The sequence below is a fragment of the Takifugu flavidus genome, chromosome 5 (assembly GCF_003711565.1).
Source record: "Takifugu flavidus isolate HTHZ2018 chromosome 5, ASM371156v2, whole genome shotgun sequence".
NCBI lineage: Eukaryota > Metazoa > Chordata > Actinopteri > Tetraodontiformes > Tetraodontidae > Takifugu > Takifugu flavidus.
Genome location: NC_079524.1, coordinates 230,565 through 300,039, shown reverse-complemented (window position 1 = coordinate 300,039; position 69,475 = coordinate 230,565). Strand labels below are relative to the sequence as shown.

Sequence of the window (69,475 nt, the reverse complement as noted above, 5' to 3'; positions counted from 1 at the left end):
GCCGTGGGGGGGGCCATGGGGGCCGTGGGGGCAGCACATGGGAGCCGTGGGGGGGGGCATCATGGGAGCCGTGGGGGGGGGCATGGGGGGGGCATCATGGGAGCTGTGGGGGGGGCATGGGGGCTGTGGGGGGGCATCATGGAGTTAAGCATTGTGAGCAGCCCTGAAGCTCCTTCTAAAGAAGGTGAATCACAGGATTGGGACTAAACCCTGGGCCGGACCACGAACGGAGGCACAAACATTCCAGGCAGAATGCCACTAAGCCCCCGTCTGGCTCCTCAGGAACTTCACGGCATCACTTTGGAATTACTTCCATAGTTTTCCTGTTAAAAAAGCTATTGAGCTGCTTTGGAACAGGGAACCACAGAAATGCTGCCCATAAAATCCTGAAGGATCGACGGTGAAACTTTTCTACTTAGACGGATTTAGGAGAGAATAAAGAAACAAGTTTAGAAAGAAGAAGATCAACTTGGTCAAAAACATTAAAGCATCCAACCCTAATAAGGAAAAGAACAAAGAAAATATTTCTTTATTTAATTAAAGATGACAAGGCTGCAGCTGTTTCACCACTGGACAGATCACAGGATAGATGGGGGGGGTGAGGGGGATAGATGAGGGGGGGATAGATGAGGAGGGGGTAGATGAGGGGGGGTAGATGGGGGGGGTGAGGGGGGTAGATGAGGGGGGGATAGATGAGGAGGGGGTAGATGAGGGGGGGTAGATGGGGGGGGGTAGATGAGGGGGGGTAGGTGAGGAGGGGGTAGGTGAGGAGGGGGTAGATGAGGGGGGGTAGATGAGGGGGGGTAGGTGAGGAGGGGGTAGCCGTATTCCCGGCCCTGCTAACATGAGCCCCCCCCGTATTCCCGGCCCTGCTAACGTGAGCCCCCCCCGTATTCCCGGCCCTGCTAACATGAGCCCCCCCCCAACCCTAGCCTCCCCCCCCGTATTCCCGGCCCTGCTAACGTGAGCCCCCCCCCCCCCCATTCCCGGCCCTGCTAACGTGAGCCCCCCCCGTATTCCCGGCCCTGCTAACCCTAGCCCCCCCCCCCCAGTATTCTCCAGCATGCCAGCGCAGCAGAGAGTGGGCAGCGCTGAGGCAGCAGCCTGCCGTGGGCACTGCCAGGCTTAGCGCTGCCCTGTCGTCATCAGAGGCTAAATAATGAAATAATGGGGGGGGGTGTTGGTTAAATCCTCTCCAACGCCCCCACATCTGAGCAGAGCTTCAAAAAAATCACTCACGGAGAGAAAGGGAAAGAACAGCAGAAGATGATGGAGGGAAATCAAGTGGAAAGAGCTATTAGCAGCAGTAAGCAAGCTGAGGAGCTCAGAGCTAACCAGCAGCTCATCACTGCTGTTAGCACCTTCGCTACATCCACAAATGCAGCAAATGTCTCCCCAAATACGCAGCTTTAAATCCCCCACGTCTAAGAATGTGCCCTGCGGCTGCAGCTCAGACTAGAAACAGAAGAGAAAATACTCCAGAACCAGTTCCCCTTTTGGAATGAAGGAGATAAAGATAGTTCCTGTGGCTGAGCAACGGCTAGCCTGTAGCAGCAACACAGAGATTTCAATTGGCTGATATAAAAGAGTCTTTAACAAGAAATCAGGGGTAAAAACCCGATAAGTTACAACCTAATAAGCGATTCCACGCTGATGATGCCCCTTTGTTGCTTCTTCTTGGCTCCTAAACGAAGGTGATTTTTCTGGACGTTTGAGAAGGTTCCTCCGTCATTGTTGATGCTGCGTTCTTTTATAAAAAGCTACATTTACGGCTAAATGTAGGAGAGGTCCTGATTAAGGAGAATGACAGCATAGCTCATAGCATGGCAGCATAGCTCATAGCATGGCAGCATAGCCCATAGCATGGCAGCATAGCTCATAGCATGGCAGCATAGCTCATAGCATGGCAGCACAGCTCATAGCATGGCAGCATAGCCCATAGCATGGCAGCATAGCTCATAGCATGGCAGCACAGCTCATAGCATGGCAGCACAGCTCATAGCATGGCAGCATAGCTCATAGCATGGCAGCATAGCTCATAGCATAGCATGGCAGCATAGCCGATAGCATGGCAGCATAGCTCATAGCATGGCAGCATAGCTAATAGCATGGCAGCATAGCCCATAGCATGGCAGCACAGCTCATAGCATGGCAGCATAGCCCATAGCATGACAGCACAGCTCATAGCATGACAGCACAGCTCATAGCATGACAGCATAGCTCATAGCATGACAGCATAGCTCATAGCATGGCAGCACAGCTCATAGCATGGCAGCACAGCTCATAGCATGACAGCACAGCTCATAGCATGGCAGCATAGCTCATAGCATGACAGCACAGCTCATAGCATGGCAGCACAGCTCATAGCATGGCAGCATAGCTCATAGCATGGCAGCATAGCTCATAGCATGGCAGCATAGCTCATAGCATGGCAGCATAGCTCATAGCATGACAGCATAGCTCATAGCATGGCAGCATAGCTCATAGCATGGCAGCACAGCTCATAGCATGGCAGCATAGCCCATAGCATGACAGCATAGCTCATAGCATGGCAGCACAGCTCATAGGTGGAGGAGATCATCTTCACCTGCTGCTGACGGAAGGAAAACATGGCCCAGGACAGGAGAAACAGTGAGGAAAGGTCATCTTCCACTGGACAACCATCACCACCTGGAAAAGCCCGTTTGGAGCAGAACTGCTTCACATGTGAAGTTCTTGCCAGAACTCTGAAAGCTCAGATCCAACCAGCTGACCAATAATTAGGCGAATGGACGTGTTTTACAGCAGTAATAACCGGGTCTGATGTGATTGGCTTTGGAGGGGAGAATACCTGGGAAACATCTACACCTTTCTGAGGACTTTGGCCCACGGCTCGGTCCAGTTACGCAGCAGGCACGCGTCCATGGCAGGAACGAAGTGGGGGGGTCTGAGCCTGGACGAGCACTACTGTGAACTACTGGGTACGAGAGCTGTGCACGGCGGCGCGTGCACGGCGGCGTGGTGGAGCAGCAGACCCACCACGCCGCCACCATGAGAATCCGATCCACTATTGTGTTTATTTAAGTGCCACGAGATCGGGAGAATTACATTTCAGAGGCTGCTGAATAAAGTTTTTATTGATTGAATCCAACATATAATCAGTTTTGCTGTCCGAGCGGTTCTGGCAATAACAGAGAATCATGTCAGACAGCATTATAGATAATGCCGCCATAGATCAAGTGGCGCTGGGCCCCAGGAGGCCATACATCATGCTCCAGAGAGACTGCTTAGCTTGGGAATTCATCAAATACTGCCCAAATTGAGGTGGGTTCAATTTTATTTTCCAATTTATAGATACAGGATCCATTGTGTATGATTTCATTGTCAACTTCAGCAGACTTGTGTGAACGCAGAACTGCATCTCTTTCAAGTTGTTGTTCAACACGAGGGCTCTAAACATAATGCAGCATTAAAGAAAGACAAACAAAACGGAAATGAATATTACAGAAGGATATTACACACACCTCAATGAAAGAATACATCCCAGATTATTTTCAACCAATATTAATGGATTCTGACTGTATTCTGAAAATATGGGATGGAAGAAGACGTAACTGTATCTGATGTGTTAGCATAACTGCCCATAGCTTCTGCTAAGAGTAATTCAAATTAAATAACAATTGCTCTTTCACAACAATTACATTACTTCAATGTATTAATTTGAAAACGAATTTAATTCTCGCATTTTAGTTCTAAAACATCTACAACATTGTATTCTATAACAAAAATTGCTTGATTCATTCAAATTCTATGACTCAAAAACGAGATTTGTCTTCATGTGAAAACCGCAGCAAAAGACGGAAATGTGAGGTGATGAGCGAGCGCCCCCGTCCGGTGCCCGCCGCTACTACAGCGCAAGGAGCGCTAATGTAGGTGAAACAAAGCCAAATTAAATGTAAGAAGTAGAGAACGCACTGACATTTCTATCTTACTTTTGCCTCGCGATTACAATTAGAATATTGTGAATTTATTTGGCACAATATTGCAAAACTTTTAACTGACAAGAATGTGCTGCTTTTCTTGTCTATTACTGCCCTCTAGTGTTACAATCAGGCATATACGTTTGTTTACGAAAGGAAAACATATTTGTTCCTGAGTATGTTCCTACATACTCTTTGTTCGATTTAGCTTTCAAATACTTGAATGCTGCTGTTATTGATTCATTTATTTTTTTACAAGTCTCTGCAGCACAATCTCATTTAAATGTTGGTTCACCTAAACGACAAGGATGTAAATCAAGAAGGTTAAAGAGCGGCTTTGAGATCAAAGTTAAAGTCTACTCAAAAGTGATGCAAAATTCCATTATTCCCTGCTGTCATAAACCTCCTACTCTATAAAAATATAAATAATAGCTAATAAATTATTAGATAATGTCATACTGAGGTACAGTACCTATAGGTAATTGATTATATATTGATAGGAACCTGTATCCAGACCAAAATTCCAACATATTATCTGTACTAAATCACATATTCTTCCTCTAAACATTGTCCCAATGTTAAAATATCTGGGCTATCATAAACGTTTACCTTTAATGCTCGGGGGAAGGAAATCCTTGCCAAACTCTGCTGATCTTTCTTCTGAACTCCACTGGAATTACGAGGCACTTGTCACCTCAAGTCCACCACTTCAATAGAGGGACACAAAACTCTTCACAACGCCATATAATATATAATAACGTCTTTTATGGACGCTGGAAACTAGGGGGAAGTTTATAAGCTATGGACCCATATGTTGCCATTTAAATGGTTCCAAATGTGAACTGACTTACTGGCAGAGAGAAGAAGCCGGAGAACTCGGAGTTTCCAGCGTAGCTTCCAGGCGTCGCAACTTAGCAGAAAACCTGCTGACGCTGCCTGGAACAACCCACTATGAACCTTTGAGGGAAAACATCTTCCAGCTTCATTGACATTTTTGGTACTTATCAAACACTCTAAACTGGTTTATGAACTCAATCAGAATTATACTTATTTTCAATAAAATGTTCATGATCACTGAATGATGTGGGTTTTTTTTTCTTTAGTATGATCAATGTTCAGCAAAAAGTAAGCGAGCAATGGAGGAGTAGCACAGGACCTGCACCTGGCACGGGACCTGCCACGGGACCAGGCCCTGCCACAGGACCTGCACCTGGCACGGGACCTGGCCCTGCCACAGGACCTGCACCTGCCACGGGACCTGCCACGAGACCTGGCCCTGCCACAGGACCTGCACCTGCCACGGGACCTGGCCCTGCCACAGGACCTGCACCTGCCACGGGACCTGCCACGGGACCTGGCCCTGCCACAGGTCCTGGCCCTGCCACGGGACCTGGCCCTGCCACAGGACCTGCACAGGACCTGGCCCTGCCACGGGACCTGCCACGAGACCTGGCCCTGCCACAGGACCTGCACAGGACCTGGCCCTGCCACAGGACCTGCCACAGGACCTGCACCTGCCATCAAACTGTTTGAAGTTACTTTTAGTTTTGTACTAAACGCAGAGACACAAACATTTTGCGAGTGAAAATCGATCAATACTTAAATTGATACTATCAGATACAGTTGTGGTCGCTCATGAATGAATTTATCAGGAATAAAATCGCTAAAGTGGGTCAATATTTTCTGTTGCACAGTCAATAAACGAGCAACTAACGTGTCAACCAGTTGAATATCGTGGTTACTAGAGCCCAAACAGGGTTAGGGTTAGGGACACCGACTCGTTAGCTGTAGTTAGGGTTAGGGACACCGACTCGTTAGCTGTAGTTTAGGGTTAGGGACACCGACTCGTTAGCTGTAGTTTAGGGTTAGGGACTCCGACTCGTTAGCTGTAGTTTAGGGTTAGGGACACCGACTCGTTAGCTGTAGTTTAGGGTTAGGGACTCCGACTCGTTAGCTGTAGTTTAGGGTTAGGGACACCGACTCGTTAGCTGTAGTTTAGGGTTAGGACTCCGACTCGTTAGCTGTAGTTTAGGGTTAGGGTCACCGACTCGTTAGCTGTAGTTTAGGGTTAGGGACTCCGACTCGTTAGCTGTAGTTTAGGGTTAGGGACACCTACTCGTTAGCTGTAGTTTAGGGTTAGGGACTCCGACTCGTTAGCTGTAGTTTAGGGTTAGGGACTCCGACTCGTTAGCTGTAGTTTAGGGTTAGGGACACCGACAACAGGTCTCAAGTGGAGCTTTGAAATGTCGGAGGAGTCAAAGATCGGCGGTCCTGCAGTTGTTGCTCATGTTACCATCTGCACGAAGTTCTGCACGAAGGTTGTTTGCTGATGACTCGGCGCTGCTGTCCGTCTGTCTGACGAGGTCACCTGTGGATCCGCCAACATTCAAGTGAAGTCACATATGCACCTTTGTTATTTTTAGTTCATTTTATTTGTATTTTATATCCAATAAATGTTCTTTACACATTTTCAAGGTTGCGTGCTACAGAATTGCAGTTGTACACTTTTGGAACCATAAAAACAGCTCAAACACAAACAGCAGGTGACTAAAAGTGTCATCCAGGCCCTGGATCTGATGGTGAACCTCCTCAGGTGGGAACAAGGCCTCTGGAGCTGTGCAGTGGTGATTGTGCAGCATTAGTTAGTAGTCCTGGTGCTGCTGAAGCGACCTTTGGTTTGTGCTTATCTGCAGCCGTGATATCAGCACCCAAACATGCACCCTAACCCAGCAGGTCCGGGACACCCCGCAGGCCCGGGTCCCGGGACACCCAGCAGCCCGGGACACCCAGCAGGCCGGGTCACCCTGCAGGCCGGGTCACCCAGCAGGCCGGGTCACCCAGCAGGCCGGGTCACCCTGCAGGCCGGGTCACCCAGCAGGCCGGGTCACCCAGCAGGCCGGGTCACCCAGCAGGCCGGGTCACCCTGCAGGCCCGGGTCACCCAGCAGGCCGGGACACCCAGCAGGCCGGGTCACCCTGCAGGCCCGGGTCACCCAGCAGCCCGGGACACCCAGCAGGCCGGGTCACCCTGCAGGCCCGGGTCACCCAGCAGGCCGGGTCACCCTGCAGGTCCAGGTCACCCAGCAGGCCGGTCACCCAGCAGGCCGGGTCACCCTGCAGGCCCGGGTCACCCAGCAGGCCGGGTCACCCAGCAGGCCGGGTCACCCTGCAGGCCGGGTCACCCAGCAGCCCGGGTCACCCAGCAGGCCGGGTCACCCAGCAGGCCGGGTCACCCAGCAGGCCGGGTCACCCTGCAGGCCCGGGTCACCCTGCAGGCCCGGGTCACAAAGGAGCTCTAATTTGATCATCAATCAGTCGCTTCCATACCTGCTTTGAATGAGCGTCTCAAGTTTCTGACTACAGTTAAAAGCAGTGCATGTTTGTTCACCCTAACTCCATATGCATAGTTTAAATGACATGTTAAACCATGACAAGTTAAACCATGGCAGGTTAAACCATGGCAGGTTAAACTATGACAGGTTAAACCATGACAGGTTAAACTATGACATGTTAAACCATGACAGGTTAAACTATGACATGTTAAACCATGACAGGTTAAACTACGCCATGACTTGTATTAATTGCAATGCCAAGTTTGAGTTGCTGTTTTAATGGATTATTTACACATTCGAGTACTGTTGACATGGAAACGGCTGCAACTTTTTCCTCAAGACTCCAGATAACGGGTCGAAATGACTAAAGCCATTTTAATTCCCTGCTTTATCACATTTGTCTCATGTGTCCTCAAACGTTACGGTCTTAGCAAAATAACTCAAAAAGTTCTATACAGATTCTAACAACATTTCAGGAAACGTATATAATGAAAGAGCTCATTACATGTGGTGATGTTCCAGATTCCTGAGGGGCTTTGATCAAAGATCAAAGGGCTTTGATCATGAAGCATCCTGCTGTTATACGACCTCGCCTTGACCTCGGTATAAACCAGGGCGTAGGAGACGCGGCCCTCTGCTCGGTGACAAGTTTAAAACGCTATGCAGCAGTCAAATTAAAACACGTCAAACTCCCAGAATCAAACGCCAGTTATTTTACATCCTTCATGAGTAAAATACATTTACAATTACACGTCCTAATGAGCACCAGAACAGAACATACGTCAAACGAGTGAACACAGAAACGGGACTGTACATTAAAACCACACTACTGTACATTAAGGCATGAGGTTCTCTGGATGTGACAGCAATAAACACAAAGCACTAAAATCCACTGGACTCCATGTAGGGACTCTATCCACGAGGATAGTCCTCTGTCCACGAGGATAGTCCTCTGTCCACGCACGAGGATAGGACTCTGTCCACGAGGATAGTCCTCTGTCCACGAGGATAGGACTCTATCCACGAGGATAGGACTCTATCCACGAGGATAGTCCTCTGTCCACGAGGATAGGACTCTATCCACGAGGATAGGACTCTATCCACGAGGATAGTCCTCTATCCACGAGGATAGTCCTCTGTCCACGAGGATAGTCCTCTGTCCACGAGGATAGGACTCTGTCCACGAGGATAGGACTCTGTCCACGAGGATAGGACTCTGTCCACGAGGATAGTCCTCTGTCCACGAGGATAGGACTCTGTCCACGAGGATAGTCCTCTGTCCACGAGGATAGTCCTCTGTCCACGAGGATAGGACTCTATCCACGAGGATAGTCCTCTGTCCACGAGGATAGTCCTCTGTCCACGAGGATAGGACTCTGTCCACGAGGATAGGACTCTGTCCACGAGGATAGGACTCTGTCCACGAGGATAGTCCTCTGTCCACGAGGATAGGACTCTATCCATGAAGATAGGACTCTATCCACGAGGATAGTCCTCTGTCCACGAGGATAGGACTCTGTCCACGAGGATAGTCCTCTGTCCACGAGGATAGGACTCTGTCCACGAAGATAGGACTCTATCCACGAGGATAGGACTCTATCCACCAAGGCAAATGAAAACCTTCACCTTGACCTGGAGGCCGTTCAGTCATCTGAGCACCGATTTGATCATTTAAATGAAAACCACACACTGCTCGACTGTGCACACAATAGAACTCTATAATAAAAGAATACAACAGTCTCGTTGTTTTTGTCCAGTTCAAGCAGTGGAGCGCTTCAGGCTGTGGACTAGCAAACATTGGTTTTGTCTCGACTCATAAGATGTGGGAACCTTTAGAAACTTCATGGTTTTTCCTCATCAAATCTGATCTGATCCTCTCAGTCAGGTACTGACAAATATGCCTCTAATAATAGTAATAACACAATGATCCCGTTGTTCATTAAACCATAAAAACCTCATCATGCTAGTGGTCAAAGGAACCCTTTGAATGAATAACGTGGTGCTCACACCTGCGCAGAGTTCAGGAGGAACTTTACTGTCCCCCGTGGAACTCCGCCCGGTGTGTATTCTTTGGAAGTTTTGTGTGGGTGGATCAGGTCATTCATGATTCGTGAGCATCTCTACGGAGTGGGGGCCACTCCAAAGGTGACTGTCTGTTCTCGTCAGCCCAGCCTTTTGTTGTGGACCTTCTCTGCTCTTCTGGGCCATTGTCCTCTTGCGCTGCAGATTCTACAGTTCCAGCTGGCAGCTACAATCCTGCATTACTGCTACTTGTCATTTCATATTCCTGAGGGATTTGCAGGCCTGACGCAGCAAACCCGACCCAATGATGGTTCCTCCACTGACCCTCACAGCTGGGATGACCACGACGATGAACGCGGTCCTTCTTCTGCCAGATCTTTGTCTCTTCTTTCCATATAGCGAAACCTCAAACTCAAAACAAGGAGGGTCGACGTGCTCGTTTGCAAACTTCACGAGTGGATGGGAGCAGGTGTCAACGTGTCCCCTACTGCAGACGTATGAACACACATTAATGCTGCCATTCATTGATGAGTCTCTGGTTGCTCTTCAGGTCATCTGGACGCTCTCCCCTCTTGGTAGAGTGGCCACAGTCCCAAGGTGTCTCCATTTGTGATAAGAGCGTGAGGGTCTTGCTCTTATGCTGACGAGCGTGTGAGTGGATTTTATCGTTAAAACAGGCGTCGTCTAAACCTCCACACAAGACTCGTGCTAACCACTGACTCAGTTACCAGTTTAAGGTGATTAACTCGAGGATTTGCATGTTTTTCACTTTCACTGTTTGTGTTTTTATGGTTGTTGAACATGAAAGTCAGTTTCTTTTGTGTTATGATTTTAGACTCAGATTTTAATAGCTTGACTTAAGATGATAATATGGTCATATTTTAGGAATTAAATAATGCAAAAAACCATGAAACATACAGTTTTTTTTAGCACTTTATAATTGGAATTTAGAACAATTAACTCCAACTAAATGCAACTGTGATGAGTCTGATGAGAGTTGTATATTTAGCATCGGTATTACTCAGCAATACTGTAGCTCTAGCACTGCTTGCACTGTTAACATTCAGTAAGGCGTCGTACATCCATGCAGGTGACTGCAGTCTAGCTGACCTTCTGTTACAATGCTCCTCTTCACTGAGCACCAGCTCCAACAATTCATCTTACAATCAAGTAGAGCAACACATGACAGTCCTGAAACACATATTCTAACACAGATGTGCAACAAAGTCCTACCACTATTTCCAGCTGCAGCAGGACACGCCGTCGTGCCGTCTTTAGTGACAATGCTGCTGTTGGAGCTTCTCGCGTCTCTTGAAACGAGTCCAGGAGGAGCTCATGGGATTAAAAAAACCAACAATCCAACAAAAAGCAGAGAGTGACTCAGGCGTGAAGGAAACTCCAACACACTGAAATCTGGATGCACTTGCATTAGCTAACCCAGTAGAATCCTCGATGTCCCTGTGATGCACAACATATGTGGTACGTTTAGCTCAAGACATGCGGCCGTTGGTCATCGGATGCATCCTGATGTTCTTCTAGAATTGTTTGATATAAAAGCAAAGAAAAATTAAGGATAGAACAGCAAACACTGCTAACCTGCTTTGTTTTTGCTGGTACTTTGGAAAAATGCCATTTTCTCTGATTTGGGCTCTCGCACGCGTGTGTGTGTGTGTGTGTGTGTGTGTGTGTGTGTGTGTGTGTGCGTGCGTGCGTGCGTGCGTGCGTGCGTCAGGTCACCGAACGGACATGTAAACTTAAAGCCCTTTTGTTAAAAGAAGCCAGGAATCAAACAATACGTGACGCAGCGGGTGTCCAGACTCGCTGACCCGAACACAAACATTCAGAACCAGATGGAGGAAAAAGCTTAACTGTTAATAATAAAATGTTAATAATTCCATGAATGCGTTCAAGATCACACGGTTTCCACACGTCTTGGCAGAGTATTCACTTCGGAGATGCTGCTGTATTTTGGTAGATTGTACAAACACTTAAGGGCAAAGTGTTGGACCTCTGAGACGGAGAGAGAAGATCTGGGTTTGTTGCTGGTTGTTGCAGCTGGTTAGCAGCACTGGTCAGTTCAGGTTAACTGTTGAACGTAATCGGAACCTTCTTTTCCAGCAGAGTCCCATTTCTAAATGCACGACTACAGTCAGCTGTGCCTTTGTTCAGCAAGGGTCATGTGACTGAGGCTCCAGGCTCAGACAACTGCAAGCGAGAACGGCGAGGAGCTGGAACGCTGAGCTGACGTGCAGAAGCGTGCGCACGCCTCGATAGCTGAGCGCGCTGCAGTTTCACTTCTACGGGGTCTTTTACTCACACTTGGTGTCCCGGTTCCAGCACTCTCAGTTAGATGACAGCAGAGGAGCCGGAGGAGGGGGAGTGTGAACTCGGGGAGGAAGGAAGGTTCCAGAAGAGCCACTTGCGCTTGCATTGCCGGCGCTGGTACAGGTAGTCCTCCTTGTCGCGCTCTCTGCGTGCTCGTTGGTAGTGGTCGTCCTCCTTCAGGTACCACACAGGTGGCCAGCGATGTTTCTCAAAGTACTCTTGGTTGTCTGCATCAGAACACTCTGTTTAAGGTGCTGCCATCGCTACAGTCGCACATATATTGTGTCACGTTTTTCATTTGTTTTTGGCAAAGGTGGCGCGTTCATTCATTTACATGAGATTCTGTAACATAAACCCATAAGGAGAGCAGTCTTTAACGGATGCGTACATTCCTACGGGGAACACTGTCTGGGGCGACAATGCGCGTCATGTTCCATATATACTGTATATATATACACACTGTATATATACAGTGTGTATATCACAGTGTGTATATCACAGTGTGTATATCACATTGTGTGTATATCACAGTGTGTGTATATCACAGTGTGTATATCACAGTGTGTATATCACAGTGTGTGTATATCACAGGTGTATATCACAGTGTGTATATCACAGTGTGTATATCACAGTGTGTGTATTACAGTGTGTATATCACAGTGTGTGTATTACAGTGTGTATATCACAGTGTGTATATTACAGTGTGTATATCACAGTGTGTATATCACAGTGTGTGTATATCACAGTGTGTATATCACAGTGTGTATATCACAGTGTGTGTATCACAGTGTGTGTATATCACAGTGTGTATATCACAGTGTGTATATCACAGTGTGTATATCACAGTGTGTATATCACAGTGTGTATATCACAGTGTGTGTATTACAGTGTGTGTATTACAGTGTGTATATCACAGTGTGTGTATTACAGTGTGTATATCACAGTGTGTATATTACAGTGTGTATATCACAGTGTGTATATCACAGTGTGTATATTACAGTGTGTATATCACAGTGTGTATATCACAGTGTGTGTATCACAGTGTGTATATCACAGTGTGTATATTACAGTGTGTATATCACAGTGTGTATATCACAGTGTGTGTATCACAGTGTGTATAGCATAAGACCGGCGTTACCTGCAGACTTGGCCTTCATGTCTCGGGGAAATTTGCGGCAGATACTGTTGTAATTGGTGCAAATGTGATGAAGACACCATCCAGTCAGCTGTTGGGCACCATGGAACTGGAAACCAAGTCAGAAATAAGTAACCCATAAGTAACCTGGTCACTGAGTTCACTTAAGTTCAAAAGGTCATAACCTATTTAATCTGCTCCACTGAAACCTTAATGCAGCTCTTGGCAATTTGAGTCACTGCTGAGGCTCCTTCTCTCTCCGTGTCATCTCTTGTGTTTAGGTGTGTGGTGTGTGTGTGTGTGTGTGTGTGCGTGCGTGCGTGCGTGCGTGCGTGCGTGCGTGCGTGCGTGCGTGCGTCAGGTCACCGAACGGACATGTAAACTTAAAGCCCTTTTGTTAAAAGAAGCCAGGAATCAAACAATACGTGACGCAGCGGGTGTCCAGACTCGCTGACCCGAACGCAAACATTCAGAACCAGATGGAGGAAAAAGCTTAACTGTTAATAATAAAATGTTAATAATTCCATGAATGCGTTCAAGATCACACGGTTTCCACACGTCTTGGCAGAGTATTCACTTCGGAGATGCTGCTGTATTTTGGTAGATTGTACAAACACTTAAGGGCAAAGTGTTGGACCTCTGAGACGGAGAAGATCTGGGTTTGTTGCTGGTTGTTGCAGCTGGTTAGCAGCACTGGTCAGTTCAGGTTAACTGTTGAACGTAATCGGAACCTTCTTTTCCAGCAGAGTCCCATTTCTAAATGCACGACTACAGTCAGCTGTGCCTTTGTTCAGCAAGGGTCATGTGACTGAGGCTCCAGGCTCAGACAACTGGAAGCGAGAACGGCGAGGAGCTGGAACGCTGAGCTGACGTGCAGAAGCGTGCGCACGCCTCGATAGCTGAGCGCGCTGCAGTTTCACTTCTACGGGGTCTTTTACTCACACTTGGTGTCCCGGTTCCAGCACTCTCAGTTAGATGACAGCAGAGGAGCCGGAGGAGGGGGAGTGTGAACTCGGGGAGGAAGGAAGGTTCCAGAAGAGCCACTTGCGCTTGCATTGCCGGCGCTGGTACAGGTAGTCCTCCTTGTCGCGCTCTCTGCGTGCTCGTTGGTAGTGGTCGTCCTCCTTCAGGTACCACACAGGTGGCCAGCGATGTTTCTCAAAGTACTCTTGGTTGTCTGCATCAGAACACTCTGTTTAAGGTGCTGCCATCGCTACAGTCGCACATATATTGTGTCACGTTTTTCATTTGTTTTTGGCAAAGGTGGCGCGTTCATTCATTTACATGAGATTCTGTAACATAAACCCATAAGGAGAGCAGTCTTTAACGGATGCGTACATTCCTACGGGGAACACTGTCTGGGGCGACAATGCGCGTCATGTTCCATATATATATATATATATATATACACATACACACTGTATATATACAGTGTGTATATCACAGTGTGTATATCACAGTGTGTATATCACAGTGTGTGTATTACAGTGTGTATATCACAGTGTGTATATCACAGTGTGTATATCACAGTGTGTGTATTACAGTGTCTATATCACAGTGTGTATATCACAGTGTGTATATTACAGTGTGTATATCACAGTGTGTATATTACAGTGTGTATATCACAGTGTGTATATCACAGTGTGTATAGCATAAGACCGGCGTTACCTGCAGACTTGGCCTTCATGTCTCGGGGAAATTTGCGGCAGATACTGTTGTAATTGGTGCAAATGTGATGAAGACACCATCCAGTCAGCTGTTGGGCACCATGGAACTGGAAACCAAGTCAGAAATAAGTAACCCATAAGTAACCTGGTCACTGAGTTCACTTAAGTTCAAAAGGTCATAACCTATTTAATCTGCTCCACTGAAACCTTAATGCAGCTCTTGGCAATTTGAGTCACTGCTGAGGCTCCTTCTCTCTCCGTGTCATCTCTTGTGTTTAGGTGTGTGTGTGTGTGTGTGTGTGTGTGTGTGAGCCTCATTATTGGTTATGGTTATTTCCTCTGTAACAACTCAACCAATCCACTTCACCAAAGTGTTATATAAGAGATTAAGGAGTTGTTGCTAACCCTAAACCTAAGCCTAAGCCTAACCCTAACCCTAAGCCTAAGCCTAAGCCTAACCCTAACCCTAAGCCTAACCCTAACCCTAACCCTAACCCTAAGCCTAACCCTAAGCCTAACCCTAACCCTAACCCTAACCTAAGCCTAACCCTAACCCTAACCCTAACCCTAAGCCTAAGCCTAACCCTAACCCTAAGCCTAACCCTAACCCTAAGCCTAACCCTGAGGAGCGGCCGGCAGGTCACGCTACCTGGGCCATATCCAGGTACAGCAGCACCTCTCCATCGATGTCGGTCCCCATCATAGCTGCTTCGGTCAACACTGTCACCGTGTAAAGCTCTGGAAGACACATGGAGGCTCTGACCCTCCCCCTGCCACAGCTCACAGTCCTGACATCTACAGATCCATAAACACAATGAATGTTTCTACCTGTCAGAGCAACCAGGTGGGGGAGGCAAAGTCGATTGGCAAGAACGATGAGCTCCATCGCATCCAGGTCGGGTCGAGAACAGAAGCGGCCGGTGTAGAGATACTCCAGCACGGCCCTCATGGAGCTGCGGGACGTGTTGGGGAACAGCACCTTCCAAACACAGAAACCTCAGCTTAGAGTCAAACAATCACCAAATTTAAATGTGAGAACACGTCGAAGAAAAACTTGGAAATGGATTTTGCTATTTTTCTAATTTCTTTTTGTCATTTACAGTTAATCATTTTGCCTATTTTTGCAGAAGCAACTCGTGGAGCGACTGAGTGACTTATTCTGGGAAAGTTCAGGATAATTGTAGCCTTGCAATCCGTTAATTTCATGATACTTTGAACACGGTGCAGTTCAGTGTGTGAGTGCACGTCTCCTCTGTAGCAGGAGGAGGAGGAGGAGGAGGAGGGGGAGGGGGAGGAGGAGGAGGAGGAGGAAGGGAGGAGGCGGGAGGAAAAGGCGGAGGAGGAGGAGGAGGAGAGAGGAGGAGGAGGCAGGGAGGGGGAGCGGGAGGGGAGCGCAGGGGAGGAGGAGGGGGAGGAGGAGGGGATGAGGAGGAGGAGGAGGGGGAGAGGCGGAGGAGGAGGGGGCGAGGGCGGGAGGAGGAGGAGGAGGAGGCAGGAGGAGGAGGAGGGGGAGGAGGAGGGGGAGGAGGAGGGGGAGGAGGGGTGGAGGGGGAGGAGGAGGGGGAGGAGGGAGGGGAGGGGGAGGAGGAGGAGGAGGAGGGGGAGGAGGAGGGGGAGGAGGAGGGGGGAGGAGGAGGGGAGGGGGAGGGGGAGGAGGAGGGAGGAGGAGGGGGAGGAAAGGAGGGGGAGGCGGAGGAGGAGGGGGAGGGGGAGAGGAGGGGGGAGGGGGAGGGGGAGGGGAGGGGGGAGGAGGAGGAGGGGGAGGGGGAGGAGGAGGGGGGCGAGGAGGGGGGAGGAGGGGGAGGGGGAGATGGAGGAGGGGGGGGGAGGGGGAGGAGGAGGAGGAGGGGGAGGGGGAGGGGGGAGGAGGAGGGGGAGGAGGAAGAGGAGGAGGAGGAGGGGGAGGGGGAGGAGGAGGAGGAGGGGGAGGAGGAGGGGGAGGGGGGAGGAGGAGGAGGGAGGAGGGGGAGGAGGGGGTAGAGGGGGAGGGGCGGGAGGAGGAGGAGGAGGAGGAGAGGAGGGAGGAGGGGAGGGGGAGGGGGAGGAGGAGGAGGAGGAGGGGGAGGAGGAAGAGGAGGAGGGAGGGGAGGGGGAGGAGGAGGAGGAGGAGGGGGAGGAGGAGGGGGGAGGAGGAGGGGAGGAGGAAGAGGGAGAGGAGGAGGAGGGGGAGGGGGGAGGAGGAGGAGGGGGAGGAGAGGAGGGGGAGGGGGAGGAGGAGGGGGAGGAGGGGGAGGAGGAAGAGGAGGAGGAGGGGGAGGAGGGGGAGGGGGAGGAGGAGGAGGAGGAGGGGGAGGAGGAGGGGGGAGGAGGAAGAGGAGGAGGAGGGGGAGGAGGAGGGGGGGAGGGGGGAGGAGGAGGAGGAGGAGGAGGGGAGGAGGAGGAGGAGGAGGAGGGGGAGGAGGAGGGGGAGGGGGGGAGGAGGGGGAGGGGGGAGGAGGAGGAGGAGGATTCCTTGGATACAGTGTAATGATCAGCCCCTCCTCACGATGTGGCCTGGCAGCCCAGCAGAGTCCTGCTGATCGGGGCTCCACTGGGGGCCCAATAGGGGGCTGATTTAGGGGGGCGGACTCAATAAGGGGCTGATTTAGGGGGGGCTGATTTAGGGGGGGCTGATTTAGGGGGGCGGACTCAATAAGGGGCGATTTGAGTAGGGGGGGCTGATTTAGGGGGGGCTGATTTAGGGGGGCGGACTCAATAAGGGGCTGATTTAGGGGGGGCTGATTTAGGGGGGGCTGATTTAGGGGGGCAGACTCAATAAGGGGCTGATTTAGGGGGGGCTGATTTAGGGGGGCAGACTCAATAAGGGGCTGTGATTTAGGGGGGGCTGATTTAGGGGGGGCTGATTTAGGGGGGCAGACTCAATAAGGGGCTGATGTGGTCACTTTACCTCTTTGGTGCAGCTCTCCACAAAGGGCCCACCAAACATAGCTGCCATCCAGTCACAGCTGGAGATGAGCAGAGGCTTGTGGGCCATGATTGTGCCGTCATCTAGCTTAAAAACAACATCTGCAATCCAGATGAGAGACATGGTGAATACTCGGCTGCACCCAGACACGTCATTCAGAGAGCACACAACACACCAGAGAAGGTTCCTTTGGCCAAGCACTCCTTGACTCTGTTTGTCCGCCGTACATGGAAGGCTTTGGTGATTTCTTGATTCATGAAGGCTTCATTGTTCAGGATGTTTGCCACCATCATCCGCAGATCAAAGACCTCCAGAAGCTCAGCAATATGTGCAATATGCATGAGCTCTTTCTCATTCTCATCAAGCTGACCTGTGTATAAATAGCGCAGGACGGCTCGGAACGGGCCGAGCTGCATGGACTGGTCCATGTGGACGACAGTCATGGGTCGGGGGCCGTACGTCACAGGGTCTTCTACCAATTCTTCCTGGATGCTGACAAACGCTCGACTCCATGAGGAGAGCATTCTCCCACGCCGACTGCCCTCAAAGTCCTTCAAGGTGCCATCGCTAGTGCAAGCTCTCAGGTTGGCCCTGTCTCCATCATCACTGCTCTCACAAACATCAAAACTGGCAGCACGCATCAGCAGCTCACGGCCAGAGAGAGGAGCCCGAGCGGGCCGTTCGCTCTCCGCGTTCTGCACGTCCAAAATAAAGAGATCGTAGAACTTTGAGGAGGAAGTTGCCAAATAAATCTTGTGTGCAAAGATTTTCTGTCGCTCCTGTAGCACCAGGATGACGTCGGCACAGTGCGGGTCCTCCAGGAGCCCAACCGGGTGTTCCTCAGTGGTCGTTGGTGGAGGAGGCACAGTGATCAGAGGTGGGGGAGGTTTCGGGGGCAGGAAGGGTGCCTGGAGCAGAGGGCGCTGCACGTTCCTCAGGTGAGACTTCCAGAACTGCAGGTGGCGGCGTGAAATGAGCGCCGCTCGAATGGCGTTATCAAAGACGTCCTTGACTCCAAACTGAGCAACAACACTGGTTTCATAATACGGCACTCCCAGTTCTTTGGCCACTTCCCGACCTCGCTCAGGAGGAAGGATCTCGTTGGATTTAATGGGTCTGGAAACATCAGAACATCCGAATTACAAGAGTGAAGAAAGTAATCTAGATTCTTTATGCATGTCTGTCATGATGCATACACACAATAATTTATGAGGCAGCTTTTAAATAGAAACCTTATCAAATATGAAAGAATATAAAGGACACATCATGGACAGATACGTGCGTGTGTGTGTGTGTGTGTGTGTGTGTGTGTGTGTGTGTGCAGAGCAGAGATGGAGTTCACAGTTGTAGGAAAGAAGCTGTCTCTCAGTCTGGTGCCTCCTGTTTCCAGGTTTGTGGCCACAGACGGTCCGTAGTGGTCGGGTTCGTTGAGCAGCTGGTACCGACGGTGAAGAGAGGGAAACACAAGCTACCCTGGAACTGGGTTTCGGACCAGTGTGGACAATGGACAGCGCCCTATTCTCAGCCTGATGAGGAGGCCCTGATCCATAAAAAACACTGTAACAGGATAATATGATGGAAGGTCATTACAGAGCTGACGTGTAACCCTGAAGTGAGGCCAACGAAGATGCAAACACACGTGTGATCCAGGTGGGAAGCGTCACGCCACACACGCCTGTTCGTGTGATCCAGGTGGGAAGCATCACGCCACACACGCCTGTTCGTGTGATCCAGGTGGGAAGCGTCACGCCACACACGCCTGTTCGTGTGATCCAGGTGGGAAGCATCACGCCACACACGCCTGTACGTGTGATCCAGGTGGGAAGCGTCACGCCACACACACGCCTGTTCGTGTTATCCAGGTGGGAAGCGTCACGCCACACACACGCCTGTTCGTGTGATCCAGGTGGGAAGCGTCACGCCACACACGCCTGTGCGTGTGATCCAGGTGGGAAGCGTCACGCCACACATGCCTGTACGTGTGATCCAGGTGGGAAGCGTCACGCCACACACACGCCTGTACGTGTGATCCAGGTGGGAAGCATCACGCCACACACGCCTGTACGTGTGATCCAGGTGGGAAGCATCACAGCCACACACACACGCCTGTACGTGTGATCCAGGTGGGAAGCGTCATGCCACACACACGCCTGTGCGTGTGATCCAGGTGGGAAGCGTCATGCCACACACACGCCTGTTCGTGTGATCCAGGTGGGAAGCATCACGCCACACACACGCCTGTACGTGTGATCCAGGTGGGAAGCGTCACGCCACACACACGCCTGTTCGTGTGATCCAGGTGGGAAGCATCACGCCACACACACGCCTGTACGTGTGATCCAGGTGGGAAGCGTCACGCCACACACACGCCTGTTCGTGTGATCCAGGTGGGAAGCGTCACGCCACACACGCCTGTACGTGTGATCCAGGTGGGAAGCGTCACGCCACACACACGCCTGTTCGTGTGATCCAGGTGGGAAGCGTCACGCCACACACGCCTGTACGTGTGATCCAGGTGGGAAGCATCACGCCACACACACGCCTGTACGTGTGATCCAGGTGGGAAGCGTCACGCCACACACGCCTGTACGTGTGATCCAGGTGGGAAGCGTCACGCCACACACACGCCTGTTCGTGTGATCCAGGTGGGAAGCGTCACGCCACACACACGCCTGTGCGTGTGATCCAGGTGGGAAGCATCACGCCACACACACGCCTGTACGTGTGATCCAGGTGGGAAGCGTCACGCCACACACACGCCTGTGCGTGTGATCCAGGTGGGAAGCGTCACGCCACACACACGCCTGTGCGTGTGATCCAGGTGGGAAGCGGCACGCCACACACGCCTGTTCGTGTGATCCAGGTGGGAAGCGTCACGCCACACACACGCCTGTGCGTGTGATCCAGGTGGGAAGCGTCATGCCACACACACACCTGTGCGTGTGATCCAGGTGGGAAGCGTCATGCCACACACACGCCTGTACGTGTGATCCAGGTGGGAAGCGTCACGCCACACACGCCTGTACGTGTGATCCAGGTGGGAAGCGTCACGCCACACACACGCCTGTACGTGTGATCCAGGTGGGAAGCGTCACGCCACACACGCCTGTACATGTGATCCAGGTGGGAAGCGTCACGCCACACACGCCTGTACGTGTGATCCAGGTGGGAAGCGTCACGCCACACACGCCTGTACGTGTGATCCAGGTGGGAAGCATCACGCCACACACGCCTGTACGTGTGATCCAGGTGGGAAGCGTCACGCCACACACACGCCTGTGCGTGTGATCCAGGTGGGAAGCGTCACGCCACACACGCCTGTACGTGTGATCCAGGGGGGAAGCGTCACGCCACACACACGCCTGTACGTGTGATCCAGGTGGGAAGCGTCATGCCACACAACGCCTGTACGTGTGATCCAGGTGGGAAGCGTCATGCCACACACACGCCTGTTCGTGTGATCCAGGTGGGAAGCGTCACGCCACACACACGCCTGTACGTGTGATCCAGGTGGGAAGCGTCACGCCACACACACGCCTGTACGTGTGATCCAGGTGGGAAGCGTCACGCCACACACACGCCTGTTCGTGTGATCCAGGTGGGAAGCGTCACGCCACACACACGCCTGTTCGTGTGATCCAGGTGGGAAGCGTCACGCCACACACACGCCTGTACGTGTGATCCAGGTGGGAAGCATCACGCCACACACGCCTGTACGTGTGATCCAGGTGGGAAGCATCACGCCACACACACACCTGTACGTGTGATCCAGGTGGGAAGCGTCACGCCACACACACGCCTGTACGTGTGATCCAGGTGGGAAGCATCACGCCACACACGCCTGTTCGTGTGATCCAGGTGGGAAGCGTCACGCCACACACACGCCTGTGCGTGTGATCCAGGTGGGAAGCGTCACGCCACACACACGCCTGTGGAGGCACCCTAACGAGTTGGTGCTGGTTAGGGTGTCAGGGAGAGGGCGGACCTGATGGCCACTGTGCCGGTCATGTGTTCTAGCCCTGATTCTCAAGGTGCTGCTTGTACCAGTATTCAGCCGTCGAGGGCCTTTTAGTCAAACATCACAGTTCAAGGCTCCATGATATAGAGCGCATCTATATCATGGAGCCTTGATGCTACATCACAGTAAGACAGATGAAATGATTGGGGAGATGATGTGGTTTCAGTACCGTGCTAAAGGCCTCCGGGCTCTGTTCACTGCCTCCAGGTCGGCATAGCGCAGGTCCAGCTGACAGCCCACCAGGATGACAGGAGCCCGTGGGCAGAAGTGCTTAATCTCAGGGTACCACATGGTCTTCACGTGATAGAGAGAGTTGGGGTTGGCGATTGAGAAGCACAGAACCACAACATCAGACCTGATAGAATGAAGTAAGAAACATTCTCTCAACTAATGCAGCACACAAACCAATCCTGGGGGGGTGGGGGGGCAACCTTTTTAGCATCTCACCTGCCGTATGCGAAACGGCGATCCTTGTGATGGTCTCCAAATGTATCCCACAGACGGAGGGAGACACTCACATCATCCACCACATCCCTGGAACGCTCCAGAACCTGACGAATGGATTAGGTTTTTATACTACATTATATTATACTACATTATATTATACTACATTATATTATACTACATTACATTATATTTGAGTAATCAAAATCTTCACATTGAAAACACCAATGGCAGACGTGAACATACTCACCTCCTGGCACACTCGGTACTGGTCGATGGCCCAGACCGTGGGTACGTGAGTAGCCAGCAGCTGGTACTGCGTCAGCGTGGCGTTGCAGGCCCGCGCACAGATCAGCCGGGTCTTCCCAACCGCGTTGTCTCCAACCACCACACACTTGATAGTTTCCACGTTTGGCCTCTCATAGTCCATATCACAGTCTGTCAAATGGGTCCTGGTAAAATATAAAACAGCACAAAAGCGTCAGGGTTAGAGGGTCAGGGTTAGAGGGTCAGGGTCAGGGTTAGAGTCAGGGTTAGAGGGTTAGGGTTAGAGGGTCAAGGTCAGGGTTAGGGTTAGAGTCAGGGTTAGGGTTAGAGTCAGGGTCATGGTTAGGGTCAGGGTTAGGGTTAGAGGGTCAGGGTCAGGGTTAGGGTTAGAGTCAGAGTCAGGGTTAGAGGGTCAGGGTTAGAGTCAGGGTCAGGGTCAGGGTTAGGGTTAGAGTCAGGGTCAGGGTTAGAGGGTCAGGGTTAGAGTCAGGGTCAGGGTCAGGGTTAGGGTCAGGTTAGAGGGTTAGGGTTAGAGTCATGGTTAGGGTCAGGGTCAGGGTCAGGGTTAGAGGGTTAGGGTCAGGGCCAGGGTTAGAGGGTCAGGGTCAGGGTTAGAGGGTCAGGGTCAGGGCTAGGGTTAGAGGGTCAGGGTCAGGGCCAGGGTTAGAGGGCCAGGGTTAGAGGGCCAGGGTTAGAGGGTCAGGGTTAGGGTTAGAGGGCCAGGGTTAGGGTCAGGGTCAGGGATAACCCTAACTGATCATCTCCTGATTTTCATAATAAAGGTACAAACAAACAACATAGGTGGCTTTTTAGAATCATTGGTTAGAGGTAAAATTTGGAATAATTTACTAAAGATACAATTTTCATCCCTAAATCCGAGTCCAAAACTTCTGTAACCCTTTTCATCTCAGTGGAATTGAGAATTAATTAATTGGAATTGATTAAAATAGTGAATATTTGTAGTATATTGGGGGTTTTTGTATTAAAAAATCCTCTGTTCCTCCTTCAGGTGCTCTGGTGGAGGATCTGGGAACCTGAGGATCCTGCGCAGTATTTTAGCTGGTCCTGCCACAAGGGATCAGCTGGGGCCACTGCAGCCTCGGCCCTGGTCCCTGCAGCTGATCCCAGGGCTGAGGCTGCAGGGACCAGCTGCAGCCTCGGCCCCGGTCCCTGCAGCCTCGGCCTCGCCCCGGTCCCTGCAGCCTCGGCCCCGGTCCCTGCAGCCTCGGCCTGGTCCCTGCAGCCTCGGCCCTGGTCCCTGCAGCTGATCCCAGGGCTGAGGCTGCAGGGACCAGCTGCAGCCTCGGCCCCGGTCCCTGCAGCCTCGGCCCCGGTCCCTGCAGCCTCGCCTCGGCCCCGGTCCCTGCAGCCTCGGCCCCGGTCCCTGCAGCCTCGGCCCTGATCCCTGCAGCTGATCCCAGGGCTGAGGCTGCAGGGACTCAGCCCTGGTCCCTGCAGCCTCAGCCTCAGCCCTGGTCCCTGCAGCCTCGGCCCTGGTCCCAGCCCTGGTCCCAGGCCTGGTCCCTGCAGCCTCAGCCCTGGTCCCAGGCCTGGTCCCGCAGCCCTCAGCCCCGGTCCCTGCAGCCTCAGCCTCAGCCCTGGTCCCTGCAGCCTCGGCCCTGGTCCCAGCCCTGGTCCCAGGCCTGGTCCCTGCAGCCTCGGCCCCGGTCCCTGCAGCCTCGGCCCTGGTCCCAGCCCTGGTCCCAGGCCTGGTCCCTGCAGCCTCAGCCCTGGTCCCAGGCCTTCAGACGGCATGACCTTAGAAGAGCGGGCCTGCACGACACAGACAGCGTCTCTCGGATCGCTCGTCCTTCCTGGTCACGGTCCACACTGCGCAACCGCCAGATTAATTCATTTCTTTACGTGGTCACATAGCTGCAGTGGTGTGGTGAATGCATAAATAAATACCGCCACAAACGCTATATGACAGAAAAAGATGCCCCCATTCCCTACCAGGACCGGAGAGTCCCTCCAGCACCGCCGCGCCGGTGCGTTGCGCCTTATGTAACCGACTCTCGAGCCTGTTTCTCAGCCTCCCCGCTCACAGCAACCGTGGCACCTGCTAACAGCCTCCGATGAGAGAACGGTGCGTGCGGGTGAATGTCGTCTTACCGCAACATAAGGAAGAGGTGCACGGGGCTGGTCGACGCGCGAGACAACGACACACGGGACTCCATCGGATGCTGCGGGCGCCTGACGGGAGCGCGCGTTGAACTTCATCTTTTAGGAGAAGGTGAACGAGGCTCAGAAACAGCAGATGCTTCGCTGGATCGGTGCAATTAGTCCGATGGTTCGGTCCGGAAACTGGCGTCGCACCGCTGCAGAGCTGCGGAGCTACAGAGCTACAGAGCTACAGAGCTGCAGAGCTACAGGGCTAAGGAGCTACAGGGCTGCAGAGCTACAGGGCTAAGGAGCTAAGGAGCTGCAGCTCCGCCAGTCATGGAACCTCCTCCGATTACTGGGAGGCCTCCAGCTAATAATAGGCAGGCGCGCCGACAGGAGGAGGAGAAAAATCATTACAAAACACTCAACTAATCTCATTCAGCGCCCGAGCGGCCCAGAGAGGCTGGGACATTTGTGTTTGTGTCGTGCGTTCATGTGTTCATGTGTTCATGTGTTCATGTGTTCATAGCCTCCGTAGATTCAAATAGGAGCTCAACTGAAAATGTTCAGAAAGTACATTAATTACTGGATTAAATATGGCCATATCATACAGATTTCAAATAAATGAAATAGGACCGATTAAGGCAATGACAGTTTGACAGTTTATTTTAAACTTGTTATTGAAAATAAAGACGATGAAATAATATTGAGAGATAGACAAGTTCAAAAAAATAAAAGGTGGTTCCACGTTCATTTTTGCATGAATTACATGTTCGAAAGGAGTAAGAAGCAGTGAAAACTTCTCTGGTGTTACGCCTGTGTCCTTTCTGCGTGGTTAGGAAAAACTTTAAAAACCATTTTAGAGAAGAAGCAGCTACCTGAAGTAGAGCCACGCTTGAGGGACCCCTCTGTTTCTGAGAGTCATCGTCATGAGGCTACTGGCTAATGGCATGAGGCTACTGGCTAATGGCATGAGGCTAATGGCTCATGGCATGAGGCTAATGGCAGCAAACACATGGCTGGTGAAGGGTGAACTGCGTATACCTGTAGGGTTAGACCTGATTGGATCTAGACTCTTTCAGAACTTTACGTCAGCGATGGACGTACAGAACCTTCTGTCACTGTTCCTCCTCCTTCATTTGTTGTTTCTTGATTTGCACGTGAAAATTGCTGAGTGAAGTTGCACGAAGTCCTGGAGCTCAAGCATTTGATAAACTGGACTGAGGTGTTCTCATGATGACTTCTACCCCCACCCTGAAGAACTAATGGGGCTGTTAAATAGGTCATATTCCCTGACTGATGGTTTATTAATTATATATCATTTATATAGAAAGTTCTCTGTTGACGCTTGATTTCTCAGCCAACTCTCGCTTTGTTGCTCCAAAATGCTTTTTCAGATCTTAAAGAAGGCCGAACATTTTCTGTAAGGTTGTTCTGGGACCACGAGGCTCAAAGACGGCTGGATCAGGGGCCCGCCAAGGCAGAACCACACTAGAATAATGGATCTTTGCATGGCTTTGGTTCTAAATTAGCACCTGTCAACTTTACAGAACTAATTATTATGTTAACCAATTTAACTAATCGTGGGGTTAGTTGTTGGGCAAGTTTCATAATACCACGTCATCTTTTTGCATCCTAGCTGCAATATTCCCTCAGTTCCAGCAGGTGGGGCTCACAGTCTTCTTGATCCTCCTCTTCCTGCCACTGATGAAGAAAATAAAGCTAACTTCTCCTCACCAAATAAACCACCAAGTCCCTCACCAGGGGCACGGCTCTTTGCTAGTCTGTTAAACCACAGAGCAGAACTACCACCAGGTGGACGTTCCTTTATTTCTGTTCATTTATAAAAGTTACTGGCTTATTGCGTGTAACCAGACAGGTTACATGTCCATCACAAGGTCATTGTTTTTTCTTTTGCTGCTAGATGTCTGTGAATGTCTCAGCAATACTTGGTTAGTCTGCACAAAGAGATCCCTTCTTGAATCTAGTGATCACATAACGTCCACAAACGTGGGATGATCGTGTTGTGACTATCGACCTAAACTGTCAATACTGCTGTTTCTCAACTCCAAATTAGTCTTTAACTTTTTTGAGTGTTCCCTTCCGTGCACACTGGGACAGAGGTCACCAGCTTCTGCTGCACATGGGCCTCATATTGTGTAAAGCTAACCCTAAGCTAACCCTAAGCTAACCCTAAGCTAACCCTAACCCACTGCAAACGGTTCCACATCATTTAAAGAAAGACGACCTGCAGGGAGAAACAGGAAATGACATGGTTTAAATGATAACCGATGGCTGGAGTTACATTGAGCAACAGCAGAAGTAGGATGTGTATATGATCAAAGCAAATGTAATCACTGCTGATAAGAAGGTTAACGTGAAGTCCAGAGTCCACACGGACGGGCTGGAGCCCAGACAGCAGGAGCAGCGGTGCTGGTGATCTATGGCGGCCCCAGACTGGAGCGCTCCCTTCTCTCTGCACTCCTACTGCGTCTCCCAGGAGCTGGGCTTTGTCCTCTCAGATCCGCTGGTAAGTGGAAATATTAAATAATTATAAGTTCCCAACGTGTGGCAGCGATCTAATACAAAAACTGAACAGATAAAAACGTGATCAAAATCAAATGCTTTACAGTAGATTAGGGATTTACATCATCGTGCAATAGTAAGAAAAATCAGTGCGTTTGCTTACTAAAGTCTTGAAGATGAAATAAAATAGAGCAGAATAATAACTCGTCAATAAAATAGATACATCCCATCATCTAACTGGCTGAGCTAACTGCAGCGTATAGGGTTAGGGTTGGGTTGGCGTTAGGGTTAGCGTTAGGGTTAGGGTTGGGCTAACTGCAGCGTATATTGGGTCAGGGTTAGGGTTGGGTTAGGCTAACTGCAGCGTATATTGGGTCAGGGTTAGGGTTGGGTTGGGCTAACTGCAGCGTATATTGGGTCAGGGTTAGGGTTGGGTTAGGCTAACTGCAGCGTATATTGGGTCAGGGTTAGGGTTGGGTTAGGCTAACTGCAGCGTATATTGGGTCAGGGTTAGGGTTGGGTTAGGCTAACTGCAGCATATATTGGGTCAGGGTTAGGGTTGGGTTAGGCTAACTGCAGCGTATATTGGGTCAGGGTTAGGGTTGGGTTAGGCTAACTGCAGCGTATATTGGGTCAGGGTAGGGTTGGGTTAGGCTAACTGCAGCGTATATTGGGTCAGGGTTAGGGTTGGGTTAGGCTAACTGCAGCGTATATTGGGTCAGGGTTAGGGTTGGGTTAGGCTAACTGCAGCGTATATTGGGTCAGGGTTAGGGTTGGGTTAGGCTAACTGCAGCATATATTGGGTCAGGGTTAGGGTTGGGTTAGGCTAACTGCAGCGTATATTGGGTCAGGGTTAGGGTTGGGTTAGGCTAACTGCAGCGTATATTGGGTCAGGGTTAGGGTTGGGTTAGGCTAACTGCAGCGTATATTGGGTCAGGGTTAGGGTTGGGTTAGGCTAACTGCAGCGTATATTGGGTCAGGGTTAGGGTTGGGTTAGGCTAACTGCAGCGTATTGGGTCAGGGTTAGGGTTGGGTTAGGCTAACTGCAGCGTATATTGGGTCAGGGTTAGGTTGGGTTAGGCTAACTGCAGCGTATATTGGGTCAGGGTTAGGGTTGGGTTAGGCTAACTGCAGCATATATTGGGTCAGGGTTAGGGTTGGGTTAGGCTAACTGCAGCGTATATTGGGTCAGGGTTAGGGTTGGGTTAGGCTAACTGCAGCGTATATTGGGTCAGGGTTAGGGTTGGGTTAGGCTAACTGCAGCGTATATTGGGTCAGGGTTAGGGTTGGGTTAGGCTAACTGCAGCGTATATGTGGGTCAGGGTTAGGGTTGGGTTAGGCTAACTGCAGCGTATATTGGGTCAGGGTTAGGGTTGGGTTAGGCTAACTGCAGCATATATTGGGTCAGGGTTAGGGTTGGGTTAGGCTAACTGCAGCGTATATTGGGTCAGGGTTAGGGTGGGTTAGGCTAACTGCAGCGTATATTGGGTCAGGGTTAGGGTTGGGTTAGGCTAACTGCAGCGTATATTGGGTCAGGGTTAGGGTTGGGTTAGGCTAACTGCAGCGTATATTGGGTCAGGGTTAGGGTTGGGTTAGGCTAACTGCAGCGTATATTGGGTCAGGGTTAGGGTTGGGTTAGGCTAACTGCAGCGTATATTGGGTCAGGGTTAGGGTTGGGTTAGGCTAACTGCAGCGTATATTGGGTCAGGGTTAGGGTTGGGTTAGGCTAACTGCAGCGTATATTGGGTCAGGGTTAGGGTTGGGTTAGGCTAACTGCAGCGTATTGGGTCAGGGTTAGGGTTGGGTTAGGCTAACTGCAGCGTATATTGGGTCAGGGTTAGGGTTGGGTTAGGCTAACTGCAGCGTATATTGGGTCAGGGTTAGGGTTGGGTTAGGCTAACTGCAGCGTATATTGGGTCAGGGTTAGGGTTGGGTTAGGCTAACTGCAGCGTATATTGGGTCAGGGTTAGGGTGGGTTAGGCTAACTGCAGCGTATATTGGGTCAGGGTTAGGGTTGGGTTAGGCTAACTGCAGCATATATTGGGTCAGGGTTAGGGTTGGGTTAGGCTAACTGCAGCATATATTGTACCATCCACTGCATTAGGAGTTAAATGTCAGTCGTGCAAGAGATAAAGTGCAGAAGTGCACGAGGTATCAACGTTATCGATTCATGCTGACAGGTTTGCTTGAGGTCAGAGTTGAGTCTGCTGATGCTTCGGGATGAGAACTCTCTATGAACCCAGTGGCGTGCGTTCTGATGGACCTGCCACGGTTCAGGTGGTGTCGTCTGTTCCCACTCAGAGATCCAGGGTGGGTGGCAGGCCCATTTCATGTGTTAGGACCCGTCTTTGGAGACAGTACATGGTTCCAGGCGTCAGCGCCACAGGTCTGCTCCACTATTGTGGAGGTCTTCAGGTAGGAGGGGAGCGTGCACTAAGACCGAGGACACCTGTCCTGGCTCACCTTCTGGGCCTGCTGCCTCCGTGTGTTGATGCACGACAATATAAAGTTTAACAGCTGCCTCACAAAACCAACGTGTGTTTGAAAGTTCTGAATAGTTCCAAGTTATAAAACTCAAAATTTGACAGAACTTGGAGCTTGTGCTATTGACTGGGGGGGGGGGGGGGTTAATCTTATTTACTTTATCTGAGGGACTTTAACCCAACAGCAAGTTAAACATGTTAGTCCACCTTTTTCTTTTGTCTGAGCATGTGCCAAGTCCAATTTATCTTAACTGACATGACAAAAGTTAAATCTACCAGATATTTATCAGGTATTTATTTCTTCTTATTCTCTTGGATTTCCTTTGAAAGCAAGAGCTTCCGCCCTACTACCAGCCATGGATGGATATCGCCCTGCACGTCCCCCAACTCGTGGAGGCTCACCAGCTCCGCTCCTGTGTGGACCAGGTAAGTTAGGGTTAGGGTTAAACAGGGTTAGGGTAAACAGGGTTAGGGTTAAACAGGGTTAGGGTTAAACAGGGTTAGGGTTAGGGTTAAACAGGGTTAGGGTTAAACAGGGTTAGGTTTAGGGTTAAACAGGGTTAGGGTTAAACAGGGTTAGGGTTAAACAGGGTTAGGGTTAAACCAGGGTTAGGGTCAGAGTTAAACAGGGTCAGGGTTTAACAGGGTTAGGGTTAAACAGGGTTAGGGTTAAACAGGGTTAGGGTTAACAGGGTTAGCGTTAAACAGGGTTAGGGTCAGGGTTAAACAGGGTTAAACAGGGTTAGGGTTAAACAGGGTTAGGGTTAAACAGGGTCAGGGTTAAACAGGGTTAGGGGTTAAACAGGGTTAGGGTTAGGGTTAAACAGGGTCAGGGTAAACAGGTCAGGGGTTAAACAGGGTTAGGGTTAAACAGGGTTAGGGTTAAACAGGGTTAGGGTCAGGGTTAAACAGGGTTAGGGTCAGGGTTAAACAGGGTCAGGGTTAAACAGGGTTAGCATTAACAGGGTTAGGGTCAGGGTTAAACAAGGTTAGGGTTAAACAGGGTTAGGGTTAACAGGGTTAGCGTTAAACAGGGTTAGGGTTAAACAGGGTTAGGGTTAAACAGGGTTAAACAGGGTTAGGGTTAGGGTTAAACAGGGTTAGGGTTAAACAGGGTTAGGGTCAGGGTTAAACAGGGTTAGGGTTAAACAGGGTAGTGGTTAGGGTTAAACAGGGTTAGGGTCAGGGTTAGGGTTAAACAGGGTTAGGGTTAGGGTTAAACAGGGTTAGGGTTAAACAGGGTCAGGGTTAACAGGGTTAGGGTCAGGGTTAAACAGGGTTAGGGTAAACAGGGTTAGGGTTAAACAGGGTTAAACAGGGTTAGGGTTAAACAGGGTTAAACAGGGTTAGGGTTAAACAGGGTTAGGGTTAAACAGGGTCAGGGTTAAACAGGTCAGGGGTTAAACAGGGTCAGGGTCAGGTTAAACAGGGTCAGGGTTAAACAGGGTTAGGGTTAAACAGGGTTAACAGGGTTAGGGTTAAACAGGGTTAGGGTTAAACAGGGTTAAGGTTAAACAGGGTTAAACAGGGTCAGGGTTAAACAGGGTCAGGGTTAAACAGGGTTAGGGTCAGGGTTAAACAGGGTCAGGGTTAAACAGGGTTAAACAGGGTCAGGGTTAAACAGGGTCAGGGTTAAACAGGGTCAGGGTCAGGGTTAAACAGGGTCAGGGTTAAACAGGGTTAGTTAAACAGGGTTAAACAGGGTCAGGGTTAAACAGGGTCAGGGTTAAACAGGGTCAGGGTTTAAACAGGGTTAGGGTCAGGGTTAAACAGGGTCAGGGTTAACAGGGTTAAACAGGGTCAGGGTTAAACAGGGTTAAACAGGGTTCAGGTTAAACAGGGTCAGGGTTAAACAGGGTTAGGGTCAGGGTTAAACAGGGTTAGGGTTAAACGGGTTAGGGTTAGGGTTTAAACAGGGTCAGGGTTAAACAGGGTCAGGGTTAAACAGGGTTAGGTTAAACAGGGTTAGGGTTAAACAGGGTTAGGGTCAGGGTTTTAAACAGGGTTAGGGTCAGGTTAACAGGGTCAGGGTTAAACAGGGTTAGCATTAAACAGGGTTAGGGTCAGGGTTTAACAAGGTTAGGGTTAAACAGGGTTAGGGTTAACAGGGTTAGCGTTAAACATGGTTAGGGTCAGGGTTAAACAGGGTTAAACAGGGTTAGGGTTAAACAGGGTCAGGGTTAAACAGGGTCAGGGTTAAACAGGGTTAGGGTTAAACAGGGTTAGGGTTAAACAGGGTTAGGGTTAAACAGGGTTAGGGTCAGGGTTAAACAGGGTCAGGTTTAAACAGGGTTAGGGTTAAACAGGGTTAGGGTCAGGGTTAAACAGGGTTAGGGTCAGGGTTAAACAGGGTCAGGGTTAAACAGGGTTAGCATTAAACAGGGTTAGGGTCAGGGTTAAACAAGGTTAGGGTTAAACAGGGTTAGGGTTAACAGGGTTAGCGTTAAACAGGGTTAGGGTTTAAACAGGGTTAGGGTTAAACAGGGTTAAACAGGGTTAGGGTTAGGGTTAAACAGGGTTAGGGTTAAACAGGGTTAGGGTCAGGGTTAAACAGGGTTAGGGTTAAACAGGGTTAGTGGTTAGGGTTAAACAGGGTTAGGGTCAGGGTAGGGTTATTAAACAGGGTTAGGGTTAGGGTTAAACAGGGTTAGGGTTAAACAGGGTTAGGGTTAAACAGGGTTAGGGTCAGGGTTAAACAGGGTTAGGGTTAAACAGGGTTAGGGTTAAACAGGGTTAAACAGGGTTAGGGTTTAAACAGGGTTAAACAGGGTTAGGGTTAAACAGGGTTAGGGTTAAACAGGGTCAGGGTTAAACAGGGTCAGGGTCAGGGTTAAACAGGGTCAGGGTTAAACAGGGTTAGGGTTAAACAGGGTTAAACAGGGTTAGAGTTAAACAGGGTTAGGGTTAAACAGGGTTAGGGTTAAACAGGGTTTTAAACAGGGTCAGGGTTAAACAGGGTCAGGGTTAAACAGGGTTAGGGTCAGGGTTAAACAGGGTCAGGGTTAAACAGGGTTAAACAGGGTCAGGGTTAAACAGGGTCAGGGTTAAACAGGGTCAGGGTCAGGGTTAAACAGGGTCAGGGTTAAACAGGGTTAGGGTTAAACAGGGTTAAACAGGGTCAGGGTTAAACAGGGTCAGGGTTAAACAGGGTCAGGGTTTAAACAGGGTAGGGTCAGGGTTTAAACAGGGTCAGGGTTAAACAGGGTTAAACAGGGTCAGGGTTAAACAGGGTTAAACAGGGTCAGGGTTAAACAGGGTCAGGGTTAAACAGGGTTAGGGTCAGGGTTAAACAGGGTTAGGTTTTTAAACAGGGTTAGTGGTTAGGGTTAAACAGGGTCAGGGTTAAACAGGGTCAGGGTTAAACAGGGTTAGGGTTAAACAGGGTTAGGGTTAAACAGGGTTAGGGTCAGGGTAAACAGGGTTAGGGTCAGGGTTAAACAGGGTCAGGGTTAAACAGGGTTAGCATTAAACAGGGTTAGGGTCAGGGTTAAACAAGGTTAGGGTTAAACAGGGTTAGGGTTAACAGGGTTAGCGTTAAACAGGGTTAGGGTCAGGGTTAAACAGGGTTAAACAGGGTTAGGGTTAAACAGGGTCAGGTTTTAAACAGGGTCAGGGTTAAACAGGGTTAGGGTTAAACAGGGTTAGGGTAGGGTTAAACAGGGTTAGGGTTAAACAGGGTTAGGGTCAGGGTTAAACAGGGTCAGGTTTTAAACAGGGTTAGGGTTAAACAGGGTTAGGGTCAGGGTTAAACAGGGTTAGGGTCAGGGTTAAACAGGGTCAGGGTTAACAGGGTTAGCATTAAACAGGGTTAGGGTCAGGGTTAAACAAGGTTAGGGTTAAACAGGGTTAGGGTTAACAGGGTTAGCGTTAAACAGGGTAGGGTTTAAACAGGGTTAGGTTTTAAACAGGGTTAAACAGGGTTAGGGTTAGGGTTAAACAGGGTTAGGGTTAAACAGGGTTAGGGTTAAACAGGGTTAGGGTCAGGGTTAAACAGGGTTAGGGTTAAACAGGGTTAGTGGTTAGGGTTAAACAGGGTTAGGGTCAGGGTTAGGGTTAAACAGGGTTAGGGTTAGGGTTAAACAGGGTTAGGGTTAAACAGGGTTAGGGTCAGGGTTAAAGAGGGTTAGGGTCAGGGTTAAACAGGGTTAGGGTTAAACAGGGTTAGGGTCAGGGTTAAACAGGGTTAGGGTAAACAGGGTTAGGGTTAAACAGGGTTAAACAGGGTTAGGGTTAAACAGGGTTAAACAGGGTTAGAGTTAGTTAAACAGGGTTAGGGTTAAACAGGGTTAGGGTTAAACAGGGTTAAACAGGGTCAGGGTTAAACAGGGTCAGGGTTAAACAGGGTCAGGGTAAACAGGGTTAAACAGGGTCAGGGTTAAAAGGGTCAGGGTTAAACAGGGTTAGGGTCAGGGTTAAACAGGGTCAGGGTTAAACAGGGTTAAACAGGGTCAGGGTTAAACAGGGTCAGGGTTAAACAGGGTTAAACAGGGTCAGGGTTAAACAGGGTCAGGGTTAAACAACGTGCGTGTGTTTCAGATGCCGCTGCTCAGCAGTCAGTTCCTAAATTTGCACCGGGAATTACGGCTGGCTCACCTGGCCCTGGGGGTGATGACCATGGGCTACATCTGGCAGGAGGGAGAGAAGAACACAGTTGAGGTACTTCAGCCACCATGAAGGGCAGTTTTAAGATGACCACAGAATGTAAAACTAGTGTGAGTTCCTGTCGACTGATGGAACTCCGTGTCTCCTGTCTTGACATGAATAGAAGAGGCATCTCCATTTCAGTGTAATGACATCAGCATTTCTCCATATTGACATTTAAGATGTTGCCACAAAATCTGGCCATCCCATACTGGGAGGTCTCACAGCGTCTAGGCCTTCCACCGATCCTCACCCATGCAGACACAGTGCTGGCCAACTGGAGGAAGAAGGACCCACTGGGGTACTCTGGACTTATTTATGCTATATGATATATACGATCCAACGTGCATCGAGTCTGTACACGAGCTAAAACCTGTTGTGTTCCTCCGTCCTCCCTCCGCCTCCTGAGAAAGGCCATTTGCCATCGAGTAAGTGTGTTTTTCATGTTACATTTAAATTGATAGTTTCATTTCTTATCATTTGTAGTGAATGCAATAATTCTCCTTTGTATTTGCAGTAACCTGGAGCTCCTAGTCAGTATCCCAGGTGGAGACTGCGCCCAAGGCTTCTTCTTGGTTACTTTGTTAGTAGAGCTGGCAGCAGCCTCTGGAATCTGGGTAAAAATAGACTTATGAATATGATCATTGTTGACTATAGACTGAGGTAGAAAATTAGTCTACATTTAATTGTACTTCATTTATTTATTTAGGCCAGAATTAAAGACATAGAACACGAGTTGTTCTTCTAAAAGCTCTTCAGCAGCAGCTCCATAGAACCCTGCAACATGAGCTCGAACCAGAGACCACTGATCTGTGTCATCATCTGGATGAGATAAGAGCTGTGGAAGAGCGTCCAAAATAATATATAATAATAATAAAAGCATATTGTAGGCAGGGTTAGGACAGAGCTTCTGCATTTTTCTGCCTTTGAGTCGATGGGAACACCGGAGGTGTTTCATTCCTGCCCCAGAGCTTTTTCTAGCATTCCAAACATTAATGTGGCCTCTTTTTTTGTCTTTTCCACCTTTTACTTTCTGAATAATCACCAATTGCTAAACCTTCTTTTATCACTGTTACGACCGTACCTTGTTAGTAACCCGAAAGGTAAAGGGACGCACATAAAACACACCACAGAGCGGGAGAAAAGAAAACAGTTATTGCCTGGGTCATCCCCTAGGGGGAGACAACGTAACAATCACACAACCTTCAAAACTATTTTCTGTTTGACCTCTTGATTAAAAAGTCTAAAGCTTAAACAAATGGACTCGTGTTGCAGAACATTCCCACTGTAATCAATGGGGTCAGGAATGGGAACGCCGCTGCTGTGGCCGGAGCCCTGGAAGCCATCGGCCGGTCCTTACAAGACATGAAAGATGCTCTGCAGCTAATGCATGGTGACGTATCACACACACACACACACACACACACACACACACACCCCTACTGTATATTTAATGTTTTCCTTTTTTTAGTGCACGTGAAACCGGCCGTCTTCTATGGCATCATGAGAATCTTCCTGTCTGGGTACAAAAATCTTTTTTGTTTGCTAAATGGGTAAAAATGAGAAGTCTTCCTGAAGCGAAGGTGTTTGGCCATGAACAGGTGGAAGGACAATCCCAGCATGCCCAGCGGGCTGGTCTACCAAGGCGTGCAGCCAGAACCGCTGGAGTATTCGGGAGGAAGCGCCGCCCAGAGCAGCCTGCTGCACTGTTTTGATGAACTTCTGGGAGTCGAGCACGGAGGGAAAAGTGGTGAGAGCCAGTGACACGTAACATGTGACACGTGACATTTGACACGTAACATGTGACACGTAACACGCAACATGTGACTCGCGACAAGTGACACATGACATGAGACACGCGACATTTGACACGTAACATGTGACATGTGACACGTGACACGTAACATGAGACACGTGACATTTGACATGTGACACGTGACACGCGACATGTAACACGTAACACACAATATGTGACATGTGACACGTAACATGTGACACGTAACACGCAACATGTGACACGCGACATTTGACATGTAACACGTGACATTTGACACGTAACACGTGACGCGCAGCATGTGACACGCGACAAGTGACGCTGCTACATCCTGACACTCATGAGGACCCTGCTCCTCTCCAGGCGCCTTTCTAACCCGCATGCGGAGCTACATGCCGCCGGCTCACAGGAAGCTGATCGAGGACATCTCGCTACAAACACCCCTGAAAACATTCGTCCAGCAACGGGCCAGTGAGGAGCTCACCCAGGCCTTTCAGAACTGCCTCACAAAACTTCTGGCTTTACGCAATTACCACATCACCGTTGTCAGTCGGTTCATCACCATTCCTGCTGCCCGGGCGCGGCAAATTCGTGAGCAGACCTCTGGAGTGGAGGAGCTCATCAGCAAAGCTCCAGCTGCATTAGAGGAGATGGGCACCGGTGGCTCCAGCATCATGACCTTCCTGAAACACGTGCGGAGAGAAACCAAAGAAGCCTTCCTGTCAGAGAGCGAGGACGCCGCCACGGGAGCGGAACCTGAGGACCACCTGGGGTCCAGCGCAGAAACCAAGCAAAGCACAGCACAGCTCATTAATTATGGAGCTGGCAGATAATTACTGGTTAATGACATCACTGGTCCAACTGGAGCTTTGAACAATCTTAAACACAGGAAGTGAACGAAACAAAAGATGCCTTCATGCGCCGTAGTGTCAGAACGTTCGAACGTTCAGAACTCATGTTTGGATACCAGCAGCACCTGCAGTGTTGTAAATACCAGAGTGTGTGTGTGTGTGTGTGTGAGTGTGTGTGTGCGTGATGACACTTTAACAGGAATCTTGAAGCTAAACTCTCCTGGACACAGTACAGCCAGAACTCTCCACCTGCTTGTTGCATTTTTACTCCCAGAACATTTGGACTGATTTGCTGCTCCAGAATTCTTGTAGAATCATTTTGGCCTCAGTTCCCTCCCATCGCTGAAAGGTGGCGCTACAGACACGTCTCATGTTACACATCCTTGGCTGCATAATGAAATGTCTTTATTGAGTAAAGCAATTCAAGTCAATCGCTCAATTATCCAGAGACGTTAGCCAAAACATTTCACCATTACAGCTAATAACGATAATAATAATGACAATAACAGCAATAATAATAATAATAATGACAATAACAGCAATAATAATAATAACAGCAACAATAATGACAACAGCAATAATAATAATAATAATAATAATAATAATAATAATAATAATAATAATAATAATAATGACAACAGCAATAATAATGACAATAACAGCAATAATAATAATAATGACAATAACAGCGATAATAATAATGACAATAACAGCAATAATAATAATAATAATAATGACAATAACAGCAATAATAATAATAATAGTAATAACACTACTATTAACAGCAACAATAATAAATCCGTTCTTTAATCTTCACACTGAATTCTCCATTTTAAAACAAACGTTGCATAAATGCTCGATGCCGTTTGGAGCCAGTTAAACTAAGTAAAATGTGTGAGGTCACAGATTTCAGCTTTTCTTCATTCAGTCTCACATTTTTATAGGAGATTAAATGCAAAGATTGCATCTAAATAGCTCAACAAATGTTGAAGAGAAGCTCAGCTGGTGAGGAGGTGCAGGACCTTCGTGTGGGGCTCAGCACTCCTCTCCTGGCTGCCACCCTGGAGATAAACTCAGGTCCTCTCAGAACATCTGGGTTGTCCTGGATCATGGAACAGTGTTTATGAGACAAACATGTTCACCATTGCTTTAGATTCTTTTTGGACTGTGAACCTTGGAACAGCCCAACTGGGTGTGAGGAACCAGGTTTCATCTTCAAGATCCACACAAGTGGCAGACAATCAACTGATCCAGGTTCCTTTTCCCTGCCTCTTGATTAAGACGCACTCGTCAGTTTAAATCAACCCGTCTGTGACCCTCCTATTCTCACTGCCTCTGGATATAGATTAAAAAAAATCAAATCTGTTACAATCAAAACTGTCTCTAGACCCTTTCCAGAACCCCAGCAGGGCCTGGCCCCCAACAAGCAACAGAGTCAGGAAAAACTGCCCTTTAACAGGAAGAAACCTGGAGCAGGACCAGGGGGACCCTCCTGCTGATGCAGTTCCTGGTATCTGCTGGAGCATCTACTCAGCTTGGGATGGGGGGGCTACTGCCCCTAGTGTCCCGATCACTACTGGGACCACTGTTGCCTTCATGCCCCATTTATTTCATCATTTGAAGTTTATGTGGTGATTTGAGTGAAGGAAATTGTGCTTTTTTTCCAGTGTTATTATTTTACATGCCAGTAATTCCTTCTACTTGAGTTTTGATAACTAGTCACCAATGTATTAGTTGGTAGTTTATGAATATAACAATAGTTCTCTCACATATATGTATGCAAATAGATATATAGCTGTGTTAAAGTAACAGGAAATGCAAGTTGTTGTTGTTTGTTTTTTTTTTTTTGTTTATTTTTTTTTAATTTCTGAACCATTGTCAACATGAGAAACATTATCTGGTCGTAGGTGGTCACATGACCCTAATGTAGTCACATGACCCTAATGTTCTTGGGCTGTGGGAGGACATTGGAATCCCCCACCCCAGAAACTGTCCTTGCATCACCAACGTTCAGTTCTTGTTTTGAGTTTTTGAAATCGTTTTAAGGGATTCTCATCCTGGAGATCTGATTCACCCCCCCTCAATATATATCAGTGTGGAAGTGGGGGGGGGGGGGGTTAAAAATGCTGCATGCAAAGCACCTGCTCCAATAAGGATCGCGACATTGGTGGATCACCCTGTAGGACCATATTTAGGAGTACAAGCTAAATGTAAATGTGGTATTTTGGGGCTTTTTTAGACTTTCTTGTAGCTGTCAATCAAAACACGTATCTCAGGTAGGGTCAGGGTTGGGGTTATCTCTGACCATTCTTTGCTTCCCACCTGTGTGGACTCTCACAGAAGCTTCAAACCGTTTGACGGAGTCTTCTGGCAGTAAAGTTTCTCACTCTCCACGCCCACATGAAAACTTAAGCTGTCCCAGTCAGAAAAGGGCTGATTTACCGTTGAGGCCAGTATCAATGGTGGTCCGGCCTTAATGACGTCACAGAACATTCACACACAACCCTTTGTTCTTTCTGCTGTGTATTTTGGACCATGGTATCAAGATTTGACGTCATGATATCCAAGTCTGCAAAGCACACATGACTCATTCATTTCAATGGTTGTTGAGGCTTGAAGGACATTTGGGAAAAATGAATGGGTACAATGTTTTGCCATGAAACTACAAAATGGAAATATAAATAAAAACATTATCACTTGTTAATACAATTCCTCCATCATCCCAACAACACTTAAAGCACAGACTTTTACTATATAACATACATTCTGTGAAATGTGATTCCACAAGTTTGATGAAACAATGTGACCGTCACAACGCCCACAAAGTGCTTCGCATCACGCTCTGATTGTCTGGACCAGACAGGGTTAGGGTTAGGGTTACATAATGATCTACATCCCCTCCTTGAACCACCACCTTACTGGGGGTGGAGGAGTTTGAGAGGTACCAGCTGGAGGTGGTCGGACTCCCCTCCACACGCAGCATCGGCTTTGGAACCCAGCTCCTTGAGAGGGGCGAGACTCCTCCTTACTCTGGAGTTGCCCGGGGGCCGGGGTAGGCTTGCATCAGTTTACTCTGATGAACGAGCCGGTCATTTCCTGCACCTCCGAGTCGGGGACAGGTCTCTCGCTGTGGTTTCTGTCTACGGGCCGAACAGCAGCACCCGGCCTTCTTTAATGAATATAAACAGTCCAAATTCAGAAGTGTGCCGTCTCCTGTAATACCAGGAACTCTACTCAGGGACAGTCTGACCTGACCTGCAAGAGGACGGTCCTCCAGTTTCCTTGGAGGTCTAATTTAAGTGGAGCTGAGATTGGAACATGTTCCACTAGCAATCATCAGTCTGGACTCGAGATGCATTTGATGAACAGGTGTGAAAGCTTTAGCAACACTGGGGCTTCCTGTCCTGACACCGTTTCATGCTTAACACATTTTCTAAGTGACTACGAATTGTAACATTCCGATGAAAAAACAGCCGCCAAACTTAATGATTAAAAATGGCGCAGGAGTTTACGTAGTCTCATCATGCACTCGCGATCACTTCTTTGTGAATAACACACTGTTATTCACTGGACTTTATAGAATTAATTAATTCAGACTATTTTTGTTAAGAGAAAATTGTGATCATCAAAGATGCTATCTAAGTTACCATCAATGAACTTAACCATCGTTTTTCTAGCTGTTAGCGATACTTTTGTTTATAGCTATTGTACAGCTTTTCTCTCTTTTTTTTTTATAAGAGTGCCTCAATTAAGAAAAAAATTGAGGTCATTAAATGCTTTATATTTTTAAGGCAAATCTGAAGGTTCACTTACAACTCCAGTTAGGGTTAGTAGTTAGATTTAATAGATAATTCATGGCAGTGTAAATGTATTAATGTTGACAAATCATATGTGCTAAGGGGAATATGTTGAAGGGAGGAACCCAATGAGTAACCATTCTAAATAAAGAAAAACATCATTGACATGAACCAATTGGGAAGTGTGTCACAAATATGACATTAACGAGCAAAGCACTGTCCCTTTTCCCATTTGAAGTGTATCTAATCTCCAAGAGTTCAGATTCTGACAGTGTAGCGACTCGATTTATTGTCCAAAGTGTCGATACAACAGTCTCAACGTGAGCCTTTTTTAATGAAGCCACCACAATAATAGCAGGAAAGAACATCCCCCCCACCTCTGGACATCTCTAGATGACGGTCCCTTCTTCTGACTCCACTTTTCCCCTGACCTCAACAGTCTGGCATCTCTGACAACTCGACACCAATCTGTCAATTTCTGTCCTTAAGGTTGCACTTTGTGACAAAAATGTCCAACTACTGGAGTTAATCAATCTGAGGGTTCAGTTCCCCCTTTTCTATTAAGGCAATAAGCCTTCCAAAGCTAAGAACAATGATTAGCTTTAAAGATAGTGATTGCTGATGATACACCAAATTAAGTGAACTCCATTTGAATAATAAAGTATTTTGCTTTGAAAAAGCAGAATAGAGTTGTTAAAATGAGAAACTTCTAATTTGCAGTCTGCACTCACTCAGTGTTTTGCTCACTGGTTTCCACAGAGAACTGAATCAGACATTTAGATCAGATTTTCATGGCCATTAGAAGCTCGCTGACCTTCTGGATTAGCTGACACACGTCACCAGAAAGGTTAACACAACTTTGGAATGTGTAACGATTAGAAGCTCACATGTGCGTGTCTGCAGAAAAAACAATGCAAATAAACCTAAATGTGGCGCACATACAGCACGCTCACGGGCGCTCACGGGCGCTCACGGGCGCCGTAGAATTCTGCTGAAAAACAGAGACAACGCGTCTTTCTTTGTGTTTATGCCCAGTTTGCCCACTTGGTTTTCATGCCGTGCAGCCATTGTCCTGCTGGCTCCTGCCCGGCTGATTAACTTCCTCTTCCTCAGAGATGACGCTCGTGTCACCTTCCCTGCTGGCGCCCACACACTCATGTTATCAACAGCTTCTCATCCGGGTTAGAAAAATAAAGGAAGTTCCCTGGGGGGTCTCCTGCATGGAAAAGAAAAGTCCACGTCTATCGTCACTCACTCCACTCTGCACATGAAGCCTGATAAGGGAAACGTGCATGAGCTCAGGGGTTGATTACACAGTAGATAACACACATCATTTTAGAAAGTCTGTTGGAGATTTCCAGTAGGATGTTAAAACATCTCTATTTAAAACCACTGCCACAGATGTTGCATGCTAACCATGATTTAGCATCGCCACACACACACACACACACACACACACACACACACACACACACACACCACACACACACACACACACACACACACACACACACACCACACACACACACACACACACACAAAAATGCTCATTAATCCTCCTGGTTTACTTATGTAAGAAAGGAAAGGTGGGGGCTACCAAGATGAAAATCCTGCATTGGTTGCCTAATCTCGAACTTTACAATGAAAACATTCCACTTCCGTCAGGATCCTGGGGGGGCCCTCATGCAGAGCTCCGTCTGAGACGGGGGGGGGGGGGGCAGCCATGGAGCAGGAACGACAATAGGAGCAGTTTAGGAGGGTGGCTGACATGAACTGGCATCGTCACACCAAAAAAAGCTGCAACTCTGAACACGAGAGTAAACAGGTGTTTCTTTTGATTCTGAACCCTCTCAGCTAACCCTCACCCTCTAACCCCCCAACCCTCACCCTCTAACCCCCCAACCCTCACCCTAAACCCCCTCACCCTCTAACCCTCACCCTCTAACCCCCCACCCTCACCCTCTAACCCCCTCACCCTCTCACCCTCACCCTCTAACCCCCCAACCCTCACCCTCTAACCCCCCAACCCTCACCCTCTAACCCTCACCCTCTAACCCTCACCCTCTAACCCCCCAACCCTCACCCTAAACCCCCTCACCCTAACCCCCTCACCCTAAACCCCCTCACCCTAACCCCCTCACCCTAACCCCCTCACCCTCACCCTCTCACTCTACAAGCAACAACCTGCTCAGTCGGTATTTACGGTCACAGTTGCATCACATCATTTTATGAGAGACCAATAAAGTACAAATTCATGTGTTTGCATTATCACCAGTAACCCAGCAGCCATTTCTGCTGCCTCTATTGTCCATATTAATCATTTCATTGTAAAACAGCTGAGGATGATTTAATCTCATTATCCACACGTCCTCAATGAAGAGAGATTATTTTATATTTTTATTTTTTAGGATTCAAAGACAGACACATCAAAAAGTCTGCGGTCGTTTATTCCAAAAACGATCCTGTCCATCGTTAACTTTGATGTTTTGAAACATAATTTGACCATCATCACTAATAATCACTGTCAATGTTGAAATTTTTGGGTATTTAAAGTTTATAACCCATGAAATTGATCAGAATGGTCACGTGAACGCAGGGCAAAATTCTTTATTCATGACATCAGTTTTGCAAGAGCCAAAATATTTGGAGAGAACAGCTCAGGATTTGACAAGCAAAAGCACATAAAATAAATTATAATTATTATTCTGCCAAAACCCAAACCAAACCAAACCTAGCTAGGCCAAAACAGTGAAATGGAAGACTTTTTATTTTCTGAGATGCTACTGGGTCGAATGCCGACCACAGGAGACGCTGTCAGGATGTTCAAAAAGATTCAGAGAAGTGACACGTTTGTCTTTAAAACAGCACAAAAAAGGGGGGTTAAGGAAGCTATCCATGTTAAATTGGAGAAACCATCCTTGAACAGAGGTGGTGGCCTGAGGCACTTCCTATCACCCACATACAATGCAGTCCTCCACTCCTTCCAACAGCAAAACAAACATTCACACCATTCCAGGAGACCCAGTGACTCATCACCATGTGACCCAGCAGACAAAGGGGAGACACCTCAACAGAAACTAGGTGAACGACCCGACCAACGACCCTGCTAACGACTCTCAGGTGACCACCCGGATCATTAGCATGCAAATGGTCCACAGGGGCTATATATTTTCAAGCTCTCTCCCCAGCGATTTCAGAACTGAAGAAGCCTTCTGGATAGAAGGCGAAACGTCTTCAAGAGAAGAAACCCAGTCCAGTTGACAGAGAAAACTACCTTGGAGCACAAAAAACAATGTATTGAGATATGATATTATCTGGACTGAAACTACACGATGTCCCTGAAGATTCTCGATATCAGGCTACACTAACCCTAACCCTAACTAACCCAACCCTAACCCTCTAACCCTAACCCTAACCCGACCCTAAACCCAAACCCAACCCTAACCCAAACCTAACCCAACCCTAACTAACCCAACCCTAAACCCTAACCTAACCCAACCCTAACCCCAAACCCAACCCAAACCTAACCCAACCCTAAACTAACCCGACCCTAAACCCTAACCCAACCCTAAACTAACCCGACCCTAAACCCTAACCCAACCCTCTAACCCTAACTAACCCTAACCCGACCCTAAACCCTAACCCAACCCTAAACCCAACCCTCTAACCCAACCCAACCCTCTAACCCAACCCGACCCTAACCCAACCCTAACCTAAACTAACCCTAACCCAACCCTAACCCAACCCTAAACCCTAACCCAACCCTCTAACCCTAACTAACCCTAAACCCAACCCTAACCCTAACTAACCTGACCCTAAACCCTAACCCAACCCTCTAACCCTAACTAACCCTAAACCCAACCCTAAACCCTAACTAACCTGACCCTAAACCCTAACCTAACCCAACCCAACCCTAAACTAACCCAACCCTCTAACCCTAACCTAACCCAACCCTAAACTAACCCGACCCTAAACCCTAGTCAGCAAAGGTTGCCAGAGACACTGTATCAAATTCACAAGCATGTTCCTCATGGTTAAGAGTGGTTACATGATTCATGTAGCTGGGTTGCCCTTATGCTAGGGAGAGTCCAGACCAGAGTCCAGACCAGAGTCCAGACCAGAGTCCAGACCATTTTAATAACACAACAACTTTTCCAAGCAGCGGAGAAGATGCTGCTGCTGCTACTGCTGCTGCTGCTGCTCTGCTGCTGCTGCTACTGCTCTGCTACTGCTGCTGCTCTGCTGCTGCTCTGCTGCTGCTGCTACTGCTGCTGCTGGTGCTGCTACTGCTGCTGCTGCTACTGCTACTGCTACTGCTGCTACTGCTACTGCTGCTACTGCTGCTGCTCTGCTGCTGCTGCTCTGCTGCTGCTGCTCTGCTGCTGCTCTGCTGCTGCTACTGCTGCTGCTGCTACTGCTACTGCTGCTACTGCTGCTGCTCTGCTGCTGCTCTGCTGCTGCTGCTGCTCTGCTACTGCTGCTGCTCTGCTGCTGCTCTGCTGCTGCTGCTACTGCTCTGCTGCTGCTCTGCTGCTGCTCTGCTGCTGCTGCTGCTGCTGCTGCTTCTGCTGCTGCTGCTTGCTGCTCTGCTGCTGCTCTGCTGCTGCTGCTGCTGCTCTGCTGCTGCTCTGCTGCTGCTGCTGCTGCTCTGCTGCTGCTGCTGCGCTCTGCTGCTGCTCTGCTGCTGCTGCTGCTGCTGCTCTGCTGCTGCTGCTGCTGCGCTGCTACTGCTGCTACTGCTGCTGCTACTGCTGCTGCTCTGCTGCTACTGCTACTGCTGCTACTGCTACTGCTGCTACTGCTACTGCTGCTACTGCTGCTCTGCTCTGCTGCTGCTCTGCTGCTGCTGCTCTCTGCTGCTGCTGCTCTGCTGCTGCTCTGCTGCTGCTGCTACTGCTACTGCTGCTGCTGCTACTGCTGCTGCTGCTACTGCTGCTGCTCTGCTGCTGCTCTGCTGCTGCTCTGCTCTGCTGCTGCTCTGCTGCTGCTCTGCTGCTGCTGCTCTGCTCTGCTGCTGCTCTGCTGTGCTCTGCTGCTGCTGCTACTGCTCTGCTGCTGCTCTGCTGCTGCTCTGCTGCTGCTCTGCTGCTGCTGCTACTGCTCTGCTGCTGCTCTGCTGCTGCTGCTGCTGCTCTGCTGCTGCTGCTGCTGCTCTGCTGCTGCTCTGCTGCTGCTCTGCTGCGCTGCTACTGCTACTGCTGCTGCTGCTGCTGCTGCTGCGCTGCTGCTGCTACTGCTGCTACTACTACTGCTGCTGCTACTGCTGCTACTCTGCTGCTGCTGCTACTACTGCTGCTGCTGCTACTGCTGCTGCTGCTGCTACTGCTGCTGCTGCTACTGCTGCTGCTGCTGCTACTGCTGCTACTCTGCTGCTGCTGCTCTGCTACTGCTGCTACTGCTACTACTGCTACTGCTGCTGCTGCTGCTGCTGCTACTACTGCTGCTGCTGCTGCTACTGCTACTGCTACTGCTGCTACTGCTGCTACTGCTACTGCTACTACTGCTACTGCTACTGCTGCTACTGCTACTGCTGCTGCTGCTACTGCTGCTGCTGCTACTGCTGCTGCTACTGCTGCTGCTGCTGCTCTGCTGCTGCTGCTACTACTGCTGCTACTACTACTGCTGCTGCTGCTGCTGCTACTGCTGCTACTGGAGGCATGAAGAAACAACCATGGACCTTGTGCACGTGTGTAGCAGAACACGGTAATACGCCACCTAGAAACATCTAGATCCGTGCTGTGAAGAGCGTTCCCGTGCGTATGTGCACGTGAGGGGAAACACCATTTCCTTGTGTCTGGTATCGCTTCCTCCTGATTCACATTAAACCAGCAGCACCATCTCTACCTGCCGGCCTTGCTAGTTTCTCTTAAATCACTTTTGACATCTTTTCCAGCTTGAGTGTCCTCCTCCAAATCTTTTCCACATTTCCTGTGGCTCTGAATCTTTGATCCAAAGTATTTAGACTCATGTAGCCTGCTCTCCTCTGCTCTTTGGAAGATTTCTGACTTTATTTCCTTTTGGAACATTGGCTTCCCTTCCCCCGTCCTTGTCCGTCACATTGTTTTCTGATCAACGAAGTGTCCTGAAGGAGTTCCAGCTCCACCCTAAAGCCCTCTGTAACTTACACGTGGGCAACACAAAGGTGCTGATGTCTAATATTCTTGGACATACAATGGTAACTTCTTTCCGCCATGATTTCTCCATTGATGCACATCATCCCTGTTCATACGTCCTTCGTAGGTCTTTACGCTGCCTTTGCTCCCAACGCCGGAGCGCCAGAGAGCCTGCCTGCTCCACATACAATGGTTGTTCAGCAGTGAGTAAACAGGGGATGTAGCCAAGTTTATCCGTCCATAAATAGACCTTTCCAGCTACGGGTGTGCAGAGAAGCAGCTGTGCATCCTGGGAAAACTGACAGGAAAGTCTGTGATGCTGATGAGCAAGTGACGATGAAACCTTTCCCAACACATGGGAACCAGCTTAAGCGTGAAAGGGACCCACTATAGAGTGTAAACTGGCTGTTTGAAGTGTGCTTGACGGATAGACGTGTAGAGGAAGAAACACCGGATAAACAACACAGCAAGAGAAACGGGAGGAAGTGAAGTCAGGAATACAGGAAGCCTGGCCGGCTTCCCGTCGTGGTGTTAATGATCCTGAGGACCCAAAGTACAGTTGTTCACAAGTTCTTGGTATTTGCACACATTTGTCATCATTGCTGCCGAGCAGAACAACGACGTGTCATTTGTGCTCAACCTATGGTTGCTACATGTATCCGTCTCTGTTCAGGCTACAACAGTAACGTCAATGTTCAAAAACGCATCACAAGCTCTACTAGTGTGTAATTACCATAGTTAATAAAGTGCTGATTATTAGTACAGTGGCAAAAAAAAAGTGTCTTGAAGAAATGTGATGAGGTTGATGAAGGAAGCCATTGGGAGTTCTTCACTTGCTTTCCGGTTCTCCTGGGATTCACGTCCAGGGTCGAGAGGCGTTTAAGGCCCGTATTCAGTGGGATAACCAGAACTTTCCAGGCAGGTTGACTTGAAAAGCCTCTGGCACCAAACAAGGTGATGGGGAACAGAAAGTTAATTCCAGACTTTAGCACCTAATTAAAAAGGTATAAAAAAAAGAAAAAAAGAACTAAAATCGAGTGTAGAAAACATCCACGAGAAAGTGTAATTACTCTGAAATGGAGACTTGTTTTGGAGCCAGTAGAAGCCCTGGTGCTCTCAGGGTGTAGAGGGTGCTCTGTTTACGGCTAAGCTAAGCTAAGCTAAGCTAAGCTAAGCTAAGCTAAGCTAAATAAACCTCTCCACCTCAGACAATATTCCAGAGGACACGTGAAAGAAGCACAGGTTTGGTGTTAGAAAGAGGGGGAAAGATGGAAATCTGCCCAGAACGACTGCCCCTCCAACAATGACACCTGCAGGGCTGCTCAGAGGGAAGAGCCCCCCCCACCCCACCCCACAGATGTGTGGGTACTGACATCCTGACCACAGGAGTTAGTGTGTGTGTGGGTGTGTGAGTGAGTATGGGTGGGGTGTGGGTAGGTGGGTAGGTGGGTGTGTGTGTGCGAGTGGGTGTGTGTGCATGTTCTGTTTTCCCCACAGAAAGGGTAACTTGGTGTCCAAACTATAAGGATATTACTCTATTCAATTTTTCCACTTTTGTCATTTTTATTTCCAAAGTGCAGTGAGCAGGTAATAAACCTGAAATCAGGAAATCAAGGTTTCACTCATGTGCATTATAAGCACAACTTTCCAGCACTTACATACACATTGCAATATTAAACAGCATTACACCAGATGTTTTAAAATACGACTAATTCCTTTTGTATCCTGATAGGGCATAAAAGTTCAATAGCATGATGTCAGTGAACAAATGCATTTTAAATACTTCACACATATTATGCATCATATTCAAATATCAAACATCAGCAGCAAATGGAATCTTTAAACACATTAATAACATTCAAAGTAGCAAATCCCAAGCATTTATGTACGTCTGAAAGGCAAATGTGATATAGCCCAGCAGCCCCAATAGCCTCTGTCTCTCCAGAGGAAACACAGCTGGACTACAGCTCCCAGAAACCACTGGGCAAACCAGGAAGTGGACATCCTTGCTACAAGCTGGTCAAACAATCAAACATTCCAAAGCAAGGGAAAAAGCAACCTGAACAAACATTTAAAGCTTCAGAAAGACGGTCAAACACCAAATCCATCTCCGTTAACAACATCACAATATCAATATTTAAGTTTAGGAGCATGGAGACAATGAGAGTGACACAAGTAAACCAAACAAACCCAAGACTTATCCAGAACTTATCATTATCTTTACCAAGTAGACCCAACAGCACCGCAGGAGCCACCATGACAGCAGATGACAAAGCCAGCAGAAAGTAAGAAACTCAATAAACTCACCCAGCAGCCGGACACCAGGTGAGAATGTGGACAGGTAGCAACTGAAATCTCCCGCTCCTTTAACCAGTCAGAAGGGTCACATGGGCACAAAGTGCAGATGCTACTTAAAGAGACAGAGCTCATTAAACTAGCCTAGCTACCAGGTAGGTCTTGGCCTTTTAGTCAATGAAACCATTTTATCCCTTAGAGAGAAATAATTAAAGAGAAATTAAAGAGAAGAATTGAAGAAATAATTAAGGAGTGGTGTGTGTGTGTGTGTGTGTGTGTGTGTGAGCGTGCACGCCCCTTCTTCTCCACATAAAGCTGCTGTTCTTTCCTTTTGTTTAAGCATCGTTGTCATTTGTGACACGCTTGGACTGAAGCTTTTACTACCTGCAGCTTCATCATTAAACAGCTTTTTTACTTTCTAAATGATCTTTTCCTTCACTGAGTTTATTTTGCAACACTAAGACGGTCAAGGTTCAACTGAGCTACCGAACAACAAAGTTCCCAAGGCTAAAAACGTTTAATTTCATTGTATTTTATTCAAAAACTTTGACGTTGGTCTATACGAGCACTTTTCTTCTCTTTAAAGAGACTTAACAAAAGAGCCTCCCCAAACAGAAGGTGCTCTTTCACCATCAATCACCATCTATCACCATCTATCACCATCTTTCACCATCAATCACCATCTATCACCATCTTTCACCATCAATCACCATCTTTCACCATCAATCACCATCTATCACCATCTATCACTATCAATCACCATCTATCACCATCTTTCACCATCTATCACCATCTATCACTATCATTCACCATCTTTCACCATCTATCACCATCAATCACCATCATTCACCATCTTTCACCATCTATCACCACCATCTATCACCATCTATCATCACCATCTATCACCATCTATCACCATCTATCACCATCTATCATCACCATCTATCACCATCAGTCACCATCTATCACCATCTATCACCATCTATCATCACCATCTATCACTATCATTCACCATCTATCACCATCAATCACCATCTATCATCACCATCTATCACCATCTATCATCACCATCTATCACTATCATTCAACATCTTTCACCATCTATCACCATCTATCACTATCATTCACCATCTTTCACCATCTATCACCATCAATCACCATCATTCACCATCTTTCACCATCTATCACCATCAATCACCACCATCTATCACCACCATCTATCACCACCATCTATCACCACCATCAATCACCATCATTCACCATCTTCACCATCTATCACCATCAATCACCATCTTTCACGATCTATCATCACCATCTATCACTATCATTCACCATCATTCACCATCTTTCACCATCAATCACCATCTTCACCATCAATCACCATCAATCACTATCTATCACTATCAATCACCATCTTTCACCATCAATCACCATCTATCATCACCATCTATCACCATCTATCACCATCTTTCACCATCTATCACCATCTATCACCATCTATCATCACCATCTATCACCATCAGTCACCATCTATCACCATCTATCATCACCATCTATCACTATCATTCACCATCTATCACCATCAATCACCACCATCTATCACCATCTATCATCACCGTCTATCACTATCATTCACCATCTTTCACCATCTATCACCATCAATCACCATCTTTCACCATCTTTCACGATCTATCACCATCTATCACCATCATCACCATCTATCACTATCATTCACCATCATTCACCATCTATCACCATCAATCACCATCTTTCACCATCTTTCACCATCTATCACCATCAATCACCATCTTTCACCATCTATCACCATCTATCACCATCAATCACCATCTATCACCATCTATCACCATCAATCACCATCTTTCACCATCAATCACCATCAATCACCATCAATCACCATCTTTCACCATCTATCACCATCTATCACCATCTATCACCATCTATCACCATCTATCACCAGGCAACACATGCTATAAGTAAGCTACTATTTTAGCTATAGTAGCTTATTTTCCAAATGATCAGTAGGCTACAGATGCATAAAGAGCATTAATGATTAAATATTTATGTTCCCTGCAGCAACGAGGCCCCACATGGTGCTTTAACTTTAACTTCCATTATAATGAGATGTTGAATTTAAATATTTATTATACACATTTTTACAGCATTGGAAAACTGTAAGAATGTTTGTCACGTTTTTCCTCCTACAGAAATTATATTAAAACAAAAAATATATTCACACCATTTTTCCATTTTCATATTTTTGAAAACACTCCAGGGAGCCACGAGGGCGGCGCTAGAGAGCCGCATGGGTTGCAGACCCCTGGTTCTGAAGGTGGAACCTTTACGTTGTTTCCCATGAACAACATAAATGTGTCCTAACCAGTGACACGTTGTGATGGAGCTATACGGAGCTATTTCGCATTTTTCTTGTCAATTTCTGTTTGAGTTGTTGAGGACTTGAAGTCTTCCAGATAGTTTAGGTAAACCTTTTATTTAGAAACAGAGATTTAATTACTGGTAATCCCATTTTAAAAATCATTCTAATGTATTTTTAGACCCTCTTTATTGCCACTCATGGAATAATGTGTGTCCCATTTTGACAGCTTGGAAAATATTCCGTAGTTATTTTAGTGGCGACGAGTGATGAGAGAGTCAGGGTTAGCGTTAGAGTCTTTTCTGAGTGTATCGTTTCTCTTTCTGTCATATTTGAATGGACCTCCGATGCTACATACGCGAGGCTACATATGTGAGGCTACATACGCGAGGCTACATACGCGAGGCTACAGACGCGAGGCTACAGACGCGAGGCTACATACGCGAGGCTACATACGCGAGGCTACAGACGTGAGGCTACATACGTGAGGCCACATACGTGAGGCTAACATAGTAAAGAGAATAGAACTGACAGAGTCTGTCACGTTTGCCCTCCCTGCTCACCGTTAGCACTAGAGCCCCGGGTGGTTAGCCCGAAGCTACCAATGGAAGGGAACTACACGACAGGCATCTATTCAAATAACACTGTTTGTCTAAGGCAGTGTGACAGAAAATAGGCCCATATATTGATATATTGTGGACTAAATCAGGAAAAAACTACTTTTTGTCCAGATTGTGTATTACACTGTAATAATGCACACATGGTTTATAAAAAAATGTCTTTGATATAACAATCTGTTCTTTGCTTGAACCACAAATAATTCCAAATACCTTCCTGAGGAGGGTTTTGTGCGCTTTACAAAGCATGGGTGGGAAACACACACCTGTGTGTTGCTATAACGATGGCAGGAAGTGCTGAGGTCCAACGTCAGGGTTGAGTGGGGTCCGAAGGCTTTGTGACATGATGGGCGACCGTGTCATGTCAACGGATGATTTAGACATTCCCACACCTGGAATTGTGAATGAGGGCAGTGTTTCAAAGTCAAGTTATTCCTTTGAACTCAGAAAAGCTGCACATGCAGGAAAGAACACACACTCTGTCTCCTTTGGTCTCCTGACACTGCTGAGAACATTGACTGCAGATGCTAATCTGTAAAAGACATTTGGGCTACTGTCAGTCTCAACTAAGCATCTAATTCCTTTGATTTGGTCAAACTTGTAACAAAGCACATTATGTAGTTGGCACGGTGACGGTAACCCTGACCCTAACCCTCTAACCCTAACCCTCTAACCCTAACCCTAACCCTCTAACCCTAACCCAAACCCTGACCCTAACCCTCTAACCCTAACTCTAACCCTAACCCACTAACCGTAACCCTAGAACCCTAACCCTAACCCTCTAACCCTAACCATCTAACCCTAACCCTCTAACCCTAACCCAAACCCTGACCCTGACCCTAACCCTCTAACCCTACCCTCTAACCCTAACCTCTAACCCTAACCCTCTAACCCTAACCCTCTAACCCTAACTCTCTAACCCTCTAACCCTAACCCTAACCCTCTAACCCTAACCCTAACCCTCTACCCTAACCCTAACCCTAACCTTCTAACCCTAACCCTAACTCTCTAACCCTCTAACCCTAACCCTCTAACCCTAACCCTAACCCTCTAACCCTACCCTATAACCCTAACCCTCTAACCGTACCCTCTAACCCTAACCCTAACCCTCTAACCCTAACCCTCTAACCCTAACCTCTAACCCTCTAACACTAACCCTCTAACCCTAACCCTCTAACCCTCTAACCCTAACCCTCTAACCCTAACCCTCTAACCCTGAACCTAATCCTAATCAACCCTAACCTCTACCCTAAACCCAGAACCCTAACCCTCGAACCCGAACCCGAAACCGAACCCGCTAACCCTAACCTCTAACCCGCTAACCCGACCCTCGAACCCGAACCCTCTAACCCTAAACCCTAACCTAACCCTCTAACCCTAACCCTCTAACCCTAAACGCTCTAAACCTCTAACCCTAACCTAACCCTCTAACCCTAACCCTCTAACCCTAACCCTAACCCTCTAACCCTAACCTCGAACCCTAACCCTAACTCTCTAACCCTAACCCTCTAACCCTAACCCTAACCCTAACCCTCTAACCCTAACCCTATAACCCTAACCCTCTAACCGTAACCCTCTAACCCTAACCCTAACCCTCTAACCCTAACCCTATAACCCTAACCCTCTAACCGAAACCCTATAACCCTAACCCTAACCCTCTAACCCTAACCCTCTAACCGTAACCCTATAACCCTAACCCTAACCCTAACCTCTAACCCTAACCCTCTAACGTAACCCTAACCCTAACCCTAACCCTAACCCTCTAACCCTACCCTCTAACCGTAACCCTCTAACCCTAACCCTACCCCCTAACCCTAACCCTCTAACCCTAACCCTAACTCTCTAACCCTCTAACCCTAACCCTCTAACCCTCTAACCCTAACCCTAACCCTAACCCTAACCCTAACCCTCTAACCCTAACCCTAACAGAAAGTGGTCTGCCATGTGTTCATCAGGAACCACAGAGTCCTAACCAGGCATCCAGGCTCCAGGCATAAGGCGGCTTCAGGGCTTCCCGTTGATGGCTCCCTCACTGTGCCATGATGCTTTCATTAAGCTAGCTTAGTCCCCATTTTTCCACTGCTAAGCATCTTCCCCATCTGTGTTCACTCACCTTCAGCCAAGCTGCCGAGTCCCTGGAACACATGGAAGCTGTGTTTCCGAGAGGATTCACAAAGTTTTTCCTACAAATCCTTTTGCTTTTACAATTATCAATCACGTGGGTTGTGTGGTTCAGCGTCTGCGTTTTTATGCTCCACGTTTAAAATGCAAGTTAAGATCTTCTTCTGTCAGTTTGTAATCATTTTTCTGTAATTTAACTTTCAATTAACATAATTCCAAAAAGTTGGAATAAATTGCTCAGTGGGAAAGTGAAGGCCTCAATAAGAGAAGATGGATGGAACGGGGACAACAGGTACCTCCTATTGCTCCCTCAACCCTAAAAAATTGCAGTAAAAGTTACTGTTAAAGTTACTTTAAAGTAACTTTAATCAATAATCATGATTAGAATAACTGTCGGCAGTATTAGGCTGGTTCCGATTCTATTGATTAGATACGTTGCAGTTTGCTCATTTTCATGATGTTTCTTCTTCATGTAGGAGGGTCAGTCTTGGGATCCCACAAGGGTTTGTTCTTGAACCAACCGGTTAACTTTGTTCATGCTTCCCTTCGGAATACTGTTGGGAAACGGGAAACATTCCAGTGCTTTAACGCTTTAACGCTTCGGAGACAATAAAGACAAAAGTGGCGACATTGTGGTGGATGGTTTCTCCAGTTTGACATGGATGCTTCCTTGACCCCCCTCTCAGACCAGCGGTCTTCTCTGGCCAGTACCCGTACTGGGCTGTCCTGGCAGGAGTGCCCACTCTCCTTTAGGAGTAGGTGGACTGCTGAGTCCTGACCTGAAGAGGTGGCGCGTCTGTGTTGTGCCTTCTTCTGTGGAGAGGTTGTTTGGTTTCCCCAATGTTCCTCACGTTCCTCCTGGTGCTGTACAGCATAAACAACATGACTTTGTTTGGGTCTTGGTGTCTTGTCCTTCAGGTGGACCAGCCTCTGTCTGAGAGTGTTGCTGGGTTTGAAATGAACCGGTGTGTCGTGTTTCTGTGGATCCTCCTAAACTTCTCAGAGACTCCAGACAGGTAGGGGATGGAAACACTGCGGCGTTTGTTTCTCTCCTCCTCTCCTTTGCTGGGGTCTCGCTTTCCTGAGGTCCTGGTGAAGGCCCAGTCTGGGTAGCCACATGTTTTGAGAGCTGTCTTAATGTGGTCCTGGTCCTTCTTCCTGCCTTGGGATGTGGTGGGTATTTCTCTGGCCCGGTGTTGGAGAGTTCTGATCACTCCTAACTTGTGTTCCAGTGGGTGGTGAGAGTCAAACTGGAGGTACTGGTCGGTATGTGTAGGTTCTTGACTGCGCAGTCCAGAAAGGCCAGACTGTTTCCTTTTACATCTTCCTGGGTGAATTTTACATGCTGGTCTGTTTTGTTGAGGTGATCCGAGAACGCTTCCAATTCTTGTGTTGGGATTTTGACCCAGGTGTCGTCCACATACCTGAACCAGTGGCTTGGTGCAGTTCCTGTGAAGGATGTCAGGGCCAGGGATTCCACCTTCTCCACATATAGATGGGCAACTATGGGGGATACTGGTGAGCCCATGGCCCAGCCATGTTCTGCCCGTAGAAGCCTCTCTACTGGAAATAGGTGGTGTTCAAACACGGGTCCAGCATGGTGCAGATGTGGGCCGGTGTTAAGGTTGTTCTTTCTGGAAGATTCGTCCCACTGGAATAGTAGAAATGTGTCAGCCACTGGTTGAGTTATAATGAACACGGGAGATTTAAAGGTGCATCTGTCCTTTAGAACCTGGAGACAACAAAGGCAACACAAAGCTCAGCTGCAGATAAAAGCTCATTCCATTCACGACGGCCGCCCCTGGAGCTGCAATACGGAACGTTCCTCTCCATTTCTTCACGTGCGCTGATATTCCACGATGCGCTCCGGTATGGCAGGTGGAGCGGGAACCTGCGGCGGGTCAGTGTTTACACTCCTGACCTCAAGAAGAAGCTCATCACCCTGGATTTTAGAGACGTTTTTAAATGGTGCAATAAAAATAAAGTGTGTGTGTATGTGGGTGTGTGTGTGTGTGAGTGAGTGAGTGTGTGTGTGTGGTGTGTGTGAGTGAGTGTGTGTGGTGTGTGTGTGAGTGTGTGTGTGTGAGTGTGTGTGAGTGAGTGAGTGTGTGTGTGTGAGTGAGTGTGTGAGTGACTGTGAGTGAGTGTGGTGTGTGTGTGAGTGAGTGTGTGTGTGTGTGAGTGAGTGTGTGTGTGTGTGAGTGAGTGTGGTGTGTGTGTGTGCGTGTGTGCGTGCGTGTGTGGTGTGTGTGTGTGTGAGTGAGTGTGTGTGAGTGTGTGTGTGTGTGGTGAGTGAGTGTGTGTGTGTGTGTGAGTGAGTGAGTGTGTGTGTGTGTGAGTGAGTGAGTGTGTGAGTGAGTGTGTGAGTGAGTGTGTGAGTGACTGTGAGTGAGTGTGTGTGTGTGAGTGCGTGTGTGTGTGTGTGAGTGTGTGTGTGTGTGTGTGTGGTGTGTGAGTGAGTGTGAGTGACTGTGAGTGAGTGTGTGTGTGTGTGAGTGAGTGTGTGAGTGAGTGTGTGTGTGTGAGTGTGTGTGTGAGTGAGTGTGTCACCATAATGGAGACGTGATTTAATGAGTAGCTTCTTATTTCCACTCATTTATTAACGAGCTGTTGTAGCTTTGTCACCATCCAGGGAACATCCCATCAACCCTTCACACTCTTCCTCTGTGGTGTCTCGGGCTTCTTTTCCCCAACACTGCGTCATGTTTGGACATGTAGTGTGTATGTTTATAACCAGCTTTATTACCGAGCTGTAATAAGATAACAACACAGAAATGTGGTTTAAGTATCAGTTTTCTTTATTGTGTTGTTTCCTGTAATAACAGTGTTATTATTTACATCTAAATCTCACCAGCAGCCTGGAAGCAAGAACATTTTTATAGGAATCAATTAATTAAAGTGTGTTTGGTTCCACAGTTCCATCCGTGCGGTTATTCCAGCCATTCCAGATGTGTAGTAGGGTTAGCTTTAGCTTTAGCCATCGTTGACGTCCACTGTGGAACTCTGCTGAGTCAGCGTTGTCTTCCAACCATCGTTCTATGGAAAACTGCAATATTCTTCAGGAAGTCTAAAACAACAAGTTGGTGGTGTGACAAAGATGTTGTGTTTGACAGAATTCCAGTTTTCTAAGAATCCCAAATTCCTCAGACCACGATCCAGTGGGATCACATGCTAATTGCAGCTTCCAACAGTAGCATTCCCAAAGGCACAATGGCTGCGTCGTTTAGCACACACACAGTTTACTAGCGTCACTTCCTGTGGCTTTCCAAGAAGAATCCGTGTTGGAACGGGGTTTCGTGACACTTATGATGATCTGAAGCGTGGAGGCACGTTCAACAGGTTTAGCATCGTCGTTAGAATTACAAGGCTACCTCACAACTTGTGTTTCCATAAGATTTGACAGTTTGTCTTTCATCATCAAGATCTGCTGCTGCTAATTTAACGACACAGGTGAGACACGTCTTTCTCACACTGGACAGTGCAGAAGTACTGAGCACATCCTTTTGAAGATGCGACCCTGGAATGAAGCCCTATTATTCCCATGGGAGCATCCTTCAAAACAAGCAGAATTCTTTGAACATGCTAAGAAATTAAGCTGCGGTAAAAAACACACACAACGATCGATTTAAAGCAACTCAACTAGACAGCAGACAGGTCCTCAGAAGTTGTTAGATTTGAAAAATCTTTCAGTTTTCCAGGAGTTTAGGAACATTTGGGAAGATTTAGCTGCTCTCACAGATCAGGAACGTCTGGACGTCCCCCTGGTGGACAAAACGTGACTAACAGAGTCCTTCAGTTGGCTCCTACAGGTTTATCCATGAATCATAAAATAACTTCCTTAGAATCTTTACTGCATAAATGTAAATCGTTTGGGGACTATAAGCACCGACCTGCTGATTATTATCAAATTTCTGCTAATTAGGTCCCTCTCAGTCCTTAATCGTAGAGGACGCTGCCGGCAGGCCAACAGCAAAAGAGCCTCTTTCTAACCGCCGAAATCTAAATCACTGAAAACTTCACAGGCTCGTTTCATCCAAACGTCCTTGTGCTGAACGCTGCCCTTCTCCAGCGCGCCAATGTTGCCGTGTGTTGTTCTAAATCCTAAAACAACTACCAGAAAAGTACCGGTCCTCTCCAGAGTGTCGCGGTAGATGGCTGTGCTTCGAGGGAAGAACCTGCATTTGGAGCTCCAACACACAGTAAACAGCTCAGTGTCTGCCTCAACCTTACTGTGATGTATCTGTTGAGCAGGTGGACCCAGCTGGGACCTGGACGTGTTGCTGCTCCTTCTCCCTGTAGAGCCTGAACCTGCTCTGACATAGCAGAGGCACCAGAGAGGCTCCGGGGTCCGGGGGGGGGGAGGTGTGCCATGAAAGGATCTACAAACCTCTGCATAGCCAGCAGAGCAGGACTGACAGAGTTCTAACAAATATGCTCAGTTAGTCAGAGAAATAAAGTCCAGAATCCTGCGTCTGAGGGAAGCAGCATGCAGGAATTAGGATCTTTAACATTTGGGTTTGTTGGTGCTGGCGAGGCTCCACGCGTGTAATTTAGCGTGTAATTTAGCGTGTAATTTAGCCAATGACAGGAGGACAGCACACAAACTCAGCATCATCTCTTCACTCTGAGCCTGGAAGGGCTGAAGGAGGTGGTTCCAGAGGTTCCAGGAACCGAAGCGTCAGAGTGGAGCAGAACCAGGTGATAAGGCAGGAAAACCCCCAAAATGGGGGAAATTGGCTCGTTGCTGCTGGACAGACAACAAAAATGGTGAATTTAAGAAAAAAGCATTGTAAATCTATTTTTTACATCTATATTCTCACATTGGAGGCTCACCTTTGAACGATCCTGCTCCAGAACAGAACAAACCCAAGTGCTTCATTTAAACTGTGAAAAAAGACTTTTAACAAGTTCATTCATACTCGTTTGTCTTCTAAATCAGTAAAAATAAGTCAGAAAAGACGAGCGCAGCCTCGTTAAACCAATCATCCTTTTATGAGGTTCTACAATCTGGTCTCAGGGTCACACAGCACCCTCTGTGTCAGTAGTCCCTCTGTGTCAGTAGTTCCTCTGTGTCAGTAGTCCCTCTGTGTCAGTAGTTCCTCTGTGTCAGTAGTTCCTCTGTGTCAGCAGTCCCTCTGTGTCAGTAGTCCTCTGTGTCAGTAGTCCTCTGTGTCAGTAGTCCCTCTGTGTCAGCAGTCCCTCTGTGTCAGTAGTTCCTCTGTGTCAGTAGTCCCTCTGTGTCAGCAGTTCCTCTGTGTCAGCAGTCCCTCTGTGTCAGTAGTCCCTCTGTGTCAGTAGTCCCTCTGTGTCAGCAGTCCCTCTGTGTCAGTAGTCCCTCTGTGTCAGTAGTTCCTCTGTGTCAGCAGTCCCTCTGTGTCAGTAGTTCCTCTGTGTCAGTAGTCCCTCTGTGTCAGTAGTCCCTCTGTGTCAGCAGTCCCTCTGTGTCAGCAGTCCCTCTGTGTCAGTAGTCCCTCTGTGTCAGTAGTCCCTCTGTGTCAGCAGTCCCTCTGTGTCAGCAGTCCCTCTGTGTCAGTAGTCCCTCTGTGTCAGTAGTCCCTCTGTGTCAGCAGTCCCTCTGTGTCAGTAGTCCCTCTGTGTCAGTAGTCCCTCTGTGTCAGTAGTCCCTCTGTGTCAGTAGTGATCACCTGCGTCCACCCCAGTTATGGAAATAGCTTATGTGGAGATAAAGGAATGTCAAACTAACAGCTCGCGTCATTCAAGAAAATGCCAGTAAAGACAAATGAAGGTGTCTTTTGAATAATGTGGGCGGATATCTGAACCTGGCCTTTTGGGGGGGGGGGGGGCACATTTGGTTAGTGTGTCAAACGCTGGGAAACACACACACACACACACACACCACACACACACACACACAACACACACACACGCGCGCGCGCGCGTCTGCCTGTTTTTGGAGGATTTTCTCATCTTAAATCAGGTCCTAATGCTTTTATTTCATCATTTACTCTGATATTAAATGTATTCTCCCTTCAGTATTTTGCCCTAAAGTTCTAAAGAAGAAGAGCAATGGAGCATTTTCACTCCCTTATTAAGGATTCAACATTTCTTCCAAACATGACTGAAATCACAAACGATGTCGGTCATTAAACCCGATATAAAAAGTCAAACATTCAGCTGAGAAAGGGAAGAAAAACATGAATGATGGAGTAAACAAAGATAAATAAAGATCTGCTAGTGTTCTTCAAACGTTCTTCTATGATCAACACAATAGAAATGTCAGTTGTTTGATGCCAAACTGAATTTTAAAAATCCATTTCCAGATAATAATCTGAATTAAGCGGAATTAAAAATATATCTTTAGCTACAATATGGCTGCTCCAACCTGCTCAACCCATCATAAATGGATTCCATAAGTGTCAGTAAAGTAGAAATGCGTTTTGTTGAGTTTCTCACGCAACATATGACAATTTTCATTGTTTAACACCAGTTCACAGAAGCTGCGTGACGGCACGCGGCAGTTTAAATGAGCTGTTAATGAAGTCAAATAATTAGTGCGCAGCATTTAAGATAAGCTGAAAATGAAGCCATTAAATCCGTTAAATGGTTCCGTTCTGTGATGTGAGTGAAGTCAGTGGCCTCGTCCCAAAATTCTGATGCCTCTAATATGAATTTAAATTCACCCGCAGTCGGTCCGAGAAGCGCGTGAGATGCGCATCGGAACGATTTTATCAATTAGTGGAAGGAGCGGGGCCACGTTGCTGAACGCTGCGCTCTGATTGGTCCACACGCAGAGCCGTGATCTCCAGCGCTCCCATATAAACCCAAGCCGAGTCCACATCGGTCCGAGCTGTCATGCAGGTCTAAAGGGTGGCGAGGACTCGAATGGCCGGAAATCTCATTTCATCCAAATTACTTCAGTTTCCGGCGCCGCTATTTGGAGCGTTTTTTTTTTTCCAACCCCCCCAAAACATCTTCTCTCTATATTAATTGATTGATTCCATACATCCTTAGGTTGAGTTGTGTAATGTGTGTTGAGATGACGATGCCGAGGAGGAGCGGACTTCTCCTCCTGGTCTTGCTGACCGTGTCCGCCTATGAGCTGGATCACAACGAGTCCTTCTCGCCCAGAAGAGCGCGCGTCTCTGCCAACGGCCCCTGTGAGTATTTGGATTTTCATAGTCAGCTGCTTCTCTCTCTCTCGCCCGACACCCTCCACCCCACACACACGCACGCACGCACGCACGCAGGCGGTGCACAGCTCTACCTTTGCTCGCTCACTCCGAGGGGAATTCTTTGCCCCTACATCGGTCCTGATCCCGTGCGTGTCTGAACGGGTGCGTGTGCCGCTGTGGGCGCGAGCGGAGCTCGGTGCTGACACCTGAGGGTGCCGCCTGTGTCACGCTGAGAGGCTCCGTGACGCCTCTGAATGCTGCAGTGGTCCCTCTGCTGAGTCTTGCTGGACTTGACGGATTCCACTCACAGATAAAGCTGCTTCCTTCTGTGATGAGGAGGAGGAGGAGGAGGAGGAGGAGGAGGAGGAGGAAGGCGCTGTGCCATTTCCTCTCATCTGCACTTAGACAGGAGAAATGTGGAGCTCCAGTAGAAGGTCTCAGTTTCACATGCAGGTGGCGGCTGCTTGTGCCACAAGTGCTTCCTCATCCCTCATGTGCGGCTCACCTGCTCCTCATCCCAATCAGGCCGCGCAGGTTAACGGATCGGCCCCAATTACAACTGCGACAGGGCGGATTCGGCCCCACTGGGGCACATCCGGCCCCACTGGGGCACATCCGGCCCCACTGGGGCACATCCGGCCCCACTGGGGCACATCTCAGTATTCTTACTAAAGATCGGAGGAAGGCGGTTTGCCATTGGAAGGAAAGTCATCATTCCTGGAAACAGCAGCTGACAAATGACATGTGTCACATTTCAAAGCTCCGTAAAAATGCTGCTGGAAACAGGTTCCGATCACATGATGGAGGCCGTTCCGATCACATGATGGAGGCCGTTCCGATCACATGATGGAGGCCGTTCCATAAGGTTTCCCCACCTGGGCTCGGGTGGCCTGGACGAGGTCTGGAGGCGGCTCGTGCACGTGACACATGGCAACAAGTTTCTTTATTGTGATGCTGTTTCTGCAAGTGCTGCTCTCGAGCAGCACCGGGCCCCAGCGGGCCCCAGCGGGCCCCACCGGGCCCCAGCGGGCCCCAGCGGGCCCCAGCAGGCCCCAGCGGGCCCCAGCGGGCCCCAGCAGGCCCCAGCAGGCCCCCCAGGTGAGAAGGCACCTGTGCCAGATACAGTCTGAGCCTATCGCCCGTGAGTGAGCGTCTGCTCGCCAAACCATATGAAATGAACCTCGTTGTGATTCCACTCTTGTGTCGTGAGTGTGCCAGTGAGTGCCTAGTGACCCCCCCCCAGTGAACGCACTCTGGGCTCCCCCCCTCATGATCCCTTCTCTGCCCACAGCAGATGTGGCACGTTGTCTCAGCGCCGCCCTGCAGGTCGGCTGTGGAGCCTTCGCCTGCCTGGAAAACTCCACCTGTGACACCGACGGCATGCACGACATCTGCAAGTCCTTCCTCTACTCTGCTGCTCGGTTCGACACTCAGGTATCGGCTTTCATCCATTACAGCTGCTGGGATTGGGGGGGCACCTCAGCGGGGGGGTGAACGGTGCTGTGTTTGTTCCAGGGCAAAGCCTTCGTGAAGGAGAGCCTGAAGTGCATCGCTAACGGCATCACCTCTAAGGCGTTCCCCTCCATCCGACGCTGCTCCGCCTTCCAAAGAATGATATCGGAAGTCCAGGAGGAGTGTTATAATAAGTGGGATATTTGTGCCGTGGCCCGGTCGAATCCAGACGCTATTGGTGAAGTGGCACAGCTGCCGAGTCACTTCCCCAACAGGTGAGCTGCCCCAGGTCACCTGACTGTTTGGACCTGTAAGATGAGTCCTGTCAAACCCCAACGGTGTGACAGCCTACGCTGGTGAGCATGCCTCGCCTCCATCTTCTGATCTTCTGTCCCTCAGGGACCCAGCCTGGAGCAGGAAGGCTTCCATGTTGCTCTATTACTGCTGGGTTACGGTGGGGGTGCAGAGGGACGGGGTGGCGGGTCGGCAGGGCTGTGTGTGGACGACACACCTGCAGACAGAAGATTCCAGTCATGTGATGCGGTGTCTTGTTCCAGGTTCTACGGCACGCTGCTGCAGAGCCTGATGGACTGTGAGGAGGACACGGTGGAGCGGGTCAGGAGCAGCATGGTGTCGCGGCTGGGCCCAGAGATGACCATGCTGGTGCAGCTGCTGCAGAGCAAGCCCTGCCCCTCCAGCGCCGGGGCCGCCGCCCTCCCCACCGGAGAGGAGGCCCGTGCCGGCTGGCGCTTCTCCATGGCTCCCCATATCTACAAGATCCAGCCCAGTGGGCGGAGCAGAGACTCGGCCGGCAGCTTCGCCAAGAGGCGCTCGGCCGGCGACAGCTCCTAACTTCCAGCCCGATTCACACTGCTCCACAACGTCAGGAACGCTCCTCTGTTCCCTCGGGGTGGCGAAGCATAATGTTCCACGCAACTGGAAGTTACCAAAAAAGGCCCCATTAGGGAAGCCGCCGTAGCTTTGATATCTTGATCCTCCTTTAGTGTAGATTCTCCTGGGCCTGACAGACGAGGCTCGTTGGTCTGTGGTCCTGCTCAGTCCAGCCCACCTCCACCGACACAGCTGCATCTTAAAGATGGATGCCAGGAAAAAGGTAACAAATAAAATACGACCAATAGTGCTTCGTTCCTCCGTAACAGACCAACACAAATGTCATTAGTAGTCACTGCAAGATCTCATTAGTGGGGTTGTTATAACGTTTATTGATGAGTTGTTAACTATTGGTGTATCGGCCATTTCAGCAGCAGTCACGTGATGAGCATGAGATGTGGAAATGATTCATCTCAGTGTCCTGTTTCCTGCTTTATCTGAGACAGCCACAGCTAGCCCTCCCAACCAGGGTGCTCATGGGGAGTGAGGTCTGCAGAGGATCCAGGGAACCTTGAGGGGTGACCTAGAACTGACCCAAACACTGCCCTGAATGATATCCATCACAGACCAGAAGAGTGTTTAGCTGTAGCACCTCCACCTGTCCCGTTATTTCTGATAGCAGATGTAGCCGCGGCGTTGTAAGTGTCTCAGCACAGAGCGTGTGTCCTGACCTGGGAGAACCTGGTGGGACCGGATGGGACCGGATGGGACCTGATGGGACCTGGTGGGACCGGATGGGACCGGATGGGACCTGATGGGACCTGGTGGGACCGGATGGGACCTGGTGGGACCTGATGGGAGCTGATGGGACCTGATGGGACCGGATGGGACCTGATGGAGATGCACATGAGTGTGGAGCCGTGCTGTTCGTGCCATCAGGTTTAGTGGCGTCCGTGTTCCTGTTCTTGAGCGTGTGTGAAGCAGCCGTGCACGTGATTAGCATGCTCATCGTTATCTGGGCGTCCAGGGTCCAGGCAGAGAGGGATCCGGATTTATTTTCCTGCTCTGTTATTTAACGTCTTGATGCATTATTGTCGTTTAAACTAGTTTCCAGATTTCTCGAGCCCTTCTGCCGTGGCAGGAAGTTTGAGACGAGGTCTGTAGAAGCGAGCGGCGCCTGTGGGGACCAAACGGGCCCGTGTCACGACTGTGGCGGCCTCAGGGGGCAGCGGTGGCTCCGCCCACCTTCACCTGCTTCACAGGTGTAACAAAGCTTCACTTTGAGACAAGATCGGGTTAAAATCTCAGCTGAAACATGTTCGACATGTTGCTGATGAAGCTTCTCACACATCCGTCACACAGGTCCTCACAGGTCCTTTTAGGTCCTCTCAGGTCCTTTTAGGTCCTCACAGGTCCTCTCAGGTCCTCACAGGTCCTCACAGGTCCTCTCAGGTCCTCACAGGTCCTCTCAGGTCCTCACAGGTCCTCTCAGGTCCTCACAGGTCCTCACAGGTCCTCTCAGGTCCTCACAGGTCCTCACAGGTCCTCAGGTCCTCTCAGGTCCTCTCAGGTCCTCACAGGTCCTCACAGGTCCTCACAGGTCCTCTCAGGTCCTCACAGGTCCTCTCAGGTCCTCACAGGTCCTCTCAGGTCCTCACAGGTCCTCACAGGTCCTCTCAGGTCCTCACAGGTCCTCTCAGGTCCTCACAGGTCCTCTCAGGTCCTCACAGGTCCTCACAGGTCCTCTCAGGTCCTCACAGGTCCTCACAGGTCCTCACAGGTCCTCTCAGGTCCTCACAGGTCCTCACAGGTCCTCTCAGGTCCTCACAGGTCCTCACAGAGGACAGGAGGAGATTCATCACATTATTCTGAAGAAACTGTCACCTCCTTTATTTCCTCGCCAAGATGTTGGATGTTTGTGATGTTGGTCACCGTCATCATTAGATGTTCCACGTGTTGCTCTTCTTCACACACACCTGCAGGAAGTCAGGAAGTCAAAGTGGTCGTTAAAGTGACCTCGTAGTGTCAGTTGTTATTACAACATGTAATAACTCGTGGACCAACACACTCGCCCCTCCAGAAGCTTCAGGCTGTTGGTTTTGGTTCCGTTGGAAGATCAAACCAACTGAAGGTCTCCAGATACGTCACCTCAATCCTGCCGGACTCCGACCCCGGTGGAGAAGAACTGCGCTGACATGAAGGCAGATGTCGATAAAACAAGGATGTAAAGAATTCCAAACTATGCAACATTCCCACATATGAAGGATGCTAAATGCTAAATGCTAAATGCTAAAACATGATGGGTCGTCCAGCTGATGCTGCCTGAGTAAAGCAGCAGCACGTGCAGGACCTCTCAGGTCCCAACAGGTCCCCACAGGTCCTCTCAGGTCCTCACAGGTCCTCACAAGTCCCCACAGGTCCTCTCAGGTCCCCACAGGTCCTCTCAGGTCCTCACAGGTCCCCACAGGTCCTCTCAGGTCCTCACAGATCCCCACAGGTCCTCACAGGTCCCCACAGGTCCTCACAGGTCCCCACAGGTCCCCACAGGTCCTCTCAGGTCCCCACAGGTCCTTACAGGTCCTCTCAGGTCCTCACAGGTCCCCACAGGTCCTCTCAGGTCCTCACAGGTCCCCACAGGTCCTCACAGGTCCCCACAGGTCCTCTAGGTCCCACAGGTCCTCTCAGGTCCCCACAGGTCCTTACAGGTCCTCTCAGGTCCTCACAGGTCCCCACAGGTCCTCTCAGGTCCCCACAGGTCCTTACAGGTCCCCACAGGTCCTCACAGGTCCCCACAGGTCCTCTCAGGTCCCCACAGGTCCTCTCAGGTCCTCACAGGTCCCCACAGGTCCCCACAGGTCCTCTCAGGTCCTCACAGGTCCCCACAGGTCCCCCAGGTCCTCTCAGGTCCTCACAGGTCCCCACAGGTCCCCACAGGTCCTTCAGGTCCACAGGTCCTCTCAGGTCCCCACAGGTCCTCTCAGGTCCTCACAGGTCCCCACAGGTCCTCTCAGGTCCTCACAGGGAAAAGCATTTGATTTCTGGGTCTCTTTATGGATTTTTGTTCCTTTTGGTTCTGTGAATATGAAGATTTCTCTTGTCTGCGTCGGTGTTGGAAAAGAGCATTTGTGAGGGTTGATTTAGGAAGTTAAGAGCTGGTCACTCGCTAGCTAATAGCCTAGTTAATAGCCTAGCTAATAGCCTAGCTAATAGCCTAGCTAACTCTAAAGTGAAACATGCAGCTCGAGCGGTTTCCTTTAGCCAGGCGCTGGAAATCCGTCCCCTCCTGAAGCTTCCTCACGTCCGTCCCCTCCTGAAGCTTCCTCGCATCCTTCCCCTCCTGAAGCTTCCTCGCGTCCGTCCTCTCCTGAAGCTTCCTCGCGTCCGTCCCCTCCTGAAGCTTCCTCGCATCCTTCCCCTCCTGAAGCTTCCTCACGTCCGTCCCCTCCTGAAGCTTCCTCACGTCCGTCCCCTCCTGAAGCTTCCTCACGTCCGTCCTCTCCTGAAGCTTCCTCACGTCCGTCCTCTCCTGAAGCTTCCTCACGTCCGTCCTCTCCTGAAGCTTCCTCACGTCCGTCCCCTCCTGAAGCTTCCTCGCGTCCGTCCTCTCCTGAAGCTTCCTCGCGTCCGTCCTCTCCTGAAGCTTCCTCGCGTCCGTCCCCTCCTGAAGCTTCCTCACGTCCGTCCTCTCCTGAAGCTTCCTCACGTCCGTCCTCTCCTGAAGCTTCCTCACGTCCGTCCCCTCCTGAAGCTTCCTCACGTCCGTCCCCTCCTGAAGCTTCCTCACGTCCGTCCTCCTCCTGAAGCTTCCTCGCGTCCGTCCCCTCCTGAAGCTTCCTCACGTCCTTCCCCTCCTGAAGCTTCCTCACGTCCGTCCCCTCCTGAAGCTTCCTCACGTCCGTCCCCTCCTGAAGCTTCCTCACGTCCGTCCCCTCCTGAAGCTTCCTCACGTCCGTCCCCTCCTGAAGCTTCCTCGCGTCCGTCCCCTCCTGAAGCTTCCTCACGTCCTTCCCCTCCTGAAGCTTCCTCACGTCCGTCCTCCTCCTGAAGCTTCCTCACGTCCGTCCCCTCCTGAAGCTTCCTCACGTCTGTCCTTGCTGTCCGTGGGTTCCAACCCAACAAGCTGCTGCCAAACCTTGTGTGATGCTGTCAGATCCCCCTGAGTTCTGCCAGGCACAACAAGCCCAGAACCGGTTCCCGGTTAGATGCACCACAGTCTCGTGTCCTATTTATTTTCTGTAAATGTTCTTTGTGATATCTGGCCAAGGGTCCTTCGGAGAATGTACCTGTACCTTGAATGTGTCTCCTGACCAGAACACGCCCACCTCAGACGACCCATGAAGCTGTTAGAGAAACCGGGAGAGAGTTCACTAATGTTTGTGGGGTGCTGGATGTGGTTCTGGCGTGTTGCTAACCTGGAGCTCCACAGTGGCGTTCCACAGGGGCGTTCCACAGGAGCGTTCCATAGGTGCGTTCCACAGGAGCGTTCCATAGGTGCGTTCCACAGGAGCATTCCACAGGGGCGTTCCACAGGGGCGTTCCATAGGTGCGTTCCACAGTGGCGTTCCACAGGGCGTTCCACAGGAGCGTTCCATAGGTGCGTTCCACAGGAGCGTTCCACAGGAGCGTTCCATAGGTGCGTTCCACAGGAGCGGCCCACAGGGGCGTCCCACAGGGGCGTCCCACAGGAGCATCCCACAGGAGCATCCCACAGGGGCGTTCCACAGGGGCGTTCCACAGTGGCGTTCCACAGGCGTCCCACAGGTGTCCCACAGGTGTCCCACAGGGGCGTTCCTTCCCCTCTGACCCTTCATGGTACTCTGTCCTCTCAAGACTTGAAGATCGATAAATGTGCTGAAACAGAAATAGATACTTTGGTGATTAGTAAAGTTTATTTTGTATTCATATATAAGTGACAGTTATTTTACTATCAGATTCAAAAAGCTTTCCAGAGTTTGAGGAGATGATTGAAGCTTCTGTAACGCATGATTGACCCTTGTGACTCACTCGCACTTTAATGTACCCGTTAGCATATATATACTGTATATGTGTCTGGGTCGCTCTGTCCTGAGGCATGGAAGATGCTAATGTGTCTTTTACTGATCAGAAATAAAAGATTTATCAAATATATCATAGATGTGGACTCGCCCTTATTGTGTGTCACCTGTGCCCATTAAAAACAGGAAGTTCCTCTGGAATGAACGCATGAATTTACAGCTCTGTCTGATCACATGATCACACGAAGATGAGCGTTAATGACCCTCGTCAGGGGACCAGGCCAGGCTGACAGCACCGAGTCACCTGTGGGTTTATTCACCGAGTCACCTGTGGGGTTCTGGGGGGGGTCGGGGAGGGTCGGGGGGTTCTGGGAGGGTCGGGGGGGTCGGGGGGTTCTGGGGGGGTCGGCTGGTTCTGGGAGGGTCGGGGGGGTCGGGGGGTTCTGGGAGGGTCGGGGGGGTCGGGGGTCTGGGGGGGTCGGGGGGTTCTGGGAGGGTCGGGGGGGTCGGGGGTCTGGGGGGGGTCGGGGGGGTCGGGGGTGGGGGGGCCATGGTGACTCTGCAGCCACCCCCTGACTATATGCGACTCTATATTCCATTTGCGTTCCCGCGCAGCGCTCATGTGTCGGCCATTATCGTGCCGTTGCCTGATGCACCAGCGACGTGCTCGTGACAGTTCCGTGCACGGCAGAAGTGAGCGGTGGTTTCCTGCTCGTGTGATGAAGCCTTCAGGACGGACCCCAATAAAAAGGAACTTCCTTTAAGTGAAAAGCAAAGGAGCTGAAGCTGCAAGACTGAGGAAAAGGGGCCGAAAGCAGGAGGCTCCGTGGACGCTAATCTGTCAGAGGGATATAATTTCATGCCTATTTAGGGACGAGTCCTGAAGGGCTTCAGCTCCAGTCTCAGATCGGAGATGCAGCTCTGCTCACAGACGTTTCCACACCATCCAGAACAAGAGCTCGACTGCAGCTCTGGTCACGTGACCAGTTAGCAAATCTGCGACCAGTTAGCAAATCTGCGTCCAGTTAGCAAATCTGCGTCCAGTTAGCAAATCTGTGTCCAGTTAGCAAATCTGTGTCCAGTGGAGCCGTCTGCCTGCCTACATCACTGCTCATGTAGTGGGCAACTTTTCAGAGCAACTGGGATGGAACTAGTGCTTCAGCGCCGAGCGATCTCTGGTTGCCAGGAAACATTTGCACAGATTTTTGACCCTGACTCTTCACTCGCCTGCTGCTTGGATGCTTCCGACGGTGCTAACCAGAGTAACCAGAGTAACCAG

The 69,475-nt window shown here is 49.2% G+C and overlaps 4 protein-coding genes and 2 long non-coding RNA genes across 14 annotated transcripts; 2 read left to right on the top strand and 4 right to left on the bottom strand.

Moving 5' to 3' along the window:
- Positions 1-3,098: 3,098 nt before the first annotated feature.
- Positions 3,099-4,979, bottom strand: LOC130526354 (uncharacterized). Its single transcript, XR_008950711.1, has 3 exons — positions 4,811-4,979; positions 4,569-4,666; positions 3,099-3,431 (listed from the first exon to the last, which is right to left on the bottom strand). It is a non-coding gene; the product is annotated as an uncharacterized LOC130526354 (long non-coding RNA).
- A 6,550-nt stretch (positions 4,980-11,529) lies between these two features.
- Positions 11,530-13,014, bottom strand: LOC130526351 (rho-related BTB domain-containing protein 2). Its single transcript, XM_057033945.1, has 2 exons — positions 12,776-13,014; positions 11,530-11,864 (listed from the first exon to the last, which is right to left on the bottom strand). Exons 1-2 carry the CDS (start codon positions 12,792-12,794, stop codon positions 11,659-11,661), a joined length of 225 nt encoding a protein of 74 aa, XP_056889925.1. The 5' UTR covers positions 12,795-13,014; the 3' UTR covers positions 11,530-11,658.
- An 80-nt stretch (positions 13,015-13,094) lies between these two features.
- On the bottom strand, positions 13,095-24,517 carry rhobtb2a (Rho related BTB domain containing 2a). 3 transcript variants are annotated; one of them, XM_057033922.1, is made up of 11 exons: positions 24,244-24,513; positions 24,186-24,211; positions 22,057-22,258; positions 21,810-21,913; positions 21,532-21,717; positions 17,520-18,460; positions 17,327-17,445; positions 15,268-15,418; positions 15,089-15,177; positions 14,441-14,546; positions 13,095-13,949 (listed from the first exon to the last, which is right to left on the bottom strand). In XM_057033922.1, the coding sequence occupies exons 2-11, from the start codon at positions 24,191-24,193 to the stop codon at positions 13,744-13,746; spliced, it is 2,112 nt and encodes a 703-aa protein (XP_056889902.1). In that variant the 5' UTR covers positions 24,194-24,211; positions 24,244-24,513; the 3' UTR covers positions 13,095-13,743. The 3 variants fall into 3 exon arrangements, with proteins under 3 accessions (XP_056889902.1, XP_056889901.1, XP_056889904.1); XM_057033921.1 differs by having other exon boundaries at positions 24,186-24,517; XM_057033924.1 differs by lacking the exon at positions 24,244-24,513 and having other exon boundaries at positions 24,027-24,198.
- A 313-nt stretch (positions 24,518-24,830) lies between these two features.
- Positions 24,831-48,714, bottom strand: LOC130526353 (uncharacterized). Its single transcript, XR_008950710.1, has 7 exons — positions 48,669-48,714; positions 34,348-34,439; positions 33,779-33,810; positions 29,462-29,598; positions 26,535-26,703; positions 25,032-26,424; positions 24,831-24,999 (listed from the first exon to the last, which is right to left on the bottom strand). It is a non-coding gene; the product is annotated as an uncharacterized LOC130526353 (long non-coding RNA).
- Positions 26,369-39,160, top strand: ido1 (indoleamine 2,3-dioxygenase 1). Of its 6 annotated transcripts, none has more exons than XM_057033931.1 (10): positions 26,369-26,706; positions 29,516-29,611; positions 33,722-33,841; positions 34,009-34,127; positions 34,240-34,254; positions 34,344-34,443; positions 35,102-35,219; positions 35,298-35,349; positions 35,428-35,576; positions 35,964-39,160. In XM_057033931.1, the coding sequence occupies exons 1-10, from the start codon at positions 26,620-26,622 to the stop codon at positions 36,431-36,433; spliced, it is 1,326 nt and encodes a 441-aa protein (XP_056889911.1). In that variant the 5' UTR covers positions 26,369-26,619; the 3' UTR covers positions 36,434-39,160. The 6 variants fall into 6 exon arrangements, with proteins under 6 accessions (XP_056889911.1, XP_056889910.1, XP_056889908.1 ...); XM_057033928.1 differs by adding an exon at positions 28,883-29,117 and having other exon boundaries at positions 26,591-26,706; positions 35,102-35,349; XM_057033929.1 differs by lacking the exon at positions 26,369-26,706 and adding an exon at positions 28,883-29,117.
- Positions 48,715-60,149: 11,435 nt separating the features above from the next.
- stc1 (stanniocalcin 1) lies at positions 60,150-64,642 on the top strand. 2 transcript variants are annotated; one of them, XM_057033942.1, is made up of 4 exons: positions 60,150-60,904; positions 62,214-62,353; positions 62,435-62,646; positions 62,929-64,642. In XM_057033942.1, exons 1-4 carry the CDS (start codon positions 60,772-60,774, stop codon positions 63,221-63,223), a joined length of 780 nt encoding a protein of 259 aa, XP_056889922.1. In that variant the 5' UTR covers positions 60,150-60,771; the 3' UTR covers positions 63,224-64,642. The 2 variants fall into 2 exon arrangements, with proteins under 2 accessions (XP_056889922.1, XP_056889921.1); XM_057033941.1 differs by having other exon boundaries at positions 60,156-60,904; positions 62,211-62,353.
- Positions 64,643-69,475: the final 4,833 nt, after the last annotated feature.

Coding starts and splice junctions, on each gene's coding strand:
- rhobtb2a (XM_057033921.1), bottom strand. CDS start 24,250: ATGGAGTCCCGTGTGTCGTTGTCTCGCGCGTCGACCAGCCCCGTGCAC. Junction 17,446..17,519: donor GGCCAAAGGAACCTTCTCTG/GTGTGTTGTGTG, acceptor TCTGGATTGCAG/ATGTTGTTTTTAAGCTAGAT. Junction 15,178..15,267: donor CCACCTGGTTGCTCTGACAG/GTAGAAACATTC, acceptor TGTGTCTTCCAG/AGCTTTACACGGTGACAGTG.
- ido1 (XM_057033928.1), top strand. CDS start 28,923: ATGAGAACTCTCTATGAACCCAGTGGCGTGCGTTCTGATGGACCTGCC. Junction 34,444..35,101: donor CAGCAGCCTCTGGAATCTGG/GTAAAAATAGAC, acceptor CTCGTGTTGCAG/AACATTCCCACTGTAATCAA. Junction 35,577..35,963: donor CGAGCACGGAGGGAAAAGTG/GTGAGAGCCAGT, acceptor GCTCCTCTCCAG/GCGCCTTTCTAACCCGCATG.
- stc1 (XM_057033941.1), top strand. CDS start 60,772: ATGTGTGTTGAGATGACGATGCCGAGGAGGAGCGGACTTCTCCTCCTG. Junction 62,354..62,434: donor CTGCTCGGTTCGACACTCAG/GTATCGGCTTTC, acceptor TGTTTGTTCCAG/GGCAAAGCCTTCGTGAAGGA. Junction 62,647..62,928: donor CCGAGTCACTTCCCCAACAG/GTGAGCTGCCCC, acceptor GTCTTGTTCCAG/GTTCTACGGCACGCTGCTGC.